A 71127-nucleotide genomic window follows, 5' to 3' on the forward strand; every position below is an offset into this window, starting at 1 on the left:
TTTTGGGACTTTGTCTTCCTGCGGGTTCTAACGCTGTGAACCTCTGTGTGGACTGATCAGTATGTTTCTACTAATCTGATGGTTTTCTGCGAGTGGTTATTTATTATTGGCAGGTTTGGGTTTTTTTGGTGGGGGAGCAAATTATCATTCAACAGTCACCAGGAGAAGATTATCCTGTAACAGATGTGACTCAAAAGCCTTTCAAGCCATCAGGTTGGCAGCTGTATAGTCAGAAAAGTAAGTCCACTGCAGACTACCAGCTCCCTCCCTCCGTAGCATCCCACAATGAGTGGTGTGTGCCAATATCATTTGGTTTTTATGTTAAATATTGTCGGCTTTGTGCCCCATCGTATTCCACCTGTGTAAATCTAGCCAGTTAGCCCATCCCATTCTGTGGAGTGAGGCTCTCCCAGGGGCAGATGATCTCCTCACTTCCCACTCCTCCCCGAGAGGCAGGCCTGGCGTCCTCCTCCTCGTCTTCAGACTCGATGGGGTAGATCCTGCACTCTGGAGGAATGTCTACTTTAATCTGGAAAAAACTGAGAAATGTTGCACAGAAGCTTTTGTAAGATACTCATTGGAGTTTATGTAACGATAAAGAGACATTGTTTGATGAGTAAGCTTTGTTTTAGATTGAGCTATGAGGTTGCTAGTTTCAATCCTTATTAGGTAATTTTTTCAGGCTACTCTATGACTTCCATGATGGCTCTGAAATGTGGGTCAAGCAAAAAATTGTGGCATGTGTAAAATCCTTTCAGAAAATGTAAAAAAAAAAAGAGCAAAAGTTACAACAATTCAGTCTATTTTTTTTTTTTTTTTTTTTTTTTTACTGTTTATACATTCACAGACTTCTTTATCAAGTTCATGTCTTCATTTGTTTCATGCAAACAGCTAATCAGCCAATCACATGGCAGGCTTGTTTATTAAGGTAAACATGTTCAATCTGAGCATCCGAATGGGAAAGCATGGACATTTAAGTGACATTGAACATGGTACGGTCGCTGGTATCAGACAGGCTGGTCTATTTCAGACACTGCTGATCTACTGGGATTTCCACACATAACCATCTCAAGGGTTTTCAGAGGATGGGCTGAAAAAGGGAAACTGTCAAGTGAACAGCAGTTCTCTGGGAGGAAAAAATATATTGTTGATGTCAAAAGTCAGAGGAGCTTGGGCATACTGGTTGGAGATGTAAATAAACAGGAACCACTGGTTCCAACCAGAGTGTGCAAAGTAGCACCTCTGAATGCACAAACGTCCAACCTTGAAGCAGATGGACGACAGCAACAGAAGACCAGGAAACAAGTTTAGCTAAATTTAATAATAGAAGAATGAATAATTTTCCCCTTGTCTGATTCAGCTGCCGAATTCAGACGTTCTGGTCGGCATAAATAACCTGAATGAACATGGATCCACCCTGCAATGTATCAGCAGTTCAGGCTGGTGGTGGTAAAATGGTGTGGGGGATATTTCCTTAGTTCCAGATGAGCTTGGTTTAAACACCACAGCCAAACTCAGTGCTGCTGCTGACAGGGTCAACAGTTGTATTGTGCAACTAGCAGTATTTTTCACTGCATATAGCATGAATGGAAGTTAGCAAGAAATAGAAAGAACTAAACAAATTTATTAATGTTCAAAACTTAATTAGTATTTGTTTTGTTTATTGTGACTATTCCTTGAGCCACACACATCAGTAGAGACGCTTTACTGATGATGAGCCATATAATCTGTCATAAAACCATTTTCATCCCTATTTAAGAATATTTAAACTCGAATCTGATCAAGTATAAATAATATAGTTTACTTGTTATTGTCTATATTACCAAGACACAAATGTTTCCATATTTTTTTCAAATTAGAGCTGAAATTTTATGAGAGGCATAGTTGTGCTCATATGTATTCATACCCTTTCATTAAAGAAAAGGCTGAATTTACAAGTCACTCAAACAACTGGAGACTTTAAAAAAGGAACAAGAACTAAAAATTTGCAAAAATATTATTTAGTAATATATGACACAGTTTTTTTCATTTAATTGAGTTGAAGAAAAAAAAACAACAACAAACAAATTGGTCCTGGACAAATTAGAGCACTTTTCTGTTGAACAGCGGGACAAAATACCTGTCAACAGGTGCAGAAGTCTGACTGAGAGGAACAGAAAACACCTGACTGTAGCAGAAACATTCAAGGATTGTTCAACAAAATATTAGTTTATGAGTGATGTAATATGTAATAAATTATCCTATTTGTTTGCTTTTTAACAAAAATATGTCTATTGAACCAGAATTAGAAAATAATGTAATGATTTTCGTTAAATTTTTATTTATTACTACTTTAGTCAATTTCAGCTTATTTTACAGGTAGCTGTTTTTTTTTTTGTTTTTTTTTTTCCTTCTTTAATGAAAGGTTATGAATAAATCGAAGACTGTGGAACTTTTCCAAATACTTACTTCCCAGTTCGTCTGGGTGGAGCCTGACTGGGTTCCTCAGGGGTGATTGGCTGTATTCGGCTGCTTGCCCCGGCGGCTGCGTGACATTTCGGCGACAGGCTGGCAAACATGGCCGAGGGGCTGCAGCCACGCTTCAGCAGGCGGCGTAGGGACAGAGCCATGCGAGACTTGGACAAAGTCCCTCCTCCAGGGGCTCGACCATCGGCGTTCACTTTGACTTCACCCTCACTGGCCTCTGCCCGCCGCTCAGAGGCCGAGGTGCTGTCTAAGGCCACACTGATGGGGGACGGGCAGGCTGGGGTGTGGGTGAGGAAAGGGAGAGAAGGCGAGGCATTGGCAAAGGGGGGGTCAGCGATGCCAGAGTAGACAGCAAGGTGAGGGACAGGAGTGGTGAAGCGGCATAACTGTGAGGTCAAAGGGCAAGAGATACAAGTCAGAGGATACACACTACTCACAAAAAATTAGGAACATTCAACTTTTCACTTGAACTCACAAAAAATGTAAAAAGTTGATGCTATATTGACAACATATGAATGCTGTTTTTTTATGTAGAATCCTACAATGATTCCTTCATCAAAAACAATTTATTAAAGCAGTATTGGTTGGCTTAATGTCAACAGTGTTATAAAGATGACTGCTGAAAGGCAAACTTTTGTCGAGCCAGAACATTTAGTGATTTATTCCTGGTTTAGACGCTTTTGTTTGTCTTACAATCGATCACCTTGTTAGAGAGCTGCTTGTTGTGCAATAAATACTTAAACACGGAAAAGTTGTACTTTCAAAGGTATAAGTCAACATAAGCTAGCCTGTAAAGGGTTAGAGTGTATTTTATTCAGAGGTATATATACAGTAGTAGAGGTAAAAGTAAGGTAGAAGTTCTGCCATGTTTTTGGAGCTACCTGTGCATTTAGAACAGGTGTTTTTACTGACAGGCTCATCTACCTGCAGTGGAGCTGAGCTACTTAAATTCAGCTGGTTTAGTGACTGGATGGAAAAGCTGCCGGACTGGACTTTTGGACACCTAGATTATATTAGTACATTCTAACGTACTTTGTTTCTTTACTCTCTTTACTCTCTTTTTCTCTTCTGTTTACCCTCTCCTTTCTTTTGTTCCCACCCTGCTTGTCAGGTTCAGCATAGACTAATTTAAACATAAATAACAAGACTCCAGTATCACCCCGCAATGGACTGGCGAGCTGTCCAGTGTATCCCGCCTTTTCCCAAAGACTGCTGGGATAGTGGATTGGCACGACCCTTCACTAGTTAGGATAATGAATGAATGAATGAATGAATGAATGAATACTTAAGGATCAAAAAGAGCCTCTTGAAAAGCAGATTTGTTCAGCACAACACAGTTGCCAGATCATCAGGCTGCTTGTTGTGATGCTGGACTGGAGAAGAAGTTTCTGCTTAAAAAATAAACCTTTTAGCTCGTGGACATGTCCAGATGTCTGCTTTTAATGTGTAACAAGACATTTTAAGCAAAATTATCTTAGAATAAATCTTTTGAGCACCATGTTCAGCCCTGGAAACCTAAATTCCAACAGCCTGTGTGTTGAAGTTGAACATAGACTTTTTGGAGCAGCAAATCCTGACTACCTACTGGATGGGGTTCTCGTATTTTACTGGATTAAACTAGCCTGCGCTAGATGGAGAAGAAAAGTTGAACTGTTTTCTTTTGTTTGCTAACATAGTTTACAACTAATTTAATAAAAATCAAACTATGTATCCTCACATAAATACGTTAAACTATGAAAAAAGTGGATCCAGCTTATTTTCAAACTTCAAAGTCCTGTTAAAAATGGAGGCGAGGGCATGAGGGTGAAGTTTTTCAGGCAGCCATTTAACAAACCTTACTTTCAAATAACTCAGTTTTGCCTTTGAACTGATTTTCCATCATTTTATTTGCGACACTATGAGGAAATACGTCTGATGTCTGATGACACCAGCTCTTTTCATGTGTTTCTCAGACATAAGGGTCCTTCAGGACACCATTGGCTCTGTATGGCTGAAACATGAGAGCAGTCCACCAAAACTGACTGTTACGTTCGTCAATGTATTGACCAAACAGTAATCAAACAATATTGGCTGCTTACTGAGACCCAGAACCATCGATTTTTCCACATTGCATCCAACTGTTTGTACTCATCGTTTCTAGCAGCGCACTGCCAGAGCTCCCACGTTTGACTGACTGGTTCCTTGGAGACAAACGGTGATTCCTCTCAAACCCAGTCTAAAATTTGACCCAACCTGGATCCACTAACCTTTTTACGAAGATTGCTGCTACTTCAGCCAATTATCTGGGAGATATTGTAAGTATTATACTGACACACATTTATATTTGAAGACTCCACTCAAGGGATGCTCCGGAAAAATCCAATAAAACGGAGCACAGACTGTCCTGGAGAAGACAAAAGCCCCAGTAGAACCTGTCTCTCTCTCTTTGCTTGACCTTTAAAACTTGGGAACATGTTAAGACAAAGGCCTTGTTAACACTATAAAACAGAAGAAAAGCTGTGGACTTGGAGGACACGGTGAGCAGGCATAAGACAACAAATAAAATAAAACACAAACAGATACACATGAGCTGATTTGTGGATGGTTTATTGACTGATGAGAAAAAAAATAAACAAATAAATAAAGCAGGACTACAGAACAATAATTGAGCAAATATGGGGAGTACAACATGTATTATGGGAAACAAATTACGACAGCTGCATTTTGCATGGACACAAATAAAGCGTGTGATAACAGACTGAATGTCCAAATATGACAAATGCTTCTCTGTTTGTCGTCCCTTATCAATATGATAATGACATAATTTAGTATGCATTCACACTAAACACAACCTTTGTCTCTCTTATATGTTTTAGTAGCCCTTAGATGTTTGCACAAAGAAATTTTCCATGTGCATCATTTTATTGTAGGAGGAACAGAAATCCACATCTGCCTAACTGCATGTGTAATTTAAGAGGTAGCATGTTAATATCTTTTTATAATTAACATTAAATTATATATATGCATATAAGGTGTTTTTTTTCTTTTTTTAAACAGTATCTGACCTTATGTGTATAGTTCAACTTGGCTTTGACATCATGCCACTAACATATACTTTCAGCTTCACTATTGCACAGCCCCTTTTCCGTGGATTTTTAAAGCATTCATTTTAATTTTAAGCATTTTAGGCTAAAATATTGATTGAAAGATTTATTTATAAAGACAGCACGCAGCTTTAAAGTTTACCTAAAATGGCATGGTTGTAAAATCAATAAGAAATAAACTATAAGAACATAAAAAAAACCATTAGGAATAAATAGCTAAATCTATTTCTGTCATTATTAAACAATGTGTGTTTGCATTCATTTATTAGGAGGACGAGGAGGAATGTCTTTGCCCTGCTTGCTGAGTTTGCTCATAACCTGCGTGATGTCGACCGGGGCGCTGGCAGCCATCTTGGCCTTTTGCTCCTGCTCCTGCTGTCGGATGATGATGGGGCTGAGACTGGGCCGTCTGTTCCTGGCGTTCTGCTCCAACTGGGCTTCACTGGAAAAGCAGAAGAAAAAGAGGAGAAGGATGAAGAAAATGTAAAAAGAAAAGAGAACACAGATGAAATATGAGGTGAAAACTTCTGTAGCATCTTTCTTTTTCATCTCCTTCTTGGATTGATGACTAGCTTTTCATTCATTTTCATTTACTCTGGTTTTTCTTTATGATCAGTCACAACTTTTTTCGTCAAGTTTTTTAAAACATTTGCCTGAAGAAGCGTAACATGCATGCAAAGTGAGCCACTTACTTGAACCTGTGCTCATCAGGACAGATGGCCTTTTTCTGCGTTTCCTTAAACACTGGAGACTTCAAATACCGTCCGTATGAGTCCTGCGGAAAAACACATAACCTCATCATGAAGCCGCTGTTTGTGCATTTTAGCTTTTTTAAAAAATAAAATTTGTTTCCCATTCTCATATTGAAACTGTTGCTATGTTCACTGACCTTCTTCATGAGCATGTAGATGTGAGTTTGGGCTGCATCCAGAACATATCTGTGTGGGTGCTTCAGCCCCTTCACCGTGATTTCCATTGTTTTTCCATCGATGTTGATCCATCGCGGCGCACCACGAGCCAGGAATGTCCTGAGGAAAAATAAAGAAAGAAGACTGAAGATTAGAGGCTTTAACACAAGCTTACAGTTCATTTATATAGCACAAATTAACTACAAGGTGATTCAAAGTGCTTCACAGAGAAAATAAAACTTTAGATAAGAAGAATAATTTAACATTAAAACAAAAAAGAATGCAAAAGAAAATAACATTAGATAAAAACCATTTTAAAAAATCAGGGTAAAATACTTCATACTGAAGGGTAATTAACAGTTTATATTTACTTAAACTGATTTTTTTATTTAAAAAAAATAATAATAATAAAAAAAAAGAGTCTTAAACTGCATGTCTGATCTAAACTGAAAACAATATTTATCAGAGGAAAAAAGTATTGTTCAAAACGAAACATTGGAAGATTACTTGTAGATCTGCTCTGCTTTCTCCTTCATTGTTGCAGCAGTGCCCCATTTCAGATCCTCGCAGCCTTCCCAGAATGCCAAGTTCTCACCTAAAAAGTCCAGAATAAAGACCAATTGAAACCAACCAAAAGTTTATCATCATCTATTTAAATTTCAACCAACGCACCGCTGAACTCTTTCTTCAGGAAGAGTCTGAAATCATCTCGTCCTCGAGGGTCTGACAGCAGCTCACTAAAGCTGAACGTCCACCTCTCTACGCGCATCTTAGTGGGTATTTCCACACTGCCGAACACACAATTAACAACACAGAAACAAAATTAGTAAACCAGTCAAAATTTGTTTCAATTTTAGCCTGAAAATTTAGTTAAAGTTGACAATTCCTAGTTGACTCACTTGGACTGGTTCAGGGACCAGTACGTGGGGTCATCAGTGAGCCAAGGGTTGCTTGGAAGACACTTGGAGAAAAAAGGGTCGTGGCCTGTATAGGTGGTGCAGTATTTCACCAATCTGCAAAGAATTCATGCTGCTTTCAATTCATTCCCTCTGTGCGCTTGTTAGCGTTTCACACTTATCCATGTTGTTAGCTATGAAGCTCACATTTCTCATAAAAAAGATTGTTTGAATTTCCTCCTTTTTTCTCTCTGCCTCGCTCCTGCCCTGCATCCTCTATATCTCCTCTTCAAGTTGTATGGGATTTGGGGTTAATTACAATCTAATTCACTTGGTTTTGGATCCATGTATCCTGCTGCCAAACAGCTTTTCTGTTACCATGCATATTCATTCATACATTCATCATGTATGAGGAGAAACCACTTAAACAGTACAGATGTGAAAACAAAACAAAACTGTATATAAAGAATGAATGTAGTCTGGTCAGACCTACTACAAATTGCTAATGCCACATTGTAAAATGAAAATGTTCTAAACATCAAAAACATTTTCCATGAATAATGCAAACACTTTGTTAATAATATAATACGTTTACTCTGTAGTCTGACTGAAGCAGATTAGACTGGATTACTATTAATGTTCCCCAGAGAAGATATAATTCTTTAGCAGTAGTCAGCACACTTACCCAATGTAAAACACAAAATAGTAAAAAAAAAAAAAGTTGGACTTATGCAAGTATAAAAACATATAAGACCTGGTAAATCTCAAAAATGCTCCAACAAGAACGTTCAAAATGGTAAAATCAGGTATAATTTCACACAGTAAACAGCACAGCTGGAAAAAAATTCTGTGTAACTCATCGAACTAGTCTGTGTGTGACAAAATGTGTGCAGCACCTGAGAAGCAGCAGATTTAGTCTAGATAGTGATCGTACGCCGTTTTGAGATATAATCTGACCAATGCATCTCATCAGACGTGACTGGTCGGTCGAAAGTATTGAAAAGAAGGTAAGATGAGTGGCTGTCTTACGCGCCAATGGACACAGATGACTTCACTCTGGGCCTCATGATGGACTGCTGGGTGAAGATCATCTTGAAGTGGCAGGAAAGAGACGTGACAGACAGAATGACGTACAACTGTTAGCTGTTAAACAACAGGATGATGGAAAAGATAAAGCTGGAGCAAAGACGTCACTTACAATTCTCTCATAGTCGTCTGGCGTTTTCGTCTGTGCACAAAAAGAAAAAAATACATGCATTAATTACAACTTTCAAATAACGTCACGGTTTTAAATAATTATGCACAAATTAGGGGAAATATTTTGCAGTGACATTTATTTGCATGAGCTTTAATTTCAGACTTGTGAGTTTTAGGGGGTTTGGAGGTATGCAGCCTCCTGGGAAATGCCTGGAGAAGAGAAGAGAAGAGAAGAGAAGAGAAGAGAAGAGAAGAGAAGAGAAGAGAAGAGAAGAGAAGAGAAGAGAAGGGAAATGAGAGGAGGTTAATAAAAGACATGGTAGACATGAAGCATCCTTTACTGCAGCTGCATTCATGCATTAAAGCTTCTTACTGGATATAAGCTGATTGACAGGAATTATGTTCAAACAGGTCATGCATTGACTCACCTGTTACCTCGACTGTGTTGGGATCTGCTCGTCGCTCCAGCCCGTAGTCCATGGCGCTCACTGTCCCCGGCTGCACACACATAAAACAAGCAATTAAACAATGTGTGTTTTCCAGAGGACTAATTAATTACAGCAGATGGCTGTTTTCTGATGCTAATCATCGGATAATTATGTATCAGGCTTTATAAGGTCATGTGAGGCAACAAAAGGCTAGAAACCAGTGTAAAAAAGGGGATTCATATCTTTGCTTGCAGCAGATCCCTTAAAAATGGGAAATGGACTATCTTCACATCACATTTACCTGCAAACAGCTGAGCTTTTCTGCAGTGTTAGATCTACATGTCCATATTTTACATACAATCTATGCTTACTAGTGTAAATACTACCTTGGAATAGGAGGAAAAAACAGCTTTTTCAGCTAAACTTGTAAAAACCTCAGCACCTGTTCAGGGTTGTCACTGTGTGACGTTGTCACCTTGTGTGTGACGTTCGGCACTGCCTGATGAGTGAAGCCTGCATGTGCATGAAACCTTCAATGTCAGAAACACAAATCTACTTTGTCAGGGCTACAGACACCTGCTGATCAGCTCATCGGTGATCAAAACTTGAAATGCAACACTACAGCCACAGAAATTCACACAGAGTTTAAATTATACTGACTATACATAGCCACATTCTGTGCTGCCACTTCTTGCATTATGAATAAAAAAGTAACATTTCATTTTTCTTTCTCTTGCCAAGGTTCAGGTCTGTTCATGTCTCCACTTCAAGGAAACTAAGGAGTTAATTGATACAAAGCTCCACAATATCAAATAAAAGCCGTGCAATTTTCATTGATGAATACTACAATACCGATTTGATTTTGATATATTAAGAAATATTTCAAGATACTGTGCTAATCAAAGGTGTAATAATACGAGCTGAGTTGCAGTTTTGCAGCTGGTCATGTTGTAGAAGATGCACTAAACAGAACTTCCTCCAACTGGATTGCAGATGTCATTAATACACCTGTATTTGTCCTAAAATGAAGCCAAAATGTCTCTATTTAGGAAGTGTGTTTGTGATATTAATAACATGTTGATGTGAAATACACTATTCACAAAAAGTTAGGGATATTCAGCTTTTGGGTGAAATTTCACAACAAGCCTAAAATGCATTCAAACCTGTACAGGTGAACTTAATGTGTTCTTCTCTAAGCTTTTAAATGCACATGTCCAACTGTTAAATATTTCAATAGATTTTGCACAAGTTGCTGTTCTCTAACAAGGAGCTTAACGGCAAAAATCACGGCAGGTGTGTGATCCTTGAATTGACATTCCAAACCGTTTCCATCAGCGTGGTCTGCGTGCTAGACGACCTGCACGGGTACCTGACCACACCACCAGGCACAGGCATCATCGTCTTGCATGGGCCAGGGAGCATTTACGCTGGACGAGGAACCAGTGGGCCTCAGTGCTGTTCTCTGATGAAAGTCGATTCACACTGAGCAGAAATGATGGCCGGCAACGATGTTGGAGACGTCAGGGAGAGCGCTATGCATCAGCCACTGTTGTCACCAGGCCAGCTTTTGGTGGTGGCGGTGTTACAGTGTGGGCAGGGGTGTCCACTTGGTACAGAACTGCCCTACACTTTGTGAATGGTACAGTGACAAGCCCATACTACCTGAATAACATCATTAATCCAGTGATTGTGCCCCTACATGAACAGCACAGGCCTAATTCCATCTTCATGGACGACAATGCTCCTGCTCATCGAGGCCGCATCATCAGGGAACGGCTGTTGGAGACTGGTGTACCTCAAATGGAATGGCCTGCACTCTCTCCAGACCTGAATCCCATTGAAAACCTGTGGGATCAGCTGAGCCGTCGTGTAGAGGCTCGAGACCCTGCACCCCAGAACCTCAATGACCTGAGGGCTGCCCTTCAAGAAGAGTGGGATGCCATGCCTCAGCAGGCAATAAGTTGCCTTGTGAACAGCATGAGACGTCGTTGTCAAGCTGTAATTGATGCTCAAGGTCACATGACGAGATATTGAGACGTTCAAATTTTTTGTTGTGGTGTAACTACCATTGTTGTTACCTTTTGTGTTGAATGAATTTTTTGAGATGAAGAAATCAGTAGTGCATCCTTCTACTTAAATGTCTTACTTTTATGATATTATATCACTGTAGCATGAACATATTGCATTTTCCATAAATTTCACCTGAAAGCCAAATATCCCTAACTTTTTGTGAGTAGTGTATCAATATTACACAATCCTGCACTGAAAAAAGCAGGAATGGATGGGTGGATGGATGGATGGATGGATGGATGGATGGATGGATGGATGGATGGATGGATGGATGGAGAATTATAAAACAACCTATTTTATACATTTTGTGCAGCCATAGTTTAATATTATGCAACTACTCTGGTACTTAAATCAGTGATCTTAAATCAGACAAACAGAGAAGTCCATACTTCTCCAGTGCTATCTAGTAGGCTACCAGCTTGCAGAGATTTGGTGCTGCAACGTCTCTCCTACAAATGCATAACTTACAGCAGGCAGGGACTCGCATCAGACAGTGACAGAGTTCATTAAATAACATGCATCTTGTTTTTGGTGAATAAAAGTAACCTTAAAATTCAATCAACACTCAACTGTGTTTCTGCATCAAATGTCGTTCATATGCTATGATGCCAAACCAATAGCTGTTACTCTGTGGCTACGTTCACATCACCAGCTTTGCTCATCTGAACAAAAACAGAATAGATTTGATGATTCTGAATGGTAGGTGCATCATACATATGACTTTGATTCTTTTTAACCTAACTTCATCGGAAAAGGCGAAATATTACGTTAAAAGCCAGATGGCTAGCTTTAGCTTGTTTAGCAGTCATTGCTTGTAATGCTGTAGGAATGCAGCAGGTTTATGCCGCATGCACTGAATATATCCAGCAGGACCTCACAAAGAAGTGTCACTAATCAGATCGTGACAAATGCAATCGTCCATCCACTCTCTGAATGAATGACTGTGTTTTTATGTCCACACAACCCGGAAAAAATCAGGTGAGTCATATTAACGGAAACACAAAAAGGGACTTTAGCTACTGGTAATGGGAAGTATCCTCAGTGCAAACAGACACAAGGACAGATTCATTCCACTGCCTCCAGCTGCATCTGGCTGAAGTCACATTTACAGTGTCAGTTACCCTGAGATACAGTAGATGACACACTTTGTTCTGTCTGCAGCTGATACTGTTAGGTCTTCCTTTGCCATTGCTGGCTGGCGTGTTATCCAGCCTCACAACACAAAACACTCCGCGAACACGAGGCGAAATCCACTGCAGCACATTTTCCCATTCATTGTGAAATATTAATCAGCTGTGCCCTTTTCCTCTGCCTGGACATATAATTATAACGAGGAATCACAGGGAGAGATAATGAGATACCCCGGGAAGTATAGAGGTGGCATGCAATTTATTTTCACACCTCTGTCTACTGGCATTCCACTTACAGTGCATGTACATGAAGCTGCATCCTGTGTTCACAGTGCAAGTCTGATAACTATCTGTGTGTGTGTGTGTGTTCTTGTGTTTCTCGTGTCGTGAGGACATAAATCTGTCCGAATCACAACTTTATGGGGATCCATCTCTCCTCTAATGAAAAAAGGAACTCCTCATAATGTAAATCATAACGTGTTTGCATGTCAGAGGAAGGCTCAAGGAGAAAAGTGTCTGAAAGTCACTGTAATGGTATGTAAAGTGTGTTTGTGTTTCTCACCGGAGGTCTGTGAACCACCCAGTAGGCTCTCTCCTGACAGTCAAACACCACGCGGTCTGGTTTCTTCCTCTCTTTTGCAGCTCTAAAAGAAAAAAACAACACAGTGAAGCACAATCGTAGCATCGTGTTTACCTGAAAGCTGAGTGATATCACCCTTAAACACCTACCTGTACTGCTCTTTAGCTTGCATCACTATGAAATCCCATTTATGATTCATCCACTTGTGAAGATGGTTGTATTGCTCCTGAAAACATAAAATAACACGTCAGGAAATGCCAATCGACAAAATGATGTCCTACCGTGTCTCGGTTGCATTCTCACCTGCTCGTGGAGCTCAAGGATTCCTTTTTTACGGATGTTTCTTTTCGCCAAGTAGATTGCTTTGGGGATGAAACAGAAAGGAGTGTTTACTGAAAGCGGATCGAAAGACATGAGAGAAAATGTAGGTGACAGCTGCGGTCACGCTCACCATAATCTGTGTCCTCAACAGACCACTGCTGGGTGGGCCAGAAATAAGGTGTCTGAAAGGGAATGCAGGACCTCATGTTAATGTTTGGTCAGATTATTTCTGTTTGTTTGTTTTAGCAGAAATATTTAAGAAAAAAAAAGGCAGAATTTCATTAAACTAAGTGTAGAGATGAAGCATTAGCAAAGGAATAACCGCTTTAATTTCAGGAGATTTTGTGTAACTTCTCAATGATTCATTAATTAAGAATAATTGAAGGTTTAAGGTGCATTGTTTGTAGAAATGGCTTTCAATGAATATATTTGATGTTGAGGTAAACTTTATTTTTGACATCTGGAAATCTGTGAAGAACGATTTTTCCTTTCACATAGTCAGTCTGTTTATCAAAAGCAATAATCCTCCAAAAAAAAGATCAATAATGATTGAAAACATTTCATTTAGGTTTGTTATTGTATGCTACCATGTGCTTAAAAACTGACAAATGCTCTGATTAGCTAATATTCTACACACCAATTCCTACAAGTACAATCATAAATCACCATTAACACAATATTAACTTATGTCAATTTTCTTTGACATAAGACAAAAAAAAAAAACAAAAAAACACAATGTATCAACATTTATATTCTTTTGCCTGGACAAAAAAACCCAATAAATTAAGATTTAAATATACTACATTCTAGTCGTAATTGTGTGTCAAATGACTACACCATAAAATATAAATGTAATCAATCTATTAGAAACATTTTGCTTTAAGACTTTACTCAAAGAACTGGCTTGGGTTCTGCTTGTACATGGAAATGGAAATATTTCCAATTAAATGGAGAACTAGATCATGTCATTCTGCTGTGATTAATTAAGACCAATTTCCATCCAACACCTCCCAGTGGAAGATTTATACTTCATATAGTTTAATATACAGTAGTAAGCATGATATACATAAAACACCCTCCCATCTCCTCTGGGCATGGCAGGCGGCTGTTCATCTCAAGCTCAGGTCCTCCACCAGTCCTGGGAGCTTGAGATCCTACGCAGCATCTTAGCCGTACCTAGGACTGCGCTCCACAGGATGGAGATGTCTGATGATCTCCAGGTATCTGTTGGAGCCACTTCTCCAGCATGGGGGACACAGAGCCCAGTGCTCCCATGACTACAGGTACTACTGTTGCTTTCACCTTCCAGGCCTTCTCCAGTTCTTCCTTGAGGCCTTGGTACTTCTCCGGTTTCTCATGCTCCTTTGTCCTGATATTTCCATCATTGGGGATGAATAAATAGACCACTAGAGCGTACATCTTCTACTTACCCACAATCATCGTGTTCGGTTGGTTGGCCACCACCATTTGCTCTCTCCTCTTATTCTCAACCACCTTGGGAGGTTTTTCCCATTGAGACTTTGGGGTCTCCAGTCTATATTCTGCACAGATGTTTCTGTAGGCTATGCTGGCTTCTTGGTTTACAGCATTTCTTGTATTCTTTGCCTGCCAGCATCTTGCACCCTGCTGGGAGGTGCTGCACCTTGAGTCCTGCTTGGTCTGGTAGATCTGAGCCTCCGTGGCCCTGGTACTCAACACTTGCTTCTGTGCTGCCATGATTAGTGTGCCGTCCTTCAGTCCAGCCCTCTCCAGCCACTCGTAGGACTTGTTCATATCGGATACTTCAGCAATCTGTCAGTAGTACATCCCAGGATTTTTCCTCCAATGAATGACGACTATATAAGTATATAAATGTGTGTGTGTGTACAATCAGAGCTGTATGAGTAACCAAACTCCACATACACTCTAAAGGTAGTGTTTCATTGTTCTGTGGCATTTTCTTCTATAAACAGACAAAAACTCTGTTTACAGCTGCTTAAGATCCAGTTTGCACTGTGCACATTCCAGCGTGCTTGTTAGATGCTTATGTTCTAACAAGCATGCTGGAATATTCTTCCTACTTTATGCGAACATGTGCATCCCGTTTATGCAAGAACAATACAAACAAAATGGGAATTCACTTATATAATTGTTGCTATGTAAAAGCAGAATAGCTCTACAAGGAATGTGGATGTCAGCCACATAAAATGAAGCTTCCTACACTTCCTGTTCAAAGTTCTCCAATGTTCAGATTATTAGCCTCCTTCATTTTTCAGGGTTTATGTTTGAAATGTGGTGCGTTTACCTGGAAGCGATACAGGGACCCGTCTGGTTTGATCACTAAACGTTTATGATCTTGTAAAGGGTAGATGTATCCTAACGCCACCAGCATAGTGCCCAAACTCCTGGCCTCTGAAGACAGAGCACACACAGATAGACGAGATTTCCATTTCCCTTCAGCGTACCTTACCCATTAGCATCTTAACTTGAATTATTTTTAGCAAAAACTGTTAACTCGTATCAGTTTGGTTGGCCTCACTCACCTTGTGCATCTATTTCAAACTTGTCTGCTAGCCACATAATTATGTCTTCACCTGAGGAAGAAGACGCAGGGAGAAATTTGACAGCAAAACTCAGCAAACGAAAAATCTGAAATAAAAAATATTAACGGCTGTTTGCATGAGAATTCGTGTGCCTGTAAATGTCAGACTAATGTCAGGAGAAAGGCTGAAGGAGAAGAAGAGGAGAAAGAAGGCAGGAGGTCGGTGGATAAAAAAAGAGACAAAAGGGAGAAAATTGGAGATAAAATGTGGGAAAATGTCATAGAAGATGGTGCATAAGATGGGAAAAGAACTGGGGGAAAAGGAGAGTCAAATAAAAGGGAAGAGCATGAGCTGCCGTATTTAGTTTCATTCATTCGGCTGCCTGGAATGAAGGCTTTCAGAATGACGTAGGAATCTAGGTTCCCACATCCCTTTTTCTCCTCCACCACCTACTCTCTTTATTCCTCTTTGTATTTGTATCGGTTTGTGCTCGTTTCCTCTCGCCTGCTCAATCATCCTCCTCCTCCTTCACCTCCTACTTTTTCCCTCTGCCTGAGTCTGAGACCATGGGGGTTGTCATGGAGATGAAATCTGTAGCTCTTGAGTTTGAGCCCATAGCTCTGGTACCCCTCCAGTGAGACTATGCAGGCACAATCACAGAACCAGACGTTGAATAACATCATGTGTGCACTGCATAGTGTGTGTGTGTGTGTGTGTGTGCACATGTGAGTCTGTCCTCCTTACCAGTGAGAGCATGCGGTATTGTTGTGATAACCAGTCTCTGAGGCTGTGACTTGACTCCTGTGCTGGGGTCCTGCATCTCCAGCAGCACCTTCTCTGCCTGTAACAGAACATTATAATAATTGAGAGAATAGATGGAAGGGGATAGAGGTCACCATGCCAACAGGTTGCTTTGACAACAGGTTATAAGGGCAGCCCGCGTGGAACAAAAAAGAAATTGGAATTTGCGTGGAAATATTTGATTTCTGTGCATGAAAATTTGCAAATATTCAAGCATCAATGAAGGGATGTTGATGATCGTTTTCATCTTCAGGGCGCATAGCATCACTTATCTACATTTAGTGGCAACTGAAGCTGGATATCGGACAGACTCTGCACTGATTCAGTTATTGTGATTCACCAAGTCAGCCCGCTATTCATAAACCTTAATGCTGCGTTAGAAAGTGATGAGATGTGAGACAATGTTCCCTGATCTCAAGGCTTTTCTTTGGCTTGTGTTGGGTGGTTTGCAATGAGTCACCTCCTTTCTAAACATCAGCAGCTATCAGCGGATCCTGATGCTCCCATAGGTCCCACAAAAAGGTGTGTATCAGAAAGAAGAAGTCCTGCACTGCATTAGTTGGGTTTGTGTGAAAGCACGAGTGTATATGTGTTTGTGAGGGAGCGTGCAGCTGACTCTTAGGGCTGTTTGAAGTAGCTTTGCACTTTGAAGTTGTCCTGGAGAGGCTATAAACCCCAGGCTGAGCCAGAGCAAAGTGGGCTTTCATGGACATGAACTCAAAGTTCTCCTGGGGATGAGTTCTCTGCGCATTCTTCTGGAGTGCAAGACATAGTGAATGATGCATCTGATATAAATAAACTTATATGACATTTGCTTTTATTTTTCTCAATTTTTTCCTGACATATTGTTTTCTGTGACGCTGTGATAAATATCCAGCTCTTGAATGAATTTGAAATCTGATATGATGAATCGAGCCACACTCCGGCCACAGGGCTGGGCTGTTGTTTTCAATACGCAGCGCCTGGATTAACTTCTTCCCATCAGCTGCTGCGTATAGATGGGAGCACTTAAACTGATCCAGACTTAATGCTTATTAAACTGAATGACCTTATCACTGTGAAAAGGTTGAAACAAAAACAGTCTAACCGTAAATGTGTTTAAATGAAGTGCACACAGAAATCAAAATGTCATCTGATTTACAGTTTTCTGACATTTTGTCAGTTTATTTACACGCCTGTCTGGTTGATTCTTCTTCAAATTAAATTATATTTTATTCTACTGCTAAAACTAAGATATAAAGAAATTATTTAGGCAGATAATGCGTTGAGAGTATGGATTTCCATTCAATGGACCAATTACTACCTGTAGGATTTGTTGCTTTACAAAATGACTCATTAGGAAATGCACATACACACAAAAAGCATCAAGACACTAGGAGTCCCCGGAAAATCTGGTTATTTATTACATAATTAATAAAAGAATGGTTTTGGTTTTGCAGGGGACCAGCACAGCCCGAATTTTGAGAATTCACATGTTTTTTGTTGTGCGTCTGCAGGAACACTCAAATAGCTTGTGATTTATGTCATCTCCAGTATAAAAGGGTAGCCTACCTTTTTTAGACAAGCCATTCGTGGCCGGTACCTCTGTCCATGATCCCGGATAGCGTTTCTAATGGTCATGCTGTTGTTCCTTTGTATTCTCTCACACACGTATATATTGCTACTGTGGCCACCGAGCCCGGTGTCGTGTGGGGATGCTGAAGGGAATCGAAATTATCGACGGGGATGCTGCGTTCAGGTGTGCCGCGAAAGCTCTAGCTCAGAATATGAAAAACACCAAAATGTCGTTTATAATGTTTAAATGAGCATTGTAATCCAATTAAATGCAAGGCACGCGTGATTTATGGACAAACCAAACAACAACAGATGAGCAGTTTAATCAGTGACGCTGAATAATCAAAATAGCGATGTGTATTCCAAAACTTTTTTAAATAATTTATTGAAACAAAGGTTTTATACTGTCAAGCTCTAAAATGTCTCAAAGATAAAGCAATATGTCTAGGTCTATGCTTTATAGCTGATACTTTTCGTTAATGTTTACCATCTTTTAATGGTACACAAAGCAGAGTTGAATAGATTGTTTGTATATCCTACAGCCTCTGAATGCAGCGTAAGTAAACCGACAATGGAACCAACCAATCAGAATGCTTCTTTTTCAACGGCGAAAACGTGAGTCGGTTTCTAGATGTAACCAGCAGATGGCGACAGTGTATCATCGGCGAATTGTAGTTAACGTTCGGATTTAATGCCTTTACCACTGTTAACTTTGTTAAAAATGTCCCTTTTTTTCTGTATTGTAGTATATTAATACATAATTATATATATACATACAATCAAACCAAATACATATATCAATATGAAATAACTTTCAAAAGGAAACTTGCGTGACTAAAATCACAAAAATCTCAAAGTAATTTCCTTTAAACACACACATTTCAGCTATAAGCTTAATTTTGTGTGTAAAAAGGATGTTTGTGTGAGTCAACTGGGCCTAAACAGTTCAGCTCAGGGTGCTTTAAGATTGATGATAAACAGTCGGCAGTGGCTGTGCTTCTCTACTTCCTGAGTTTAGGGAAGGGGCTTGGTCCCGTGCCCGCGCTCCGGGAACGCGCATCAAATTAGCATCGATGAAGTTTCTGCGAACATGGCGGATTTCCTGCCGACGAGATCCGTGTTAAAAGTTTGTCTACCCGTTTGCCTGCTTAACAGCGGCGAAGTGGAACAATTACGAAAGTCCAAAGAGATCGACAAATGTCTCTCCCGGGAGAAAACATACGTGAAACGGCTGGTGAAGATCCTGCTGCTGGGCGCTGGCGAGAGCGGCAAGTCGACTTTCCTCAAACAAATGCGGATCATCCACGGCCAGGACTTCGACCAGCAAGCCCGAGAGGATTTCAAAGCTACGATTTACAGCAACGTTATCAAAGGTAACCTCGCTGCTTACGACATATACTTTAAAACGAGAGAATTAACCACTCTGTTGGGGCGTAAAACAATAGAAAAGGCGTTTAAATGGGTGGGAAAGTTTCTACATTTAATGTGTAGCGCCTGGCTGGTGAGAGGACACGCATAAACAGTCTACATCTGCTGTCGGCACACCCAAATTAACCGCGTTTATGCCAAAAACCTTTCGTTTTCAGCCGTGTGTTTGTGTAAAACCACGGAAAGGGTTGTTATTTGATCAATAAAATCTACCCTTGAGCTGGCGGCTTCAAAAAGGACCTAGACACGTTTTGTTTCTCATTGGAGGGCAACCTAATAGTAAAGTGTTCCTGTTTGTCCCGTGGTTAAATAATAGTACTGCAAAAGTCGCCTGGTACATTTACCCAACTGAACTTAAGTATTTCCATTTATGTTTTTTTTTTCTCCTTTGTACTGGCGGACCTTTCTCCCCTGTCACATGTTTGACAGCATGTAGTTGCTATTAAAAATGAACATTTTCTCTTTCAATCAATCCATCAATCAATGTTCATGGATGCATAAAGTGCTTTACAAAATAAAAAGCATAAATAAAATAAGATTAAAAACAAACCTTCAAAGTCAAACACACACGCACTCACATAGGTGAAACATATATTTGGATAGCCCTTTTTAAGTACAGCAGTTTTAAAAGTGCTTTCCAACTCCTCTAACAGCATTTCGGGTGTCGTTATGAGCTCATGACGCCTCCACTACACATTTATTTCACAGCAAATCTCTCAAACGGTTTCCATTTCTTTACATCTTTGAATGAGTCAACACCAGTTAGACTGGAAAGGAAAGATTTGTGTGAGAACTTCTTTCCGACCTATATATCACGCACGCTCACGTTTGTCAGCTGTGTGTGTGTGTTTTAAGTTGCAACCATGTCAGATGTAATAATATATCAGAGCAACCAGTTTTGTATAGCCTCAAACTGTGTTCCTGTTCAGAAAAAGGTAGAAATGACCTGAACCTTTTGTTCTGTTGCTCTTTTACTCACATCTAGCTCGCTTTCTCATGATCTCCTCACTTCCTGTCCAGGTGTTCGTGTGCTGGTGGATGCTCGAGAGAAGCTGCACATCCCGTGGGGTGACTCGAACAACCAGGATCATGGAAAGACCTTGATGGCGTTTGACACGCGGTCAGCTAAGATGGCCAGCGGGCAGCTGGAGACGTCAGTGTTTTTGCGTTACCTGCCTGCCATTAAAGCCTTGTGGGCGGACATGGGCATACAGAACGCGTATGATCGTCGCCGGGAGTTTCAGCTGGTAGGTTGATGAGCGCACACACTCAGAAACAGTGAGGCTGAGGTAAATAGTGGCTCAGGTTTTCTCTCTGTTTGCGGCGATAAGAAGTATTTTATGTATGGCTGACATGCCAAGCTGTCTGTCAGAAGATGAAAGAGCCTAAAGGCGGTTCAAGTTAGACTCTTCCAGAACCCACAAAGAGCTTAAACGCATTCAGCAAATGGCAGTGAAAATAGAAAGTGAAACTAACGTTTTAAAAAAAAAAATATCCATCCTCCCTTTCCTAGCTCATATTTTTCTGTCTTTGCTGTTCTGTCTGCTTTGAGCGGTCAGACATGTGATTTAGTCAGCTTCCTGTTTACACCTCTCCCCGCTCCTTGTATCTTGGCTGTCAGCGTGCACGTTGAAACGCTGTGACGTTTCCCACAGAGCAGCAGCTGTGGTCAAGAAAGTGCTCGCATGTACTCCCTGGGACCTTCCAGTACTCTGAATTTGTCTGGTTGTACTTTTACAACCTGCTGCCATTTGTAAAATGAGTCATTTTCCGGCTTGCATTGATCTCTAATGTCTTTTTCTCCTTTTCTGTAAAGTCATATGACAAACTTAGTTGAGGGGCCCCGACTGAGGACAGAAGGACTCTTTAAGTTCTTCAATAATGAGACAAAAGCATAAAATTAAAATTTTTTCTATCAATGGCACAAAGCTGGACTGTTCTGTGGGATTTTGCCAGTCTCTCACACACACTCGGCTCATTGGTGTGAATTGGTTTTGCAGACAGGGGGAGTAAGTGTGATCAGAGCAGGAATGTTGATCTGCAGTTAAACAGCTTTATGCTTACAAACAGAGCCCAGGCTCTCGCACTCAGCATTATTTGCACACAAACACTCATGGTGTCACACACCTCACGTAATACAAGCATAAGGACACATGCATATATTCAGAAACGTGTGACTGCACCTCCTATAGCTGGATGTTATAATAGTGTACAATAGAAACACTTACATTTTTTTCAAATTCAGCAAACAGACAACTAAAAAAAACGCCCAAAATGTCGATTAGATCATGAACCCACATTGTAGAAACTGGAACCATTTGTAGATTTTTGTCATTAGAGACGCAGCTGACAATATAAACAAATAAACAAGCTTGACACATTTTTTTTTCGCCCAAAAGACAAGTTGCAAGAGAAAAAAAAAAAACAGTTCTCAAATTATTAGCAGCCCCCAGCGGAAACTAAATTCATTAGATATGTTTTTAGGGAAAAACTTGCTGTTGGCATTTTTATTGTACATTTAGCTTTTTCTGTGAGATGAGATTATAGATTATTTGATCCTTGGTATGTTTGATAAATATTCTGAAGCAAAATAAAGATGCATCTGAGGACCAGGTGGGATATTTAGATGTTTAATTAATTCACTCTTTGTCAAAAACTGTTTGCCATCTTTATTAATTTATTTATAGTTCTGAATGTTCTTTCTTTCTTTTTTTTTTTTTTTAATAATAACCCAGTTTGACCAGCAAACGGTTACTGAACAGAAACCGGTTTGTATTTTAAGGCATTTTGAGGATTTTTCCTCAATAAATGAAAACATACTATTTGCGGCTTCTGAAACTATAAAATTTTCCCATTAAAAACAAGATTTTTTTTCCTAACCACATTAATCAGTTCAGTAATTAGTTTTAGCAACCAAAAATAAAAAGCTAAAATTAAATTTGTAACCCCACACCCCAATTCGGGACTGAATTGTGGGGGAAAAAAAAAAAAAAAAAAAAGCGCGCAGTGGCAGCCCAACATAGTGTGCAAAACCAACTGAGTTTAGATCAAACTAATCTAAAACCTGAAACTACTAGCTAGATTAGTGGCTTCCAACTGTTTCGAGATAACATACAATGTTGTTCACGATGTCCGAGTTGTTAAGTGTGTGAGATGGCAAACGGGTCATCGCACAGCCATCCCCCTAAATGTAGGGCTTGAAAAATTGTCACTCTTCTTAAATAAGGAGGATAGGGTTGTTGTTTTTTTTTGTTTTTTTTTGGTGGATTATGTAAACAGCTGTGATGAACAAGCCAAATGCCAAAAACTCAGCTTCACTCGCTGAGAACATAGGGGCTGTAATAACTTTTGCTGGGTACCTGATGGTAGCATGATAGGAATGCTGAGTGTCAGGTTTGGGATAACCATAAACGTAATAAATATGGAGGATAACATGTTTTTATGTTGCATTCTGTTCACTGCTGTAGCGATGCATCTACATGTCCCAAACCAGATTCTCTCTCTCTTAATTTGGAAGGAGTAATGGCTTTGTTTGTGCAGCAAATGCATTCAAACACGATGTAAGAATTTCCCAGATTATTCTGTTTGCAATAACATGATCATTTTGTCACAAAAAAATGATTTGATAAATTTATGCTATAATTTTTTACAATGATCTGGCGACCCCTAAAATGATCTTGTGGCTCCCAGTTTGGAAAGGACTGAACTACAGTGTATCTACGTTTCCATAGAGTTGTAAATCAGATTCACACAAAAGTAAACAAACATTGTTTGGAGTAAATTATTGACATGAAACAAAACATTAAACATCAAGGCACAAAGAAAAGCAGTGGTCTTGGCAATATACTAGAGAAAATTGGGAAAACTTTTCAACTGAGTATGTTTTATTGGTCATTTCATGTGTCTGAGTATTTCACATGTTTATCCTCTGTAGAAACAGTTGGTGTCATGTTTATAAGGTTTTGTTTTTTGTAATATCAAGTATCCATCTGCATCCATTTTACATCATGCAGAGTGAAGACCTTTGGGTTTTTAGTCTCCAAAAGAGCATCACCCCCTAGATGATGCTAAAGTCAAGTTGTATGCTGATTGGTAGCGAGCTAACTTGAGTCGAGGAAGTGCAGCAACAGCTTATTTCATCACAGAGCAAAAATGATGAACGAGAAAATGTTAGTAAAAAAAAAAAAAAATCAATTCATAGCTGCACTTTGCTATTTTTACTGGTTCTATTTAGTTTTACTGCACCACAAAGCTGATTTCTACACACTGATTTTCATCTTATTCATTGAAGCAAAGCTAAAGGACCAACAAGAGCACTTACACAACCAGGAACAGCCGACAGATGAGATTGTTCCACATATTCCCGAGACTGCCTACTAGTGGCAACAAAATGCTGTAAACATGCTTGGCGTATCTGAAGTGAATCAGATTGTGTTTACACCCCAAACAGCTTGCCAGAAAAGGCAAAAACTGCATTATTGCTTACATTTTTCAGCTTTCTTTTTTTTACCTCACTTGAATAAAAATGTGGATGAAACCTGATTTCAAGCTGTCATTGATGAGATCCCGTTTCTTACTGTGCCTGAAGATAAAACCTATTGTCTGTTGTGTGTACACTTTACAGTATGTGCATCTCAAATCAAATGTTCTCGTTAGCTTTCTTTTTTCTTTTTTTCTTTTTTTTTTAATCATCATCATTCAAAGTACACCCTGACTGGCTTCTGTCACTTCCTGGAACACAAAGTCCGACTGTTTTAAACCCAGCTATGAATATTTTGTCCTTTTCACCTGAGATCAGAGTGGCGATGAGCCACAGCTTCCTATATTCACTGTTCACAACAATTAGTTCACATATCATGTTTCAGTTTTAATGTTGCTGTGCTCATGCGAACTTCAGGGGCCTTCACAGCTCATAAACGGAGAGGGGAATCCAGAATGATCGCTTTTCTGGTTTCTCTTCTCTATTCTTGATGTGTCTGATTTTTGACTATTTCAAAACCACCGTTTCCATCAGATTTGGTCATATTTACTCAGGGGAAGTCAGAGCTTTGTGCAGAATTGAAATTGGCTTCACAGAAAGATGGCTCCTTCTTTCTGTGGCTTAAGCAGCGACAGGGCACTATCCTGCTCCGCCCTCGTGTAATCTTAGCTGTGAGCGTTCACTCCCGCTCACAGGTTTTTCAGGCCAGATTAGTTTTGTTTTTTTGTAGATCAACAGGTAAGTATAGATTTAAATAATATGGAGGAAGTGGCGAGCAAAGAGTGAGCACAGAAGCACAAGCCCGGCCTTTTATACCAGCACAGTTTGAATTTATAGCAGGGACGTTGGCTATCTGAGTGATTAATGCAAAATACATGCAAAGACTTCAGTTGTAAGACTAAGGTGAGATAATGCAGAAGCGATGGCATAGCAAATGTGTTATGTTTGGAGTTGGTTTTTGATTTACGTTGAGCAGTACCAACATCTATATTCCCAGTTAAAGGAATGCTGCACAGTCTTGGCGGCTCCATGTCTGGACTTGCACAACTCGTACTAAAGCAGCGTCAAAAGAGTTTGGGGGGGGATCTCCTGCACACGAAAAACCCAGGCACACTTCTGCATACATCAAAGACACACATACAAACACGTGTCTGCTTCAGTGCCAAATAGTTTTGCATCCTGCTTGAACTCTGCTCAACAGTTTGAAAAAAAAAAACCAAAAAAAACCCCCACAGATTACCTGTTTGTATGTGAAACAACTAAAGAGAGATTTCATTGTGTGGCATTTCTTCTGACAAGTGGTTTTTGTTAAAAGCAATAGTAGTAAATGTGTCGCATGCAAGCTGTTCCTGTAAATAATGAAATGACAGAAAGTAATAAATGATGTCGCATTAACAGAAATTCCTCCTCTGTCCTGTCGCAGGGTGAGTCAGTGAAGTATTTCTTGGATAATCTGGATAAGCTCGGCGAGGAGGTAAGTTGTTTCTGCCTATGCTTGTTGTTGTAATCAGATGAGTACATGTTAAAGTTAATATTGCAACGTGTCCGGACAAATGTGAGCTTGGCTGACGAGGTACTCGGATGTCTGCTCACAGCAGATGATGCTGCTGTTTTACCTGAGAAGCTTCAATTAACTTTGATCTAAAGAAACAAGGTCTGGAAATATCATTCCATCATATTTAATGGTCATGAACCTTGGGATTTTGAAAACCAAAAACGGCATTTAAAGACACACTACAGAACTTTTACCATTTTCCCCATCACACGCCTTCCTATCGAAGACTAATTCGGCTGCCATCTTACATCCTAGCTCTCTCCAGCCAGCAAAAGACCATCTGAAAATGACTTTTTTTTTTTTTTTTTGTCCCCTTTCTCTCTTTTAATCTTCCTGCGTTTCTTTGCTGAATTAGCAACGTTACGCGTTCAGAACAGCCAGTTCCTTATTATACCTTGAAGCAAAACTCTGCTGCAAGGTCATGCCGCGTCCCCGATGTAAAAGTTGTATAGTCCTTCTTTCTCAGCCTCAGGATGCTGCTAGGCAGCAGCGGCTCTAGAAACACATATGATCACTGTCAATGTGTCATCAAACAAGTTTTAAAGTCAGAAAGTTACATAATGCATCTTTAAGGAGTCCAAACAGTATGTCTGCATTAACGGCATGTAAATGTTTGTATTATGTTTTAAGTTTCACTATTTAGGTGCAGTTCCATATCTTGTATACTTCTTTAATGTTACTTTAAATGACAAAAATCTACAGATAATAAGCTTAATTTTTCACCACTTTAACTTTTGAGCATCTCTTAAGTCTGAATGAATGGTTTCTGTGATCCTGTAAAACTCAAGTGGTAGAATTTCTCTTCAGCTAAAATTTGGTCATGTTTTCCTAAATGATCTTACAAGCAAATCAATAAGTGGTGGTAGTATCTACGAACTGAAACAGGTTTATAAATGTACACTTCGGTTGTCAGAAATTTGTTTTAGAAAATATTTACAAAGATTTTAAGGTGACTTAAGTTCCTAGTGTTTTATAAAATGACAGATCTGAGTGGGTTGCAGTGATTCAGTGGCATGAGTCAGTTCGTCTTTATAGCATGTATGATGATCACATTTCTGTTGTATATAGGTGTATTTTCCTTACGTAGTTAACATAAAGGTTGTTTTGCAGCTACATACATTACATCATAGCTCCAGTTCTGAAAACCGAAAAGTTCAATACAAACCAACACTCTGAAACACTTCCCAACGGTCGTTCTGTAATACTGAAATTTGGAGAAATTGGGGAAAATAATGCATTATCTAACTGTTGACCATATTTTGATAACCAGTTTGGACCAATCTGATCAGTACGGAGTTCTGATATAAATGAGATTAACAGATCGGATATCGGACAAAATTCCCCAATCCAGGGATCCTCAATCCAGGTCCTGGAGGACTGGTGTCCTACTGGTTTTTCAGCTGCAAAACACCTGATTCACATTAATGTGTATTTAGCAGACGGGTGCAGAGCTTGTGTGAGTCTGGTGTGTTCCTGCAGGACACTGGATCTTAAGGACCAGGACTGAGGATCCCAGCCCCTATCCACCTCTCTGATCCATACAATGAAGCTTTCCTGGTCCTGTGTTTATAAATTTTTAGTATCATGCAGGTTTCAGACAAATAAAATATGATTTATATTTCCATTAGAACTTGTTTGTATAGAAAATTGTGCATGGTTTTAGTTTTATACTCAGTTTCTCGTTCAGCTGCCGTGTCACCAAACACCCGCACCTGCAAGTCTAAAGGGGAATGATCTGCTTTTGCTACTCTAGCTTGTTACTTTATATATTTTTGTCTGGAAACAAAAAAAAAAAAAAAGCATGACAGCAACTAAATTAGCACACAGAAAAGTTGCCCAAATTCATTATTTGGGCCAGTTGGTCTCATCTGTGTTGAAAAAGCTGGCTGTAAAATGCTGTAATCCTGTGCAACATTGTGACTCACTAAAAGGAAGACATGTGAATCTTCCGTTTTGGTTGATTTTCTCAGACGCTGCAGTTTGTTTTGCCCGACAGGCATATTTCACAGCGCAGCGTTAGCAACACTTTCCCTAAGTCATGTAAATCTGTGGACCATTTTACACATTTACTACACACATTCTCGTTTGGAGGATCTTTAAACTGAATTAAAGTTGTTGCATATCTGCCATGTTGAATAGTAGCTTTTATGATCAGAAGTCCTCTTCAGCAGAAACCAGAAGCCTAATGAAGCCTTACACAAGAATAACAACGGCAGGAGTGACCATAATAACAATAATATTCACATAAATATATTATGGTATGAGAAAATTTGGTAGTCAGTCTATCTAAAGTTCGGATATCAGACGTATTTTGAGTATTATGAGAAATTTAGAGGATAAAAGATGAAAATAAAGTTATAAGTGGCCACATTTAGGTGTCATTTGTTTAACAAAAATTAAGGGCTCAACATATATAACATGTGAAAATCTATAATCTAATGGATTCCATGGAATTATTGTTGGGAAAGTGATTAAACATGATTTAATTAACAAATTATACTGTTTATTAACAGTTTAGTGTTGTACTCCTTATAAATACTATCTAACTTCAGATTAAATTCCCAGATCACTAGTATTACTGTTTCCTCAAAGAGAAGTAAACCAGTCTGTTTAGTTAATCTTTTCAAATGATCAATTATTTAGTAGTTATTTTTAGAAATATGAAAATGAAAAAAAAATGGTTTATTTTATAGAAAAGAAGGAACACTTTCTGCTACGTTTGATTTCCTCAAAACTAATCTTTTCTGACTTTTACTTTAGTATGATTTAAAGCCTGAATCGCTCTGGTCTGTGATGTTGGAAGAGTTTTGCACCAGTTTGATCTTAAATGAGATTATGCATCACTACAAGTAATCTTCTAAAATGAAAGTTTATGCCAGAGATTAAGCAAAGACTTCATATCTCTTGATTCTAGGACTGATAAACAGTTTTACCTTTGTTACTGCATTTTTTTTCCTTTTTTTTGTTTTTACTTTCCTTTCTCTACAATTTTAGTCCCTCCTTCGCATGACTTTCCATCTTACATGGATAAAATTTGGGCCTTTTGACGTGGATTTTGTGTCTCCTGCAGAATTACCTTCCCAGTCAACAGGACATCCTTCTTGCTCGGAAACCCACCAAGGGTATCCACGAGTACGACTTCGAGATCAAGAACGTTCCCTTCAAGATGGTGGATGTGGGAGGGCAGCGGTCGGAGAGGAGGCGCTGGTTCGAGTGCTTCGACTGCGTCACCTCCATCCTCTTCCTCGTCTCGTCCTCAGAATATGACCAGGTAAAAACAGATGGATTGCACCTACTTGATTTTATTTTTCTTTTTGGTTGCATGTGAGACTTCCTCAAACTTTCCCTCCAGATTCTTTTATCTGTCACCTTGATAGCATTTAGGCACCGATTTTAATTGTTTTCTTTGATTTTCCTCTTTTCTTCTGGTGCTCATGAATTCCACTTTAAGGGATTATGAAGCTAATATAAAAATAAACCACAACTCATTGGAATATACTGTGAGTTGGCCTGTTATTCTTCATCATTGCTTGTCTTAAACATGAGTCATCAACAATTTTTATTTTTCCACGCAAGACATGAGTGATTACACATCGATTTATCTGTGGTAGTTGCATTTATTCTAATCGTCAGTCTACTGCTTATACATCTTAAAAATACCAGACTTTTTAGTTGGCATTATGTTGTTGTTTTTGTTTTCTTTCATTTTCTTTTGGATCTGCCATGGAGTGAGTGTTGTGAAAGTCTTAAATCATGGCTCCTGATAAACAAGTAAAGTCTGTATTTGATGTTAGATAATGTCTTATGGACTGTTCTCTTTCTGATAATGGACAAACTTGTTTTCCAGAGACTTTCCCATCTCAGCTGAGCCTCACTGGTACATTAACTTTGTCCAGTCTTCAGTTTTTTCCTCCTGCCACTGCCAGAGGTTGCATTGTTTTTACACTAAATTTAATTAAGGCAGATGAACAAACGTTGCCACCTGAAACCCGGACGTTTTTCTAACCTGTGCGGTGACTCATGTTATGGCTTGATGTTATTTTCGTAAAAAGGTGGTGTTGTATACTTCCTGTGAACCAAATTCAGTTGTAGTCTACGTCTAAACATGTGTGGTACATGGGGGGAAAAAAAAAAAAAAAAGTGGTTGAGCTGAAGTCTACCGGTAAAACTTTGATGGTTTTGTTACCCTGTTGACCTGGAAACACGTTGAACCCGTTCGTCCTCTTTTTCCAGGTGCTGATGGAGGACAGACAGACCAACCGGCTCCGTGAATCGCTCAACATCTTCGAGACCATTGTTAACAACCGCGTCTTTGCCAACGTTTCCATCATCCTCTTCCTCAACAAGACAGACCTCCTGGAAGAGAAGGTGAAAACTGTTCCACTCAAGGACTACTTTCCCGACTACACCGGGCCGGAGCACAGCCTGCTGGACATCCAGGCCTTCATGGTAGAATGCTTCCGGGCCAAGAGACGCGACGCTACGCAGAAGCCCCTATACCACCACTTCACCACGGCCATCAACACGGAGAACATCAGGCTGGTATTCCGAGATGTCAAGGACACCATCCTCCATGACAACCTCAAACAGCTCATGCTCCAATGACCCCTGACAACCTGTGAAAATAGAGGACCTGAATAGGGACAAACCACCCTCCTCGTGCCTGAAGAGGATTTGCGAGAGACCAGCCTCTGAAGAATCACATAGATGTCACCGTTCTTCTTCAGATATTTTTATAATAGTTTTTACTCTCCTCTTTGAAAAGTTGGCCCCTCTTGTTAGTGCAGGATCTGATCGTTATTCTGGCAGACTGGTAATGTAGAAAGACATGAAGCTGATTTGGATCTTGGAAAACATCTGGACGCTGCTGTGTTTGTCCTCTGTCCTGAGCGCTGCCTTACAGTACGTGACTTTCTTGGGCTGTTCAACTGTCAGGGTGCCGGTGCTGGTGCCAGTGGAAGTCTGAAAAGGTTTAGACAAGCCAGGTGAATGGTTTATCATCCAGATATGCTTCTTGCAAAGCAAAAGAATGAAATAAAACACACAGGAAATAACCACAGTGGAACACATACTGCATAAATAACCTGTAAAGCTGATTTAACTGTAAACGGATTGGGCCAGAGTTGTTTGGCCAGTTTGTGTCGGAGCATTGGATTCAATTCATCCAAATTCACACCGATATTCTCATTTTACTCACCAGTGCTGCTTTAACATGGTTTCTGAGCCTAGTTAGACTAAAGGAGGATTTGTTCACTTGTTAATGATCCAGAGACTGGACAGCTGTCTTTTTTTTGTTTTGTCTTTTTTGCCTCGCACTTCGCTGCCATTCTTCGTTTCATTGCATCACTTTGTCTTTGAGTGAGATCAGCAGATTTTTGCTGCCGACACAGAGCCAAATTTTGCCCAGGCGAGGACCTGCAGAGGGGTCGTGGATCACGAAAGCGCTCAGAACTATTAGACAAGCTCCAGCACTGGCATCTTGTTGGTAGAAAACTTTGAAAAGAGGGCACAACCATGAGACTGAACCTTTTTTGTGTAATTTCTTAATACCTAATTACGGTTTAAATCTTTCTCTAGAATTTAAGTCAGTCTTAGCTTCTTTAAAAAGATGATTAAGATGCAAGTTTTCATACATGCCCCTGTTTTTGGTTATTGAGAGGGTAAAGAGATTACTTTTATTGACATATTATGCATATGTGCCAGTGAGTGAACATGCGGTCCACTGCTTTCTCAGGGTTGAATCAAAACCGGTGTTAATACTTGTGTAATTGTTAGTGAACTAATTAAATGATCTTTGATCCGGGTTGCAGTGGAGCAACTCAGTCAGACCTTCACATCATTCACTGAGTTGTTTAGAACTGCATCTTGCTAACGTATTCCCAGAACACTTTTGTTTGTCTTTGCCTCCATCTCTGATTAGATGCCTTGTAAAGGGACAGACCTCCCCTCTTTGCCTGAATTATGAATGTTGATAATTGTACAAAGATTTACTTTTGATTGTTTGAATTTACTGTAACTGACATTGTTGTTGTCATTTGTAACCCATCATGTGAGAATATCTGTACTGGCACTGAATTGTCACTCCAAACATGTTTGAGAAAATATTGAATGTTTCCTTTGTTGCCGTTTTGGATTTTCCTCTAAATTGCAAAATGAATTGTAGAAATAATGTGACCCAAAACAAAAAAAAGCTTCTGGAGTTGCATACTTTTGTCAGTGACTGTACTCCATAGAGGGCCAATCTTTGTTAGAGGACAATTTCCAGGCTCTTAAAATCTCTGCTTCTCTGCCAAATCACTCGTTCTTTCGGAGGACCATTAACATCAACAATTTGTTAGTTTTTTTTGTTTGTTTGGTTTTTTTTTGTCTCCAAAAGTGAGCCTCTCAAGAGCTTCAGTTTGCTTCCAGTCCTGGCTCTGTAAATACTGTAATCTGTTGCCATGTAAATAATTTTCAGGTTTATCTCCTTACATGTAAATGGATGTAGAAATGCCCCTTTCTTCCATTCTGGTATGTTTTCCAATCACTGCTTTTTCTGATGACTTATTAATGTAGATGTTTTGTTCAGTTGTTTTTCATCACCTTTTCAAATTCATTTTCATGCCACTCTAACCATCAATAAAGTAGCCTACACTTTTCTAATGATATGATGCTGCTTTTTGTTTGTTTTTAGCATTATGATGTACATATATTTGCATTTTTTAACAATGATTTTTCATATTTAATTTTAGGACATGCTAAGTGAAATATGAGTTAGAGTGGAATATAGTTAAATATGTTAAAGTGGATGTTAAAAAATTGCCCGATAATCAAATGCTGAGTAGTCATTCTGATTTTACGTGTAAAACTCATGTAAACATACAAGATGATAGCTCATTTATGAATATGCAAACTGACTAGAAAAAAAATCAAAGCAAAATGTGATTTAATCAACCAAATAATGGCTGATAAAATCTCAAAATGATTCATGACTGCATGAAGATGTATGGTACAATATGGAAGTTTGACAATCTTCTCGACATAATTATTAAAATTAAATAAATCACGAAATCCCACACAAAAAATATTAGACATTAGAGTTGCATAAAGATACAAAACATCAGCTTGATGTCTGCTGGAAATGTTTATTCTTTATGTCTCTGAGCTCTCAGATCACTGCTTGTTGCATCAGTTTCTATGACTTTCTATTAACCAGATCTTATACTGCATAGTCATCTATATTATTTTCCAAACCGTTTTCTTTCTTTTTTTTTTTTCACTTTGTCTCTCTAACATTGTGAGTAGTTAAAATTCCTGGCCTACAAGCTTAACTGATTAAATGAACACAACACAGAAACATGCAGCAGAGTAAAACTACGACGGGAAATGAAGATTTGAATTGTTGTACTGTCAAAAGTCTCATTATGTCAGAAAGATAAACAATATTCCACTAGCACCAGTGCTATTTTGGCTGCCTTTTTATTCCTGGTGTTTTCTGAGGCAGTAAAACTAAGTGTGTCGGTAAATCTGGGGGTTTACGCAAAAGCGGAAGTAGGGTGGCGTGTATCATCTCAACTCTCCACCGCAGTGAACTAACTGGACCACACCTACTGAACATCAACCTACATGTTCACACAAGACTTCAAACTGTCAGGTTGCACCGTTAGAAATCACTTTATTTCTCTACCATTGATTAAAGCAGTAATATTTCACGCACAAATCTATACTTGCGCTTTTTTTTTTCTTTCTTCTTTTTTTTTTTACATTCAGGCTTCACAGCTGCTACCTAAAAGCATAGGGGTCTTTCTCTGCCCAGTTTTGACCCTGATGGTGAAAACTTACCGCACGAAAAGTATTTAAATCTGATGCCGCAGTTTATTCATTTGGTATTTAGTGTTATTTTTATTTTACTTTTTTACATTGTTAGTGTTTTTGTTGATATTGTTTCTGCTTTAAAGTTCTGAAAAATGGTTTCAAGTGAGCAGCCGTTTAAACGCGCAACATGAGCTCCGGTAAGTGTTGAAAACGAGCGAAAATCTCGCGTGATCTTATGTCAGACGTTACTTAGATCTGCGCAATTTTTTATTAAGTAACCCGATCACGTCGTGAATTAATAAAAGTTTTGTTATGTTTATGGTGATTATTACATTTACTAATATTTATTTTATTTTAAGCGAATTAACAAAAATGCTAGGCCAGTTTCATCTTTTTAGAGCACCGTTTCTCAAATGGGGGTACTTAAAGGCATTCCAGGGAGTACGTGAAATTTTTTTGAAAAAAAAATATTTTTTTTTTATGTTTTCTTTAAAACATCCTTAAATAAAATGATATATGTAATATCATATAAGTATTTAATATGTTCCAATAAATGTAAGTGTACATTCATAAACTGAATTTACGTTTAGATTTACACCATTTCATTCCTCCCAAAATCCGACATTCCGACGGAATTAAACCCCATTGTCCCCTTGACAACTAAAACACTGGAATTCTGGTTGAAGTGTATAGTAGAGATGTGCAATACACAATTAAAGTACTTTTGGTTTCTGAACCAAAAGTTCTTCGCATTGGTTAGGGGATACTTGGCTGAAAAATATTTTAAAAGGGGTACTGTGTTGCGAACCGCTATATATATATATATATATATATATATATATATATATATATATATATATATATATATATATATATATATATATATATATATATAATTTTTTTTGGGTGCCAATCCAATTTAAATTGCAATTCTCACAATTCTTTGATATTGCTGATTTTTGTCTATTAAAAACAGAAATAATGTACTTTTTTTTTTTTGATCATTGTTTTTCATGATTTCAACTAGGAAAAACAAACACATTTATTATTTTTATTTATTCAAAACAAAATCTATTTTAAAATTGTTAAGCAAAAAATCCCGTTATTTGATTTGATTTTTCCACCCCCAAAATATATATAATATACGAACTAAACATTTTTATGCAAATCTTTGACGTGAATTAGTTTTGATGCTTATTGGTTTTAATTTTTTTTTTTTGGATAGCTGCATATTGTAGCCCTGCACTTCTTAACCACTCCTAAACATGTGAACGTCAGTGCTCTGCAGAACTTGTTTAACTAAAAAAAAAAGACTAATGATTACCATTGCTGTTTCCACAGAGGTCTGCCCATTCTGTGGGAAAACATATAAAAGGTTAAAGAGTCACCTACCACACTGCAAGGCAGCAGCAAGCTCCAAAACATTACCAAACAAAGAAGATGCCATTGCCAATCTGACACCATCTTCTCTGCTGGCTGCAGCCCTTCCCAAAACAACAGCAAAAGGAAAAAAGTCCACACAAACATCAGCGGCGGCGATAGATGTTCAAGCAAAAAAAGATAGAAAGGTAACTGTGTCTTTATCAGAACCACTACTGTCATCAGAACAACCAGATGCAGCATTATCATCAGTTTCATCATCAACCAAGAAGAAGAAGAAGGTGGCGGATCAAATAAAAGATGCTGCACTTTTCTCATCTCCATCTCCACCATTGTCTCCGACTGTCACTAAGCCAAAAAAGAAAAGTCTGCATGCTGTGCTAGAAGCTGCAAAAGCTGACAAGGTAACAAAGGGATTACAAGGGTTAGAAACCATAGCTAACCCGGATAAAGCATCAGCAAAAGATGCCAGTCTCCTTCTGTCTGCAGATGCAAAACCTAAAGAAGTTTCCAAAAAGAAGGCATCAAAGACAAAGATGGCTCTTTCAACAACCAAAACTACCTCCAATTTTCTGGACTCTAAAGTGAATGAAAGTATCACAAGACCCCTGGCAAAAGACAAGTTTTGGGAGGATGATGAGGGAGAAGTAGGAGATCCATCTGTAAATAAACCATTCTTCAAATCAGGAAGTGGTCAACAGGTGAAGGTTACTCTTCAAGATGTCAAAGCTACATTAGGCCGAGCTAACACCCGCCGCAAGTCCAGCAAGCCGAGCATTCTGAGCTGCATTGAAGCTGACAACAACCTACTCAGCAAGATCAGTCTTGAATCTGATCTCAGTCCGCAACTACGTCCAGTGAAGAACCAAAAAGATGCTGCTAGCTGCTTGGTCACACCAACAGACAACCTGCTCAGCGCGACCTCACAAGAGACAGACATAAAGTCAGTTCGGAAAAAATCTAAACAAACATCTTTAATCCCTCTGCAAGATGATGCAGCTCTGAAACTTGAACCAACCTCTCCTGCAGCTTACCTTTCATCTGCAGATGTGTCATCTCAGGTGTGGCAAGCCGCACCCACGCCAGGTAAAGTCAGCTTTCATAAAGGGCCGAAGGTGGATCACCACATCGCAGGGCTCCTGCCCATATCACCACCCCTCCACCAGTTATCCAGCCCTCTTCAAGTCCCTCTGGCACCAAGTCTGCCTGAGAGGGCAAAAGAGTTGCAGCTGAAAGCCAGCGAGCAAGCAGCTGCTGAAAAGCTAACAGCAGGTCAGTGTTTCTGAATATAAACTAGGTTACTGAACATCAGTACGAGTGGGATATTGTGGATGGGCTGTATCCCATTATAATATAACATTTTTAAAAAAGCATCTGTTTTGAGTGTGTATTTTCTCTGGCAGTACACTAATTTGTTGGTGTTCATGAACTGCAGGAGCAGTGACACAGCCGAGTGTTGGACAGGTCAGACTGAGGGAGTTACCTGATTGGATTGCCTGCAAAACCCCCAGTCATCCAAGAGATGTTGTAGGAATGGTGCAGAGAGGTCAGTAGCACACAGCCTACATTAATATTTATGGAACTATTCTGTTTTTGTATTTAAAAGATCCCCTGTTCTGCACTTGTCTCAGGCTGGCAGTGGTATTACAGGAAGTACATAGATGTGAAAAAAGGTGGTGTAGGTGGACTGGGCATGTTGCTGGTGGGATACTGTGTGATGAGCTACATCTGGAGTTACCCTCATATAAGTAAGTGTGAACATCAACGTTTGTATCTCCCTTTGTGGATAGCTTCATAGATAAATTAAAAGTATCTGTGGCTTTTCTGTTTTATTTTCCTCCCAGAACTCAGTCGCTGGAGGAAGTATCACTAAAATCACCGAAGGCGTTTGGAAAAGTGTGATTCTGAAGAACAGCAGCTGTGGCTAAGGAAAGAACTGACACATTTTATTTACATTAACCTCAGATCATGAATTTGCACCAGAGTAATTTCTGAGGAATTATTTTCAGTACAAGAGCTTGACAATCTGTATGGAAAATGCCTCTTTATTTTAGATTGAGCTTGGAAGATTGCTGCCAGCACGTCTCAACAAGTAGCTTCTTCCAGCAGCTAGTAAGTTTATAAGAGAGGCTGGGACATGCTGATTTATTACCTCTGCTGAAGGAGGCAGTCTTCTTTTTAAATCAACTTATCTATGGGCAGATTTAGTTATTTTTGGACAAAAACAGACCTTTTTCCAGTCTTATTGCTAAGCTAACTTACTGCTGCTTACAGATTTATTAGTTGTATCGGTTTTCTCATCCAGTTTCAGGTGATTCCTAAACTAATCCCACAAGTTTACAATAGTTCAACTGTTTTTTTTCTCAGCTACACCATACTCAGATAGTTACTTTATTAATTGTGAAATTATTTATTACCTTGTCAATGTTATTTTTCTTGAAGTTAAATGGAAAATGCTCCCCAAAGAACCAATAAAAAATGGATTTTAATGTGCATGAAACTCAACTACAGTCATGTGGGGGTCTAACTGTGTCCCACTGGCTCCACTAGGTGTCATTGTTGTGTCGTGTTACTGAAAACCAAAGAGGTTTAGGAGGCTGCTATGCAGTTTTCTTAGCTCTTTTGTGCAAAAGCTCTCTGGTTCTGGGGCCCATCAGAGGGTTAAAGGGAACATAGATTGTTTTTACTTGATAAAACGTGACTTCAGCCACAGGATTGAAAAGAAACATGAACTCTAAATGTCTTGCTTTCAGTGTTCATGACAGCATTGTATTTGTAGATTGTTACGGATCGGTTTTACAAATGCTTCCTGTGTCACATGATGTGATTATGCATGCTTAGTCCATCAGTGCCGGTGTGGGAACGCTCACAGAATAGTAATGGAGGGACACTGAAGGAGTTTTTCAGCCGGATCGGACCTATTCTGGTTTTGTATTTAAAATGAATTTATTGTCGACTCTCCTCGCTGCTGTAGTGAACACACATTAGCTACTAATGAAGAAATCACAGCATTTTGTAACTACTTTTCTTGACATCACCTCTCAGCCAACACAATAAAAAATAATTTTCTGTTTAAACAATCTTTTTTTGTTCTCAATACAAAAATTATAAATATTTGATTTTTTTTTTTTTTTTACAAAACAGCAAACTATACAAATCAAGTGAGACATCAGCAGTGAAAATGGATGCAGAAACATAATATGTGCAGTACAGACAGAGGAGAGAAAGCACAGTATGTTCTCACCGGAGACCGTGATATGCATCCAGATAACGTTTTTACCAGTAATCCTGCTCTTATGCAAGCATAAAACTAACTTCCTTGTGGATGTAAGTGCTACAGAGGCACAACATTTTTAGCAGTCACTTGAAGGTGCAAATAAAAAATCTTGCCCTATCCTTATTTGTTGTGAGAGATCTTGTGTTTTTTAGAGCAGAGAGCCCAGTATTCTGTTTACGATGGCTGACTGGGGGGGGAAGCCAACAAGGACTGAGGAGGAGATACAGGCAAGCTGTGATGGCTGCTGGCTTTCCAAAGTAAAAAAAAAAAAAAAAATCTCTTACTCTGCATAAAAGGCCCCCAGTGTCCTCCTGTAGCTCATTAGTAAGCATATTTCACAGCAGAGAAAGGTGGTGTTATCCAGAATTATTCCCAGGTGCATTTTATACATTAAACCTGACCTTTGGTCCTGTCCTGCATTCACAAGAACACCATTTCTTGCTTTCATCACAGTCCAGACTTTTGCAAATTTGTCATTAACAAACTCGTTATATAAACAGAATTATACAGTCAGCATGAAAGATTACTACTTTATCACAACAAATTACCGGTTTTGGCTTTAAAGCCCACACCAAACCTCAAAAGTACTCCATCAAAACCAGAACCTGAGTTATTCTGGCTTGAAAGGAGGAAAAAAGTGTATATAATTTAACAGCTACAGAGCTGCTGTGAATAGAACAAAAATAAAAACTAATTGGGGGGATTCTGGATAAGACCCCTCTCTCTTTATATTTTTGGTTGCGCTGCTGAGAGGGACAACAGAAATGCTGAAGAACAACTAAAAACATGAGAAAAACATTGGTGCTGGAAAACACTCGAGAACAACGTGAAAGTGATGGCAAACTATGTGAAAGCAGTTATACTAGTGTGTATGGAAGCAGATAAACACACACACTGACAGAAATGTCAAGGTAATCAAGCACTGATAGATATAATCAATATAGAATTGTATGTAGAAGGCAGACAAACATACATACAATCAACAACCCTCCAGGGTCATTAAAACTGATGAAGGTACTGTCATGTTCACAATGCTGGGAAACACACCACAAGCAACAAAAACAGTCCTTTTATAAATGTCATTTCTAAAAATGAGGAAATTAAAATCTAAATAAAAAAGATTGATACAATATTTCTTCCTCAATCTGAGGACTTTAGTGCCACGGACACAAACTCACTGTGAAATGGCCGAGTCAAAAGATCTGTCCTGTGTCGTGACTTGAATACCTTTAAGGTACAAAAGAAAAATGCCAACAAAAATGTGACTTAAGCACAAAATAAAAGCACTGATTACAGTAACACTACATGTCTAATTTGACAAGTTTTTTTTCTAGTGTGACTAAGAGGTTATCCTTGTTACAGGCAGCTGAAAAGCAGGCAAATCGATTTTGGTTTTGTTCCACGTGGTCACTTTCTGTTTAGCCCAACATTTGAATGCATCAACAAGGGCTTCGTACTTCTTGTGTTCCTGAAACAACAGTATGTTTAGTGCAATTTGTCTCTGAACGTGTCTACTAAGCTTAGCTCTTCTGCTATGAATCTATAAAACATGTTTGTAATGCAGGAGGGAAATGAGGGAGTAGATATTTCTCAAAAGAATTTCTTCATGTAAACAACTTCCATAGAAAACTTAGTTAGGCACAGAGTCGCCACTTTGTTCCTTCTCATCATCCCTGTGGCAAATTAACTGGCACAAACTGTCAACTGGTGTGTGAAGAGAGGAGACTCTTGCATTTAGTTCTGCTATTTTTCTTTTTCTTTTTTTTTTTAACAAGTTGCAAACCTTACTGCTTCATAACAATGTTACAATAACACAAAAACCTTTTTTTTTTTTTTGCATCTATTAATTTACTGCATTGCACAGAATCCCGGATCTTTATAGGTTAAGTGCCTTGACATTATCACTGACTCCAGCATAATCCCTCAGTCAGACTCGTATACAGTCTATGATCAGACTACATACATGCTACATGGCTGCGAGTCACAACAGCAGACCTGAAAGAAGAGTAAACCTCTTTTCACACAGGCATTTGACAAAAACAAAAAATATTCCCACAAAAGAAGCTGAAGTGAAACAGTAGGGATGATATGGAGGATGGGTCTTAACATTCCAGGATGCTATTGACTGCTGCCTCTAAAGCAGAATCTGTGTCGGGGTGATGGGGTGAGGTGAGCTGGGGCGAGTACGAAGGTTGCACTGGGTGAGAGGACAGGTTGTGTGACACCTGGTAGACAGTCTGTCCTGACGGTGCTGCAAAATGTGACGCTTTTCCTTGGGGGTTACCGTTACTGCTGCCAGTGCTGCTGGACTCAAAGTACTGCTGAGATCTCTTTATGTCCAACACCCTCTTGTTTTCTAAGTGTGGCAGGAGGAGTCCACCTGTGGAGCCTGGTCCTATAGCCCCACCCCCTCCTGGATCTCCATACCCAGACTGGGTTTCTGTCCTGTATGTCGGCTCAGCAGAATCTTGTTCTGACTGATCCCAGTTACAGCTATCTGTTGGCTGAGTGGGAACAGGATCCTGGAAAAGTTTGGATTTCATCCCACAACAGAAGTCTTCCAAAAAGTTGTCTATGAACCAGAAAGAAAAGAAAAGTGTTAAATAAGTCCTTCATGTGACTTCCTTTGTCTTGTCTTTTGTTTATTTATACCTGGATCCACCAGCACCATGCGTTTGTCTTGTGTAAGGTTGCTGCGTTCCTCCTGATTGAAGGTCCTATCAATCATCACCATCTCTGAAGATGGACTGGAGCGCTGCAGGAAAAGGAGAGGAAACTTGTTTTCCCAGTGCTTATGGTCTATAAGGTACACAGCATCACGAATATTAGTTAAGTGGGATTCAGATTCAGAGCTTGAATTTTGCGCACATTTTATTCCAAACTAAAGTAAACATGAGTGCTTAATGGATCCAATTTTCTTAGGAGAAACATGTTGCATTTGGCTGGTAACCTTTTTTTAACCTTGTGTTTATATTGTCTTGTTTGTTTTTAACCTTGTTTATGTTGTACAAACAAGTAAAACAGCCTTTTATGTGAAACTTTTGTACCATCTGCAAACATTGTATCTGCATGTATTTTTGTAGTTGTGAGAAAAGAAGCTGGCATCATTCTGAATTTTGTGTCCATGCACTACAGAGGTGAGGACACATTACAGTCATTTGTATTCTGCAAACACTGACAGAAAAACTTGCAGCTGATGCAGCTCTATAAATGTTAGACAGATCAGTCTGGAGATAAGTCAGCATGTTAGCTCCTGCTGTAGCTCACTTGTGCAGTGTGACCCATCTCAGATTTAAACACTGGCAGGTGTGACTGAAAGGTTTTTGTGTAGTGAATTTGAGTCAGTGATGAGGTACTTTGTCCTTTAAATGCTGAAAATTAGCTGGAAATCAATTTGCAAACTTGCTGTCAGTGTTATATATTTTGTCATCTTAACCAGTATGTAAGAATTTACCAGGTCATAACATATAAACCTAATTATTTGTATCTGTGGAGGATGTGCACACCAGCGACCAGTCCCTGGATTCACTCTATTCAGTAAAAATTATATTAGATTGAGAAGATTAGCAGCAAAAGGACAACATGACTGATTTCTTTTTATGCCAAATAATTAGTATGAGACAGACCTAAAATGTTTTATGGACACATTAAACTTCTTGGGGAGTGGTAGCCTAGTGGTTACAGAGGCAGGCATGGGGTCTAGAGAACCCATGTTTAAGTCCCCGGACTACCAATCCAGGTGGAATTCCTTGAGCAACGCCCTTAACCCTCCCTGGTTCCACTGCTTGATATTATATCAAGAGATGGGTCAAACAGGGGACAGCTGATTTGATACTGGGATACTTTGTTCTTAGCAACCAGAAAAAACCTCAAAGATGACTCACAATTTTACTCAACTTAAATTCTATTGAGAATTCCTCAAAAATATTTCTAGTAGACAATACAATTCTCTGAAAAGCTGTCGTTGGTGCTTCCATGTCAACTGATGAGAAGCTCCTTTAACTTGTGTTAAACATTCAGGCTTTAAGTTCAACAAAGTAATAAAACCCAATGTTAAGACTTAATGTAACAAGAGCATTTGAAATAATTATTTGCTCGAGTGTGTACTGACCTCTGCTTCCACCATCAGCAGTCGTCTGTATTTGTTTACCATGGCCTGGGTCCTCTGCAGCACCTGAGAGGCAACTGCCTCAAAATCCTCATCCACTGAGAACCATTAAACATAAAACAGTATCAAGGCAAATGTAATTTCATGCTGTGAATATAATTTCACCTCCCCTCAACGCACTTTAGCACACATTTTCTGCCCCCCTTTAAGATCTGGAGCTAAGTTGATCATTTAAAAGGTCGTACCTTCTGAGAACTCATCATGGCTTGGTGGACCCCCCTGGACCACGTGGTACGGGAGAAGTCTTAACAGCGCATCATCAATAGAGGTGAACTTCCGTCGATCTGGAGTCTGAACTCCAATGTGATCTCTCCTCAGTTGTTGTAAAAACCTTTTTAATTTACAGAAAAAGTTGATAAATAAGAATCAAATTCATGAAAAAAATAAAAATAAAAATAAAAATAAAAGACCCCTCACATTTCTCCTTTTGTAAGCAGTGGGACGATGGGCCTCTTCTGAGCACAGACCTATAAAAGAAATAGCGTACATGACCAAAACTGTCATATCACAGACATCTTTTCTTTTTTATGTTCTACTTTTACATTTTTCACAGGCATATGAAATAAATGCCTAACATACCTCAGAGTTTGGGGAGTTTAGTGTCGAATCTTGTGTCATTGCTAAGAGAGATACACAAAAATCAACAAAAAAGATGCAGAAGACATAGAAACAATATCTATTTTTTTTAAAAAATCTTTGGTTACCATGGATACTGCTGAGTTTTGTCGATTTAAAAGCAGGTGAAGAAGAATTCTGAAAAATAAAGTACTGTTGATCAGACAGGTGTTTGCAGCAAAGAAACAGAATAATAATGAAGGATGCAATTATACCTGTCTGAAGTCTTGGTGCTCCTGCATCCCGTTACCAGGTAACGGCGACAGAGAAGTGCAGTTTTGAGTTTGAGTCACTAGAAGGCGCTGCACGGCACAACCTGATGCTTGACCTTGACCAACGATTCCCGTTGAAGATGGACCGATCAGAGTCAGTCGTCCAGGAGCGCATGACGTCTGCACAGGGGTGGAGCCTGCAGCAGATACTCCTGTCCACGTCTGAGTAACAGTCCCACCAACTTGACTCCCACTCACTACTCCCTGATTCAAAATTAGCTGGCCTCCCGGAGTTGCAGTGAAGTTCTGCCCTGCAACAATCTGCACTGTGTTCTGACTGGTAATTAGGGTATTTGAGGTGGGGTCGGAGGGGCTGGACGGAGTGAGTGCCAAAGAGTTGGGTAGTAAGAACTGTCCGGGTTGTACGTTTGTCTGGGCCTGTGCTTGTTGCTGATCCAGAGGCTGCTGCACGACAATAGAGCCATTGGCTGCATACTGTCCAGCAGGAGCAGCAGTATTGGCGTTTGTGATATTAGACACGGTGGTGGCAGTGGGCTGAAGACCAAGGCTGTAAACAGTCTGAGCCCCAGCGTGGGTGGGTTTGGGCTGGATTGGTCTGACAAGAGTCTGGGTTCCTCCAGGACCTCTCTGGATGATGATGTTTTGAAGGGGGATATTTTTGAAAGGTAACCCAACTTGGCCTACTTGCCCTTGGGTAGGGGCAAACACCTGCCCCCCTGTTGCAGTACCTGCCTGGGCTACAGGCACACCTGGCCTTAACACAATCTGCTGAGTTCTTTCTAAGCTGCTCAAAGTCATCACGCCGCCACTCGCCCCAAACGAGCCCAACACTTGGATATGTTGGGCAGAGCCGTTAGGTAGGGGGTTCATTCCTTGCAGCAATTGGCCACCTGGAAAAGGAGCTGTCGCCGTGGTTACCACACCCACCCCTCCTCCATAACTCCCTGACACCATAGGGGAGGAGAAGGGAGTCGAAGCCTGCACAAGAGTAGGAGCAGGTTGAGAGTCCAGCAAGGCCTCCTGGGCCAGCGTCTGCTCCGTGATGTCGGCCTCCAGAAGAGACTTCTGGAGGATGTCGAAAGGCTGGTCCTCTCCCACGAGATCCACCCCTTCTGGGGAACTTCCAGTCCCCAAATCATCCTCAATAAACGAGAGGCTGCTGGATAGCTGGAGGCCTGCCCCGGCTGCATCCTCACCAAAGTCACCCAATGAGGAACCATCCTTGGGGCCAGTGTTGGAGCCAGTCTTCAGGAGACATTGAAACCAAGGTCAATGTTTGCATATTGTATAGAGCACATTTCACCACAAGCTTACAGTAACACAAATTTACTATTCATTGATTTCTGAAAACGTATATGGTAGTTCACTTTCCTGTAACTAAATTTCACAATTATACCATCTACAATTCTATTACAAAGGTAAGTCATTTTGTCCACTTCGTTCACAAACCCATCAATCTGCATCAAACTTCCAAATCATGTCCAGTGTTTTGGCTGTATCAAAGACCACATGTACACTCACTGTGTCATTTGCAAAGAAAGATCCATCTGACCCATAAGCTGCATTTGTCACATCATCCTCTTCAATCTGTTGGTGGAAAAAGAGGACAGTAAAACCAAGTTATATTATGCATTTAAGCTGCATATCTGAGGAACGAACTAAACCGTTAAAATGTATTCTGCAACTGCCACTCACAGACTTGTTGTTTCTGCCGTGAAGATAGTCATTCAGCGCATCCACATCTCTGAAAATTATACAGAACACTTGATGAGACAATTGTTATCGACTTGTTTAAATTTTTGTGTGCCTCTAAGATTTTTCAAAATGTCCAGAGAAGTGGAAGAAGGATTATGAATAATCTTTTTTTTTCTAATGGATTAGTAGATTAGATCTACACACTTACCAAAAGAAAAAAGATACTACAAGATACCTAACTTTTCAAGAAAAGATGTAAAGTTGTGTGGCCAGGTTGATATGCTTGATTCACAAAATTGTGTCATGCACATATAGAAATCCCAGGGATTTTTTGTTTTGTTTTTACCCTAATATATCCAGAAGACGGCGATCATCGTCATCATCCATGACACCTGAAAGAGTGTGGAGGGATAGTAAATGAGGCTATGGGAAAGTTTGATTTTTAATATTTCTTACAATGCAATATGCAAGTGCTTTAGCAGAGCAGTGTATGTGTACTGCTAACTTGTTTTTACTGTGAGGCGTGGGTATTATCGCTGGAAAGCTTAGTGTGTGTATTTTTACGACTTATTAACCTATAGGAACATTTAAACTCACAGATTTCCAACAGGAAGCATGGATTCAGTTATTTATCACTCTTTCTCTCCCGTACCAGGTTGGGCTGTAGAGTGACAAGCCACATTTAATAAAATCTCAGAATGATTGAGGTATTTCAGACAAAAAGGAAAGCATATGAAACAGTGATACAGAAAGAAGCATTTATTCAGCACACAAGTAAAGGACAAGATGGCCTTCACCTCCTTCTACAAAATGCCTCTCTAGTCTGACAAACTCCCTCCCATTACCCTCCTCTGCTGTCCCACATTGGTTGTTGTTCATATGTGCAGAGTGAAAATGGGCATTTGAGTGTAAATAACTCCACCCTGCTCCAGTCATATACTGAATAGTTATTTATCTCTATGTTAAAAAAGCTGTATGTTGTGTTAGCCAGCACTATCCAGCAATACTTGAGGGGAACTAAAGAAAAAAACAAGCACATGGGCACTTATTTGATCCAGGAGTAATAATCTGTAAGTGTTCCAATAAATAGCTTAATATTTATACAATGTGGAAACATGCTAGTAGAATAATATTTAAGTCTCTACAGACACTAACCCAACAAATGAACTTGGATTTCATGTTTATTTCATTCTGTGTTGGTATTCATTTGGAGTTGTCCAGTGTGAGTGTGAAAACTGCAGTGCAACAAAATGGCTGTTGCTATGCCACGAGCCGTCTTTGTGACTGAACGACGCTCGGCCTCCATCTTTGAATCAGGGGGAACAAAGACGATTGGGTTGCCAACACGAAAATACCTGCTGTAATTTACTAAAATATACAAATTAGTTTAAAAAATATATTTTTCACAGTATCTAAATTGCTTTATTACTAATAACATGTTAAGTTAGCTGTTAACTGTGATGCCCATAGGCTGCGAGCTCTCTTGTCCTTCAATGGTTGTTGCAATATGTTTTATTAAACACAATGTCGACGATAAGTTTGGTCTTTTTTTTTTTTGTAATAGCTCCAAGTGTGGACAGAAAGCAGAGCGACCACCACAATCTGAGTCCCATTTCCCTTCACATTTACAGAATAATCAGCCATCACTGTTTTCAGCTCAAATTGTGTTAGCTGAAAAGAACAAGCCCGGTTGTTCGTCCACTTTGTCCCCCGCAAAAGACATCCCTGCTCAACAGAACTGGGGTTTGAAAGACATATTTTGCAACTGTATTTTATTTATTTATTTTTATGTTTGGTCTCTTCTTTGCAATTATGTGTTCAAATTCACAGTCCGAAAACGGCACTAGCACGTACAGTGAAAGCAAACGCCACGCTTGTTGTCTTTTTTTGTGGCTGCAAAGTGCCACCACCGATTTAAAAGACGACTACTGTACAGCATGCAAGTTAAATTTCCAAAAATAGACCGAATCGACACAATGATAATCGCATTCAAGCAGCACAAAACGCCCGTCGTCGCTGACGTGCTCAGTCTTTCTCTGTTGGGGAGGCTTTCATTTGTCCTCGATGTGGCTCATCTGCCAACACGAAAAACGTCACATTTGAATCGACATGCCGGACAGAAAGGTTTCGGTTTGGACGTATGAACCAGTCCGTGTCCCGGTCGGGTCGCTCTGCGAGCTGGACGCCGCATTTCAGCGTTTAACATCGGCCTGGTCTGCTGCTTGGTTAGCTAGCCACTATGTCGGCGACGCCTGTTTGGAAAATGTCGAAAAGGCTAAAGGACTAAACCGCGTGGAGGCATAAACATTTATCCAGATTAGCATAACATAAAGACGACTCAAAGAGGCAAACCCTTTTACTCCTGTCTCACTCCTCTTGAAACCCAATATCTCCATTTGGCAACTTTTAATTTGCTCCCCCCCTCCTTCTCCTCCTCCTCCTTCTCCCTCTCCCACTCATATTTTTCTCACTGTCCCTGTTCTGTCTCGGATAGATTTTTCTCTCCGCTCAAACTCTCTTCCCTCCCTGAAGGAAGGGAGGAAGGAGCTTGTGTGTGTTTTTTCCTTGAAATTTTTATCACAAAATTATAATACACTCAAAGGGGAACTCACCGTCATGAAAAAGCAGTGTCTTGTCAACGGGGTTTCCTCGCCATCACCGCACGGGTCGTTGGGGTAGTGCACGCACCAAAATCACTAGTGCTGAACGGCAACTTGCGGCTCAATACATTTCAGTTAGCAATTTACTAAGAATGACAACTCATTGATAAATTCACATTTTTCTTATTTTTAAGAATCATATTTGCATGTTTTACTGCCCCCCAGAATAGAAAATCCATGTAATTAGACTTAATCATGACCAACGGTAGGGGGCGGACCTGTATTTGCCACACCTAACTGACGTTGTTCAGGTATGATCAAATGACAAAAGGTCTTACCAATTAATTCAGATCATATCAAATGTAGCATAATGGGGAAAAAAACTCGATCTTATTGTGTTTATTGTGTCTTCCATTCTGGAAAAAACAACATGATAAATAACATTATTAAAAATCTAACAATGATTTGGAGAAAGTTTTTTTTTCTTTTACATATATGGGTTAAAACTAATTCTGAAAGGTAAATCCGTTTTGTGACATCATTAAAATACATACATCACAGAATAGAAAGGAGGAAGGAGAAAATCTAAAAGGGGGAATCAATACAAAAAATGTATCAAAAAGCTTAACTATCAACATAAAAAAATAGGGCTACTCTTCTTATCTGTTCCATAATAAGTAATACACAAATATTGCTTTTTAAATTCCCTACCAGAGTCAGGAAAAAAAAGTGTTGTTGGAATCATGGAATAATAATATTTTCTTGTGAAATATTCAATATAATTATACTTAAATTGCCAGGGACTCCTTGCATATTTAAAACAAGTATTTGCTTGTTTTATTTTTATTGTTATTTTTGTGTGATGATGAGTAATGTGGGGTTTGTTTTACACCTATTTAAAATTTCCGTTAAAAAACATTTTCTGTAAATGCTCTTCTATCACAAGATCTTCAAGTTGCCTTTAAATAAAATTGAATGAATAAATATATCTTATGATTTTTTAAAAAGAAAAAACAACCCAAATATTACAAAATGTATACAAAACACCCCATATTTTTGTAAATTAAATGTATGAAATTCAAGTATTTATATAATAAATTCAGAGATTGGCCTAATTATAAAACGATGCCACTCAAACCTGGTTAAAATTCGGTACAGAAAAGGAAATTGCCACCTACATGCTAAAAACCCTTTGATATGGCAGAAAATAATAAGTTATTATTAATCAGAGGCGCCATATGGGGGGGCCGTGACTTGATAGGAGCCCAAAGAGATATACAAACTATAAAAAAAAATAATTAAACCTTCATTAAAAATAGTAAATACTTTTTTCAAAGGTTGTAATAAAATACAGCTGTAATATAAACTGATAAACCATTTATATTAAAATAACCAGCACTGTGATTTAACCCTTTATAGCAGGGGTGTCAAACTCCAGTCCTCGAGGGCCAGAATCCGACAGGTTTTGTTGTTTCTCTCATCACACTAGATTCAAATCAAATGTTTCCAGCAGCTTCTTGTCAGCCTCTTTATGAATTTCAATCAGGTGTTGGAGCATGGAGACAACAAAAACCTGCCGGATACCGGCCCTCCAAGACTGGAGTTTGACACCTGTGCTATATAGGGTACTCAATGAAATACCTTCAAATTAGAAATTTAAATCTAAAATTTGTCCTTCTGGTATGAAACCAAGACCTCCATTCTATTGTTACATTAACAACAAAACAAAAACAAAAAAAGTTTCATGCTGAATATGAAAGAAAACAAAGTGATCACAAAATAGTCTCTTGCCCCCATAAAGGGTTAAACACAGCCCTAGATCTTTATTATTCCCATGAAAAGCTATTTTTTATCAGCTTGAAGCAAAATCTAAAATTTGCAATCCAGTGGTGGGGTCTATCCCATTGATTTTCATAGGAAGTGATTTGGTGATCACTGGCAGCGTCGCAAAGCAAATATTACCTCCGACTCAGCCAGCGGCAGTGTCGACTGAAATCTCTTGTATTAAAGAAACGAAGAAGAAAACTGACGTCACCACTTCCGCATTGAAAGTCGGCGTAAACATGGACGTCGTCTTAGAAATAAACCAAGAAAATGGGTTTAATAGCGAAAATGGTGCAACCAAAGTGCAAGAGCGACTCCAGAAACGTAATCAGGCCAGGTTAGAAGATGTCGAGCGGAGAAAGGAAGCCAAACAGAGCCAGTCTGTGGCGGAGGAGAAGGGTGAATATTTTTCCAGCACTTTCAACGAGGAGCGGACATGTGTTGAAGAGTTGCTGTCCAGTTGCGCTGGAAATGACCGGGCTGTGGCTACCAAAAAACTGGAGGAGGCAACAGCCAAAACCCTGATGCTGCAGAAGTTTTTAAACGACAGCATGCAGTTTTTAACTCCGTATGAACTACGGCAAGCCCAAGCTGCCCTTCAGAAGCTCCACACATCCCTCAATGAAACCAGAGAGGAGGCTCTTCCCAAAAAGAAATTTGCCTTTCGAGCTCGCACCAAAGGAGCAGATAAAGCCCCTTTACAAGTGGCAGACACTGTCACGCCTTCAAATCCAGGTATCACTAAGGTGGATGGAGGTCCTGCCTCAGAGCAGTGCAGCTTCTCCCATATGAGTGATCAGTTTCTAACTAAGACAGCTGAGGAAATCCAAAACAGAGATGTACTTTTGACTCATCTAACCAATTGCAAAGTGCGTCTGTTTGGGTCCCCCAGCACCTTGCACTTAAAACATATTGACAGCTGTGAGATCCTGTGTGGACCAGTTTCCACATCTGTATTCATAGATTACTGCAGGAACAGCACCCTGGCCTTCCCATGTCAACAGCTGCGGACCCATAACACCACCGATACTCAGGTGTATCTGCACGTCACCAGCCGGGCCATCATCGAAGACTGCCGTAGAGTGAGCTTTGCCCCATTCTCCTGGTCTTATCCCACTCTGGAGGAGGACTTCTCTGTGTCTGGCCTGGACAAAGACAGAAATAACTGGAGCCAAGTTGATGATTTCAACTGGCTTGCTGCGGGAACGCCATCTCCCAACTGGGCTCTCATTCCAGAGGAGGAGAGAATAACCACCTGGGACACAGAATTAAAGATTTAAAGCCTTTAGATGTTAAAATGGCATGGCTGTCAAATAATTACACAAACTGCTTCAGGCTAAATGGACATTTAACATCTGTTATTGTGTTAAGATCACTAGATTTAATTTTTTTTAAATCAGTTTTAAAGCCTGAAGTTGCACTGTTTAAGTAAATTTCCCTAGTGTCTGAAATCAAATTTGTGCTTGTATTTATGAAGTTCATCTACTTGTTCGCCAGAATGGAGTTTTAATTGACAATAGTTGAAGTCTAATGGCTGTTTTAAATTAATTAATAAAGCTGACATTTTTATTTTCAGTTGTAAAGTGACCTTTGTGGCTATAGATACTTTACAACTAAATAAATAAAGAGTATTTGCTATGCTATTTTTATTTTTCCCCTCCATTTTTTTCCCACAAATTTTCTCTGCTTGATAATCCAGTTTGTTTCCCTTTGAAGACATTTTAGTAGGATCCAGAAAACACAAACTATTTTTAGTTTTATCCTGGATTTTTCTCATTATTATTGAATCCATCCTGCAACCTGCAAAAAGTAAATGGTGCCTAATCTTCCAATAACATGAGCAATACCAACAGTATCATCTGACCTGTGTGATCATATGATTAATCTGCAGGATCATTTATTTTTTACAGAAAAGTTAAGTGTGAACATGTAGTGTTGCTCACTGTTCAGGTATACTAACTCAATTACCAGTGCACCTAAGGTTCTGTTAATCTCATCAACCACGATGATCTCTTACGAGAAGGAACTCTTGAGTTTTTGTCAGTCTTTGAAAGCACATCTAAATTTAGAAAATACTTTCCACAAGGTGAAATCTACAATTTATCGTTCTAGAATGCTGATATTTGTGATTAAAGGGAAAAACCTTCAAATTTGTTTTTCTACAAATTAAAATTGTTCTGTTATTCCTCAATAACTAAATGAATATAATTATCCTTTATCATAAAGAGCCTGATAATGATGCCTTTCTTTCAGTCCAATGACAAAACTGCACAAATTAACAAGAAAACGCATGTCGCCACAGTAACAAAATGGGTCCACAAGATAAAAAGGATGTTATTAAAAAGTAAACTTTTCTTTCTTGATATAGACTCATTTAATTTGTATTCCATAGTTGCCATTTAAATTTGTTAAATTGCATAAAATGTTTTTCGTTTAAAGCAAAAGCCATCAATGTATAGATGTAAACAAGTATTTTAGTAGTAAAAGAAATATATGATTTATTAAAATTTAGTTAGTTTGCTCGACAAGGTTACTACAACTATGTTGCATGTTTATTGGCATGTGACCTTTTTGTTAGAATTTCAGTTTAACCATTATATTAATCCCCAAAAGAAAATTATAATGTAGATAAAAAAAAAAACAACATGACATAAGTTAAGTTGTTTTATTTAATAGGAAAAGATGTATTTTTATAAAGCTGACTTTAAGGTTTATCACTGTATCTCTGTGTTTGTCATCCCGACCACCCGCTGGGACACTGCTGATTGCACTTCTCAGTCGATCTGGATATATTCTCATTTATTTAGATTTCCTATCTGTATAACAGTTAAACAAACATTTTGTCATAGGCATCAAACTTTCTATTGCATTACATTTTGCAGGTCTGCCTGATGAAGTGGAAGGTGAAAAACAGATAATGGAAGATGCTAAAAGATAATAGAGAAAAGGAGGAAAGAAGATACTAAAGTTAATATAATACTAATGAAAAATATTACTGTCATTGTAAATTGACTGCCAGTAAAAAATATAAGCAGTTATCATGAATATATAGATTCAGATTCAATGTCTAAAAGTCAGGAATTATCAATGAAGCATAAAAGTTTCCATGTAGTTTCCATAATTTAAAAGGAAAGTCCTGAATCTCAAAGCATGTAGATGTTTATATTTGATATTTTTAATCTATATCACTATGTCTAGCAGAATTTTAGAAAGCCAATATTTAAATAATAAGACTGTTTCAATAAATTCCTTAAATATTTAACTACAAATCCATGGCTGAAAATAATCATTACAGTTAAATATGTATAGTTTAAATTTCAGCCCAGTCATAAGAAATTGTTCATCTTTGCTCTTAGAGGCCAAATACAAACTCAGAGACTTGTGAATAAAATGTTTTTGGAGTAGAGTTTTGCTATTTTGCAAGTTTTAATAATGAAAATAACAGATGAAAGGTGACAGTAACCGGGAGTAAAGTTAAGTGCCGTATAATGACAGTTATAGATGTGCTCAGGCTGTTTATGTGTGAGTCTCAGAGTGTTTCTGTTAATGGGTTACTGAGGTTTCATTAACTCAGCCTATTTGCTTGGAAGTGAAGACATCCGCCTTGCGTTCGACATGTGGACCCCATGTCTGTGAATGGGTTTGTGTCATTTTTAGCTCAACTGTCATGTCCATGATCTTTGTCAGTTGTCATCTGGTGTGTTGCAAGGAGGTGGCCACGACCATGTGAACACTCAAACCAATTACGTCCCCTGGCAGCGGCTTACAATCAGGCTCATCTTGTGTGGGGGGGATTTCCCTAAATTGGATCAGGCCGCTTACAGGGGCTTAGCATGACGTACTGCAACTTTGAGTTTAACCATGAGGCTCCTTGGCAATCTTTTACCTCTCCAAGAGGACTGTACGTTGCGGTTAGCCTCACCTGTGTGTTCAAGAAAAGCAGTCAAAATTTCCAGCTTAATGACCTTTGAAATTTGTGGCGCAATGGGAGAGGAGAAGGTTTTGAAGAAATAAGATTCCTTTGCTACTAAAGAGTGTACCTGAGTTTTTCTTTTCTGCTGCTTTGTTCTGGGATGGATTCCATGCTGAGCTGACTCTCCTGTCCTATTGGACCAGCCAGAGGATAAGCTGTTAAAGAAACAAGGAGAGAAGAATCGCAGAAGAACTTAATATAAGTAAAGGAATCTGGAAACCTTGGTGCTCCTGGAGTTCTAGACCAATTCTCTCTCTTCTTCGTAGGCAAGGACACGACACAGCCTGAACGATGGCTTTGATGGTGGTGAAGTTTGATCTGAAAAAGCGAGTGAAGCTCGCTCAGACAGTCTGGTTCATGTACTGGTTTGCTGTCCTGGCCGGCATTCTAGTGCTGAGCTTGGGCCTATTCTTTAAGATCGAGCTACGAAAGCGATCAGAACTTATGGACAACAATGAGAGCCACTTCTTGCCCAATCTGCTGATATTAATGGGTCTTATAGCTTGTGGCATAAATGCCTTTGGAGGTAAGGTCTGCTACGACTCTCTGGACCCTATCAAGTTTGCAAAGTGGAAGCCCATGTTGAAGGCCTTCTTGGTGTTCTGTGTGGTGTTCAATGGTCTGTTGTTCGCCACTGCCCTGCTGTGTTTCGTGATGAGGATCCCTCTACAATTCACCCTGGCCGAGGGGCTGAGAAACGGCATGAAGTTCTACAAGGACACGGACACGCCGGGACGCTGCTACATGAAGAGGACCCTAGACTTGATGCAGATGGAGTTTCGTTGCTGCGGAAATGACAACTTCAGAGATTGGTTTGAGATTCAGTGGGTCAGCAACCGCTACCTAGACTTCAGCGCTAAGGAAGTCAAAGAGTAAGTGGCAAAGATTAAAGGCTAAATCCCTCATATTAGTCCTTTAAAAGCTGATCATTAACATGTGATTTTACCATGAATGAGCCCCTTTTTCAGCCTTAAAATTCAAGTTGCAGGCAGGAAGGTTGGGTTGGTTCAGGTGTGTTCTGTTCAGAGTTGAATATGAGTGGATTTGTGATGAAGGTAGGTTGGAGCAGGTGCATTATTCACTTTCCTCCACTCAGGATTACCTTCACCAAAATAGTGACAGCTACAACTAAAGATAGAGGTTGGAAGAGGTAGACGACAGTCAAAGTGACACCTGTGGAACTGAAAGTGATTTTATTACGGCTTGGCAATCTGTGTTCAGCTTTGTGCAAACAATGGTGAAGAGGAAAGTTTTGAAGGCTGGGACATAATTAGTGTTTAATCTCCGGGATTACACGTCCTTCAAGAATAAATGTCCTGTCCAATCTGCAGAGAGCCTGGCAGCTGTCCAGGAGTGGCGCTGCTAAACAACATCTTCTTGAGATTGCCACATCACAAGAAAGAAGGAAAATAAGACATAACTACCAAATAAGTGTCTATACATACATCACAATAAATGTTATAGAAGTGAGCAGTGATTAAATTATTACTTTATTAAAATGAAAATCATACCAAGTCTATTTAATCCATGTTTAAATATGTAATTTAATATGATTTTATATTTAAATATCAGTTTTTAAAATGACAAGTAGTGTTAGTGTCCAGAACTTCTCATTACGTCATAGTATTTATTTATTCACTTCAGTTATTTTTTTTTTTTTTTTTTATTTTGTTCTTTGCTTTCTGGGGCATTATTATTTTTGGGCTTGAGTAGGTGGTGGTGTTACTGGAAATCATGGATGCTTTGTGATCCAATCACAGTTGTCTTTCCATTGACCTACAACCATCAATCACGGCTGAGATCAGCTCCTCAAATTGAGCGCTGACCCAGATATACACATTAAGGTAGCTACTTTGCTACTTATTGCAATGTGACTGCCTCAGTGCCAAATAAAGACATTATCAGGTGCTGGGATGTTCTACAACACCAGTTCCTCAAACTCCACAGGTGGTAAACACAAGACAACATGTTGATAAAAGGGATAAAAGCTAGCATAATTAATTTTATGAATATTTCTGTAATAATTTTCCAACTTATTTTGAACACTATAAAGCTTTTTGATGTTTTGTCTGTTGAGTGTGAGGTTGGATTGGACAACGTGACCCTATAAAGTTTAACACCATCACTTTTGATGGCTATAAACAATACAAGCCCTGTAGCTTTATCCAAGATAGATAACAAAGTCGCAGACTCTCACTTCAATGACACTAACACCACTTTGCCTCATCCTCTCAGTCGCATTGGGAGCAACGTGGATGGCCAGTACCTGATGGATGGCGTGCCATTCAGTTGCTGTAACCCCAGCTCCCCAAGACCTTGCATCCAGATCCAGATGACCAACAACTCAGCTCACTACAGCTACGACCACTACACAGAGGAGCTCAATGTGTGGAAACGCGGCTGCCGTGATGCCCTGCTGTCCTACTACGGAGGCATCATGAACACCATCGGTGCCCTGGTGGTGCTGGTCACGATGCTGGAGGTCAGGACCACAGAGGCACCGACACAAACACTAAAGAGATTGAGATTTCATCATGTCCCACCTTGATCTAAACTCACTTAGGCTTGTTTTACACAGTTGTATGGGTTGAGAAACATATGGAAACGGCTCACAACTGTGTTACATGTCAGGTTTGCAGCATTTACAACAATGGGACAATGATGACTCCATGTAATTTTACATGAATGTCGAAGTATTGTTGTTTATCATTAGGTCAACAAACACATATCTGGTAAAGAACCATACCTATTACTGAATTTCCCTGTGGAACACCTTGGTCCACACTCCCCTAACAACAAACAATATCAAGTTCCCATGAAATGATGGTTACAGTGTTACTATTTAGATTTTCTACAACAGCATTTAGGGCGAAAAGGCAGTTCGTAGGTTTGCTGTAACAGCTCTACAAAATTCAGAGTTCAAGAAGCGTTAATTTAGATGCAAAGTCAATATTGGCCTGAAGTGCAGGATGAAAAATTAACATTTCAAAATGTTTTCTTGGACACGAATAAGTCTACCACTGAGTGTACCTTCAATGCTATTTTGTTCTGGGACATATAATGATGTGCATCATTTAAAAGCATTTAACCAACTAGTTTATCTTCATGATGTTGTTGGGAGTGTGTTCCTATCTGAAGGTCAAGAATCTAAAAGACTGTTTGAGTTTGCAGATGTTTTTGGTGAAGTGCTTTGTTTTTTTCCCCTCATTCTTTCATTATTAAATCCAAACCACAGGAAGTTTTTTCTATACCCTAAAGATGCTGTACATGAACTGTCTAAAATGATTCCATGGCAACCAACGCTCTTCCCTTCCTGCTGAGGGGTTTGTTTGTCCTCAAACTTAGTTTGTGTTTATAAACACTGCCTTTTTGTCAAGTACGATTGTGGTTAAGGTGCCTGAAGTGTTTAAGAGTTGTTTGAAAGTGAGCTTGTGGCTTCAGATGTTTGTAACCTGCTGTGGAAAGTGCAGCTGATGCATTTGAAAATTGCACAATCTGGACTTACAAGTGTGAGAACTTGTCATCCATATAGTCAATGTAAGTCCAATCCCAAATGGGAGAATGTTGCAATGCACGATTTAGGAGAGGAATGCTGCAATTCATGCACACACTAAAGTTCAAGCGGATAAAAGATTGTAATAACCTCATGGTTTGTGAGAACTGGTCATCGCCTTAAAGACAATTTCAGCTTCCCCCTCAACTGGTTGAACCAGAGTGGACTGGCCTGTTCAGGAGGCGGGCCTTAAAGAGGCCATAAAACATAAAACAAACATCAACTCTTTCCAGAAAGATTCTGACAAGAGATGCTGCAGCAATATTCAGTGTGAGAAAAGTCATGTTTTGTTCATGATAATGCAAGTAAAACTCAAAAATAAACAATTAGCCTGTTCATGATTATTACATGGACTCTTTAAAGTGGTAAGAAGTCAGGTGTATAAACATGCAAAGCCTTGACCCATTTGGCATGCCTTCCTTTTCACTTTTTCCACACTCCATCCCCGCTGTCAGTATTATCTACTTAATGCATGTCCTTCCAAAACCCCTGCATCCTCATCACCAATTTATCGCTCCTCCTGTCCCTTGGCATGCATGCTCATGCAACAAACAAAGTGTTGTACCAACTTCTTACCCAAAGAGTAATCCTGTTGAGGCCGCATGGCATCTTTCCTCTCTCTAACTCTCTCCTCCGGTTCTGCCAGAAAATTTTAGTTATTTTGCTTGCTGGAACAAACAACTGTGAAGTCAGTGATAGTGATCATGATATGACTTGTTTGTGTTCCAATGTGACCTCAAAGAGACAGCAAATTGAGCAATTAAGACAAACATCTCTGTCCTAGAAATCCAGCAAAAAGCCTCTGTCCTAAAAAAAAAACATGGATTTAAAGCTACATGAAAGCTGATCAGACATAAAGTTGGAGGACTTCCAGATTCAAGAGGAGTTATGCAAGCTTCTCTATGCTGACACAGATAGGAGCATCAGAGATGGAGTAATGGGTTAATCTATGAGAGGTGACAGGGACAGACCCAGTTCCTGGAGTTTTATCTCTTCAGGTGATGTTTCCATTTACAGCACCTGTTTTTTTAACTTTTTAGATGAAAGGCTGAAACTTAAGGATCTGGTCGACTGGGAATTTAGGAAATATTGCAAATGAAATTATACCGCATTCCTGCTCAAACATTCAGACATGCACAGAGATGTGTTCAGATTTGCAGTTTCATATCAAGTTTCTTCGTGTCACTTTGCAGAACACAAGATAAACTTTATTTACCCAGAAGAAACTTCAGTAACAGCAGCTGCTCAGACACGCCACAAAACATTCACTCAGTAGATAAATAGAATAACATAAGAAACGAATTAAGTAAATTTATTCATTTTTTTTTAAAAAAGAGAGAATTATATCAATCAAAAGCTTGAAAGCAGTGAATGAATATTCAGCATCTATTTCTAGTTTTCAGCAAATTCTATCATTTTGTTTTCACTGCACTACACGTTTATGTGATTTGACATTAATCGTGTCATTTCTATCAGTTTAATGCAGATTGTGCATTTTTTATGTGAAATTCCAGATGTTTATCTTCTCTGTTAAATATAGAAGTTCTTTATAATTTTTCATTTTTATGCTCAAGCAACATTTAACTTATTTTAATACACTGCAGCAAGTTTCTTTATACGCTGAACAGATCTGTTATAGTGTGAATAGTTTTTTTTTTCTATCAGGCAAACAAAATATAATTTCATTTTAAAAATTGGCATGTTGTTGTTTATATAAAAATGTGTGTGTTCTTGTCTCCTGCAGGTTGCTGTGACTGTCGGCTTGCAGTATGTCAACAGCTCTCTGTCCACCCTGGCAAACCCGGAGGACATAGAGAGCGAGAGTGAGGGCTATCTCCTGGAGAAGACAGTGAAGGAGACGTTCACCGACATCATGGCTAAAATGAAAGCCATGGGCAAAGGCGGCAAGGTGGAGGAGGGGGGTGAGGAAGGCGTTGCAACTGTGAGCTGAGCTAACCCCTTAATCGCAGAAACTGAAAACACTCCCACCTAATGAGGAGGGAAAAACAAGGGACTAAGGATTACTGCTGCTTTCTGCCAGCATATACTTTGTAGATGCCACTTACACACACATATGGCAATGACCTCCCTTTAAATGGACTTCTTGCAAATGGATTTCTCAAATAAACAAGTCTGTATGTTCCCAATTAAAAAAAAAAAAAAAAAAGAAAGTGAGTAAAAGAAATACAGATTTTTGATTTTGGTTCACTTCAAGATCTAAATTTGCTCAAACAGTTTGGTTTTTTTAATTGTCTCTTTGCAACTGTGCAAATTAATTACATGATTGATAAATGTCAAGTGTTTTCCATTCACCAAGTAAGAGTGTAATTTTTTCCTTTGTATTATTGACGCATAGCTTTATGGGGATGGTGGTTGCTATGCAACTCCCCCTCTCATGAAAGCCAACGGTGCAGATATTTACATCCCAGGAAACACAGTGTTGTGATATTATTTATCCCATTATTTTTCTTTTTTGACCTGTATATAATGAAATAACATGTAGCTTATACTGTAAATAGGAAAAGTAAACAGATAAACACCCACCTTTCCCCTCATTCAACTTGTTTCGTACTCCAGTCCACCTTTGAAGCCTGATCAAGCTCCTGAGAAGGAGTAAAAATTCTGAATTAAGTCAGCATGAAATATGTTTGAATGTTGCAGCACATGGTTGAAGAGTGAGGTATGAGAATCAGGAGGTGTGCCCTGGAGAGATGCGTGAGGCAGTTTGAAACCTGTGGAGGAAATTGGCAGCTAACTATGGGCTCCTGACTCCTGTCCTATGATTTTTGCCATTTCCCCTGTGCATTTAGTATCTCTCTAATGACACATACACCATGCGTGTATTTGTATGTATGTATTCTGGGTCTTTGTACATAGTGTAGAAAAAAATTACTTTTTTAAGATAATGGAATAAGCTAAATCTTTTATTTGAATCCAAGTTAATTTTATCCTTTTTTCCAAATGACGCTTTTGGCTTTGTGTGTTTGTGTAGCAAAAAAAAAAAAAAATTGTATAAATGAATAAAGGATTTTAGAGATGAGATCTGTCAGTGAAATATTGATGTTATGTTGTCCAAACCTTGAGTCACTTAGATCAGAGATCAAGAAGGGAGCTGTGCTGCCAGTGCTGTGGTGCACCTGATTAAGTCAACAGGATAAGGGCAATTACGGCATTACTGCTTTCACATGGACATGGGATGACTCTTCACATGTTCAATGTACGAGTGTGAGTGTGTGTTTGTGTGTGTGTGTGTGTGTGTGGGGGGGGGGGGGGGGGGGGGGGGTGTCATACATCACAAGAATTCACAAACATACTAAATTTTATAACAGTTGTGGGTAAACTGAATTTTGTAGTTGATGCCTTTTATTGATTTTTGTTCCTCAAATCTGCTCTAGAACAAGCTTTGACTTCAGAGCATGCAGGTAACAAATCTTTTGATCTCTTTATTCCACATATTGATAAATAATAACCAGAAAGGCACTTTTTTTTATCCATCCTCCTGAGACACAATCCACTAATAACATGTGCATCTGAGCTGAAATCCTCACACTCCCATAAACTCCCACCATGAGGAATGAGGAGCCATGATATCAAAGCCTACGTGGCTTACTTTGAGCACATGAGAGAGGTGGGAAGGGGGAGGCTGCAGAGAGTCAGCAGGAACAGTAAAGAGGCTAACTCTGCGTGGTATTTTTGTTGGACCAAAGCACATAACCAGTGCTGAGTAGATAAGAAGCCTAATCGGCTTGAGATTAGCATGAGCCCCTCAACCAGGTGAGCAGGTGAGGTCCTGCTGCAGGCCTCACGTCAGGCAGGAGATACTGAAGACAAACAAGTGAAAGTGGAAATCAGAGAAAGATTAAACTAAAATTTGAGGCACTGCTTTAGGGATTTTTTTTTTACTAAACATGCAGACATGAAGCAAAACCACAAGCTCTGAGTAAAAGGGGAAAGTTCAGCAGTTTAACATGAAGTCTTGTGTTAAAAGCAAAGTAAAAGAAAGAGTGCGAGTTTCATTTTAAGAGGAATATCCATTATGCAGAATAGGGTCTACCAAAACTGCATAATGACATGCTAATATGATGATGATGACTGTAATAACATGCTAATATGCAATGTAACTTTATGTTGCCATTCTTTAAGATGGAGACAACATTTATGAAAACTAATTTGTAAAAAATGCAACATGAAATTTAGTTTTAGTGGCAAAATATATGTATAGAATGCAGAAATACAGTGCAGTATGAAGTAAAAGTATTAAATCAAAGCCAAAAATACATAAAGGTTTTATTTAAACACTATTTGTTGGTAATATAAATTAAATCTCCCACGTGTCCTTATGTCTGTTTAGCTATTTGTTTCTACTAACATGATCTGTAAACAGCCACTTTCCTTCAGCAGGGATGTATCTTCAGACACTAATATCACTGATAATGCTTTGAACATTAATTAATTAACAATAATTAAACATTAATTTATGTTTCTGGACAAATTTCACCTTCAGAAAACAATCCTGTAAGCCTTCTGCGTTAACTAGACTGCTCTCTGTTGGTGACTTCAGGTAATCCCTGCTACAAGTTGATCTAATTCATTAAAAACATCCAACAGTAATCTCATCTGTATTTAGTTTTCCAGCTGATTTACTCTATTATGTGACCGTAAAAATTGTGTTTGGATTACTATTTATATTTACAGGCAACTTTTATGGTTGTGTCTCCTCAAAAATGATTTATTTAGATTTAAAATATCTTCCAGCCCTACTATGTGACAAATTTAGTGGCTTGTTTCAATTAGAATAGATTTGGACCTCTGAGGGAGTCGGAACAGCTGCAGCTAGACAACATGTCCACAAGGGGGCGTGTTTACATTGTTATACAGCAGCTGTTCCTGCCAGTAAAGACCAATTTAATTTTACTTTTATCCTCTTCATCCATTTCATTCAAAACTTCTGTTAATGATATTTTCAACCCCAATCACATAATCATCATGTTATCAGAGGGCAAAATAATGACGGCTGGGAATAATAAGGGCTTTCCCGATCTGATTGATCTGATCACCACATCTTTGATGAACTGTTTGGCAAAGAAAATGTCACAGAATGTCAGTGTGATTATTCTGTGTAGCCAAAATGTAGCTAGAAATGTATCATAATGTGGCACATGGTAAATATTTCCATTGAACAATCTCTCATTCAAACAAGTTGTGATGCATCCAGTATATGAAACTTAAACTTCATTTAGTTTCATTATTTATCAATACGTTGTCACTTTTATTAAGCATTTAACTGAGAAGACGCCTGAAGCACTGGGAAACTATTCAAGAGACTTAATATATTCCATTAGCTGATAAGGATGAAGTATGTCATCTGTAAAAGACTGAAAAACATCAATGTATTTTTTTTTCCTTTATTTAGTTTTGTGCAGGTTTCTGAGAATCCAAGATAACTTCATTAAAAACCAGGGGTTCAAAACTTTACGAAATCACAGTTTTAAACAACATAAAATGAAGAAAAGCAGCAAAACTATTTCTAAGACCCTTTTCACATCATATGTTTTTAAGTTTTCAAAACCCACCAACAAAACAAGAAGCAACTATATAAAACTTTAGTATCCAGATGATGGTCGAGCTGGATCTACTAAATACTGTTATTTTGCTACATGAATTACTTAAATCGGCCATAAATAAACCTGGCTATATAAACACATTAGATCATATTTGGGATTGACTCATGTATTTCTGAGAACATGCAATGTGTGATGTGATGAGATGAGAGACAGATCCCCAAGCTGGGTGACTTTGAAGTTTTTGGGCAGATGTGGTGGACGCTGCAAACACACACCTCACTTGACACTCCAGTGTGGGCTGAATGAACATGTCAGACAGAAAGAAAAGCAGAGACAGAGGCAGAGAGGGAAAGAGAGGCCCGTGACTGGTAGATGTGTGGCCTGCTCAGAGGGGCATTGTTGGAGCTATGAGAGGACAATGCACTGCCCCCACACTGAATACTCGCCATACCAGCTGACCAGCCATTACCAGCACTGCTGCCTCGTTACAATTCCTTCTGCTCTGACACACACATATGCACGCGCACACACACTTTAGTTTTGCCAGGCAAAAATGCTTTGTACGTTACAGTGGACGAGAAAGAGAAACTGGGTGGAAGGCTTGGAGTGCATGAGAAAAGGCTTAAGCCAAAGCAGACACATGTTGTCGTTCCTCTGTGTGTGTTCATATGTGTGAGATTTACAGCAAGTTAAGTTTAGACCCTCACACCTATCTGTTCCTTCAGCAGTAACATTTCTCCTGGCTGAGTGGCTGCAACCTCCCAGAGAGCAAGAATACAGCCCTCACACCATCTTATTGTTTCAGGATCCTCAACAAATGTCTGCAGAGTGGAGGGTGGGTGGTGGTGGTTGGTAGGGGAGGCTCAGACATTTAAATGTCCAGAAGTACAGCACTGTTATCATGAAGCAGATAACCTGCTTACAGCTGAAATATCAACAAGGAACAGGAACTTTAATGTCTTTCTTACAACCTGTTAAGATAAAACAAAATCCTTTAATATTATTGCATGTTTTGGCCCAATGAGGTTTTTTTTTCATCATTAAAACTAAAATGTCTTTATTCTTATATGATCATGTGAAATTGTCAGACATTTATATTATTTATGGATCAAAAATAAGAGAAAAGTTGAGGGAAACAAAGTCAAATATTCTCAAAAATAGTTGTTTTTCTTTTATATTAACAAGGCAGTATTACTAATCATTTCCTCACTGTGGAAGCAAGAACAATATTGATCAGGAATAAATGACTGGTAGTAGTTTATTTTCATGATACTGTTTCGATATAGTTAGTGTACTTTAATATTTATAGACACTTCTACTCTTATCTGATAGTTACTTTTCAGATCACATAAAAATAAATGACATAAACAAACAATTAATTATAAACTTAAAGCTCCAAACAGTGGCAATCTTTATTTATTTAAAAGAAGAAAATGTCTTCTTTTAGTTGTTAACCAACTTTTAACAACCTCCTTAAAAACTTCTCTTCTAAATAACAAAAAAAATAATATTGAACATGAAAAATAAAGACAAGATCAATGCCATTAAATGTTTGTGATTTATTCTCTGGGACAAAGATATATTTTCAGCATTTGGTATCACGTAGCTAAAACTAGTTTTATTCTAATGCTTCTTCATCTCTAAATCAGTATTAATGATGTTATTAGGGGTGGGAAAAAATCGAATATTTGGATTTTTTTGCTTCAGAGTTTTAAAATCGATATATTAAATTAAATAAAAATAACCCATTAAATTTTTTTGTAATTTTTTCAAAAGTTTTTATTGATCTTTAACTTGTGTTCTTGGGAATTATTGCAGTAGGATGATGGTCTGGCTACTGTGTTGTTTTTTCCCTCATTGAAATGAAGAAAAATGACAAGCAAAAAAAGTTTTTTACATTTTTGTTTGTTTCAGTCTACAAAAATCAGCAATGTTGAAGAAACGTGAAAATTGCAATTTAAATCGAAGCGGCACCCAAAAAAATCCGAATCGAATCGTATCGTCACAGCCCTAGATGTTATAATATGATATTTGTAAGAAGAAGCTTTCAGACCAACTTTTGATGCTCTGGAATTAAATTCCTAACTTTTGTTAATTGCATTAAAAATGATGATTTTACCTGTAAGAAGAAAGGCTATTTTAAGCTCTTTTATTTTGTTACTTTTCTCTGTTGCACTGCTGGTGCTGGGTGACCTTGTTGATTACATAATTGTATATAATTATGGCTGAGTATAAACTACAGTATCACCCTGTCTAGTGGGGGCAAAATTTGATTAATTATTATTATTTATTTATTTTAATTTGATTTAAAATATGGCCCTATTGTTATTGAAATGTTTATTATTATTATTATTATTAATATTATTTTGTAAGAGTGAGGGAGAAGATTTTAAGGCACCTGGACAAACCAAACTTCACAGGACGAGTGACAGACAGCCACTGCTGTAGGACAGGTGTACATACCTTTGTAAGGCTGTTATATTGTTATACGGTGGGTGTGGGGTGGCCACGTGCGCGCGCGCGCGTGTGTGTGTGTGAGAGAGAGAGCGAGAGAGAGAGAGAGAGCGAGAGTCAGACAGGCTGGCTGGGCGGGGGCAACGAAGGGCTTTGGAGGTGACGGGCACGAGCCCACCTCCTGCCTCCTCCTTCCTTCCCTCTGATAGCGGCGGCGCGCTGCGCGGTCACAACAGTGCTCTCGTGCTGCTGCTGTACTGTAATCATATGATAGAGTCGATCCCCGCTGCAGAATACCGACACACAGGCGGAGGGGACCTGTTGATGGTACATTTGAAGCCGCTGAACAAGTGCACGGAGTCGGTTAAAGTCCCAAACAAGAGCCAAACTTCCCCCCTTAACGGAACTTTTTCTAACTCTGGAGAGTCGGGGTAAGGGGGTGGGGGGGGGAGACCGCTTTGGGAGAAGACAGGACTCACTAACCCGAAGGACAGTCAACTGAACCGGACCAGAGAGTTGAGTTCATCCGGGAGGTAGAGAGGTGGTCTCCGGGTGGTGGAAGCCCCAGGGATCCTCGCATCGCCTGTTGGGGCATCTTTCATTTTAAAATAACAGTAATAAGAAGTTTTTCTACTGGAGAGCTCCCTTGAATCAAAAGCCATGGTTGGGGAGACTGAGGTGAAGGAGAGACCTAAGTCTAACCCGGACTATCTAATGCAGCTGATGAACGACAGGAAGGTGATGAGCTCCTTACCCAACTTCAGCGGCATCTTCACGCATCTGGAGCGGCTGCTGGATGAAGGTAACTCGGCCTGAGCTTGGCCTTGCATCTCTCTAATAAAACCTAAAATACTTGTGTCACTACAAAGAGAATAAGGGATTCTTTTCAAAGTTTTAACACGGTGAATATGGTGGGATGTGTGCTTAAAAGTAGCCCTTACTGCCTCACTTTATTGAATAGTCATTAAGTGCAGGAATTCCTCAGTGGCTCCTGGGAAACGTGACAGCAATGTTGTCCCCCAACACTGATTTGATGCCAGTGATAAATTATCAGACTGACACGGTCTTTTGGACTGTTTTCACCCCAAGCATTCACACGGTGTGGCTTCTAATCCCAAAATCTTATAAAACTATGCATGAATGGAGATATGTTTGTTGTCTTAAGTCACATTTTTTGATCTGTTGAGAGCAGCCGTAGAGGACATACACACACACACACACACACACACACACAAACAGGGGTAGTGATGGGAACAAACAGACAGTTGTTAGTCTTTCCCAGTGACCTAATGCGCAGGCTTATGTGAATGCTGCTGCCCATCCCTGTGCAGGAACGAGAGCATGTCACAGTGTAAAACATTAGATTTGAAGCTGCTTACAGGCCTCGAGTCATGTTGTTCGCACAAGTCTAAGTCACTTGTTGATATCCAGAGTTTTTCTGATAAGCGGTTGTCCCAAACAGAAACGAGAAACAGGAATTGCAGTGTTACAAAGATGCACAAATACCCTATGTTTCGAATATCTCGTGTCTCCTTCATGAATGTCATACATGAGCAGTTGCTACAAGCCACGAAGGCCTCTGGTTGCTACATGTTGTTGCACATCAGGATCACTGTGGTCCTGACTTTGTGCTCTGTGACACGTCTCATGACAAAGCAAAGTTGCTCTCATATCAGACGACCTCTACAGCTAAACAAATAGGTCATCTGAACATCTCCAGTTATGTTCATGTTGCAGACTGACATCTGAGCATATTCATCCCCTACACGTGATAATGTGACACCCGTGGTTAATACGAAAGGCTTTGGCTCATTTTCAGCTTGGCCGTTATCGTCTACCTGAGTTACCTCCACACAACCTACTGATAAATAAACAGAGAAAATGAATAAAGTTTTGCAAAGGTATTGTCAGGGTACATGCTGGCTCCAAGCCTGCAGTCTTGTCTGTTCTATATTTAATCCCATGACAGGTTGAAGTGTTAAGATAAAGCTTGATGAAGGCCCCCCCCCCCCCCCTTTCCCACCACCACCCTGTCTTTATCTTTCTCTACTTTGACCAACTCTCTTGTTCTTCTTTCACTTCTCATTTTCCTCCTGCTACTTTTAACTCAAGTGTGACAAAAGCCACGCTTGCCTGTGCAGATGTGTTTGTGCGAGTGATTTAATAGCTAGTTTTTGGTCAGGAATAGGTCAAAATAGGTTATTAGAGGATCATCCTCATCACTGTGTCAGTCGCTGTAATTATAGTGTGCTACTGTAGTTATTATGGTCAGACTTATCACTCTAAGAAGAGGGAGACATGCCTCTCAGCCTGCTTAGGTCAGATGATATTTGTGCCCCAAGGCAGTTATTCAGCCGTGTGTGTGTGTGTGTTGGTATGTGTGTTGGGGCCTGTGTGTATGTGTTGCATTTTGTGTTTGTTTGGTGAAGTAGTCAGTTATTATTGTGCAGGCGTGTCATTACGTAGGTATCAGAGCCAAGCATAGGTCATAGAAGCGACCATAAACAAACGCAAAAGCAGATAAACATGCGCTCATTTTTAATGGTGCGACTTTACCAAACCTGAGCTGCAGATTTGACTATATAGGACACTTCTTTATTTATTTTTATGATGTGGTAAATATATATTATCTTTGAGGGGTTGTAACGAGTCAGAACATTACTGTTTTAACAATAAATGAATTACTTTTGTATTTTATAAAAACAGAAATGACAACATTTCTGATGTTCCCTGTGAAGGTTGGTTGTTTTTCTTGGTTTCGTATGATCTTAAACAGATTAGATTTAGACCGTACAGCTGTGCAAAACAAGACACCTGCACGCTGTTTTCTGCAGATACACAGCACTAAAAATAAGCCTTAGTTGCAGCCGCTGTAAACAGAGGATGTTTTATATCCGGTTTTTCAATAACTGTCTATGCAAAGAATTTCATAAAAACTCATAGTTCACCATGGGCAGTGTTAACATGTGTGTTTTCTCCTGACATTATATGTAGAGTGAAAGGGGAGTTGGGGATAAAGAGAAACAACTAAGAGGAGAAAATGGTCAGAAATGTGGAAGGGCTGATTGTAAAGCATTCAGTAGTTAGATGGTGCTGAACACTTGTGACTGTCTCCCTGCCTGTCTGTCCACTTTTCTATCTGTCAGTTGTCACATTTAGAACTTCCTTTAATTCTGGTGACAGTGAGTCATCGTCCTGAGGAACGGACTGTCTGAGCAAAGAAATTTGAAACTTCTCGTCCCCGAGACCTTCCTCTGCTCATTTCATTTAGCGTAACTCTCTCTGTCCCTCTCTCTCTCTCTGTCATTCTCTGTCTTCCAGAAATTGGCAGGGTGCGCAAAGACATGTACAACGACACACTGAACGGCGGCATGTTCAACGGGCGGGACATGGAGGAGCTTCCCGAAGCCATCGGCCCTGTGGCTCAGCTGCAGGAGAAGCTCTACGTGCCTGTCAAAGAGTACCCCGATGTGAGTGGACGGATCGTAGACCTTTGCCCCTTTTTAAAGAGACTGTGTTTACCTTTCACTGTTGTTGCTTATCTCTTCTTAGTTCCAGAAAGTCTGCCAGAAAGTCAGCGCGGCTTTTAATCACGGGGAGATTTTGCTTTGCATTTTTATCTAAAAAGCTGATTTCATTCTGAGATCATCTTTATTCACACCCAGTGATGTCATCTGGAGTTAAAATAGATCGATAAAGAACATGGGTCAGTGTCTCCAATGCAATAAAAAAAAAAAAAAAAAGCCACTACATATGAAGATTCAGCCAGGTTATGTATGATGATACGAATCTTCCCAACTCCTCCCCATTGTGGCTCCATTTTCAGCCCAATGTTTACACCATAAATATTTATACAAGTTTAAAAGACTGGATTAAGTTTTTGCCCAAAATATAAAGACAAGTGCAGCGTGGTGGAAAGACTTCACCACCCAGCACATCCATGTTCATGCCGAGTTGCAGCTAAGCACTTCAATATGAGTTGCGTTGATCCAGATTGCATGGCTCACATGATTTTCTCCATGCATCAGCTCGCCAATCACCCACTACAATGACGGGCTGTCCTCACTCACATGACAGCAGGCTAACAGGACACACACAGGAGTGCATTGGAAAACGGTTGAGAGCAAGGTTAAATTTAGAGAGCAGTTCCTCTGTCTGGATTTGTGTGTGTTTGTTGGTGCAAGTCGAGGGTCGTCCTAGAGGTCGGAATGTGTTGCAACTCTCACCGAAGTAAACATTAGTGCAGGCCCAGAAACTTGAGTGGATGAGTACAATTATTACGAGAAAGGCAGAAAACAACAAAGGGATAATGGCAAAGAAACAACACACACACACACACACACACATAGAAAAGCAGCTGTCTAGTTAATCACTCAGTCGTAGTGACAGATAAGGTTAAGAGAACGACGCTGTCCCGTCATGCCACCAACGCCAGCCAGCACCCATATAATGAGCTATTTTTGTCTCCCTTACTCACACAAACACTTCACCGATGCACAAATCTCAAACACACACTCATACAGATACGCACACATTGTAAAAAGACTTTTTTTTAGCCTATGATGTACGACAAGTATCACCTTTCCTCGGGCTTGTTTTTCAGTGTTTTCACCGTGTATTTTGCTCTTTTTTGCGTAGTTCAACTTCGTTGGGAGGATCCTGGGCCCACGTGGACTGACAGCAAAACAACTGGAGGCAGAAACCGGCTGCAAAATTATGGTGCGAGGAAAGGGCTCCATGAGAGACAAAAAGAAGGTAAACACACACATTAACACAGAGGATGGATGCTTTTAATATCTGCTTTTTGATGCGATCCTCTGCTTTTCATCAACGTGATTTGAAGGAATATGTTGGCAAACATGCTCCTTCTCTCTCTGCTGAGCTTTACATGCAGTAGATTGGCTCAAGTTAACCTTATTTAATAAATCTGAACAACTTAGGTGGGTTTACCGATGAGCATCACTGTCCAAATTGCGACACCTCTAGCTCATAGTCTCCTATACATTTTGTTTTAGCTGTAACAAGGGAACTTTAGAGGTAATAATAAGCAGGTTGTTCTTCTTTAAATTCCCTTTAGAAGATGTATCGTGTCAGAACGGTTGAGCATTTCTGCCCTGAAACTACAACACACCAATGACATTCTCTTAAACACCTGTTGAAACAGCCGGAGTTTTATGTGCAACTCTCCTGAGGAGCCATCTTGTCTTGCGAGTGCTGGCGAGAGCAAGCATTAGCAACACATGAACTCTTCAGTAACATAGTCAAGCTGTTTAAGCAGAGTTAAGGGGCGAACATCGGCAGCCAAATGAATAGCAAAGAAAAGGGGTGGGGGCTCATTTGCATGTGCACAGATCTCTCCATATTAAATCAGGCGAAAGTGAACAGTTATGTCTTCTAAATGATTTCAAGGCAGGAAGGGGTCATTTTCATGAAAATTTGATGAACAAAGATTGTCTTAAGCGCTTTCATAAATCTGCGAAGAGGGAGTTTGAAGTAAATTAGCTTGAATAATGTGTACAATTATGCAAATAAACGAAGGAAAAGAACAAATAAACTAGAAAAGCACTCAGATAGCGCAGATCAACGCCGATCAGCTCATGTCCACCCTTATTGTCAAGAATCATTCCTGTGTTGAAAATTCATTCCAGATCCCTCCCAAAATGTGATGGAATCTAACGTAGATCAAGACCCACTGTGAGAAAAAAGATCACTTAATTCCACCCAGACGTTTTTGTGTTATTTGCCAACAAACAAACAAAAAAAAAAAAAAAACGGGCAAAAACATAACCTCCTTGGTGGAAGTAATGAAGGAAGAACACATAAAAAAAAATTTTTTTTAAGGAGGAAATTAAAATATTGCAGATGAAAGCTTGAATGATGGGGGGAGAGACATGCAGTAAAAGATTAGCTTATTTTGCACATGCACGACTGTAATTGGGCTTTGTGACGTTGGACGGATAGACAGAACAGCAGCAACCTGGTCACAAAGGACTGCTCCCACTCTGTCACCATTTGTCTGAACTGTTTTTCTCTGGTAGACGATACAGACCAGCAAAAACACGCACCTGGAGATTCAGGCAGCTTCTTTCCTAAAGCCATCTGTGCTCTGAACTCACACATACACTGACAGTGAATGCATTGACAAACTGACTCATGCTGCTTTGCTGCTATTCTTCTTCCACTTTATTTATTTATTTTATGGTGTACAGAAGACTTTACTATTGTTTTTTCTTTGTTATTTTTAGATTTTTTTTACAGTTATTTTTCCTGGATAATCTGTGACTTTTTTTCATTTTATCTAGTCTTGTCTTTAAAGGGCGCATAAGGTTGCTCCTGTAATGTTGTTCTTTGCTCTGCATACAATGACAATAAAGCTTTTCAGCTTACGGTTTTCCCTGTGATGATAGAGCTGAATAGTTACTTTGATGGTTCTGATCCAAATGAACTTTAAACAAGTGTTTCAACTCCCCTTTTCACTTTGCTGAAACATTTTCTACCAGCGTTCTTGTCAGACCAACATGAAGATTTCATGGCAAAACGAGAAAAACGTCATTCTAGAAAGACTTGCTGAGCTTTGA

The 71127-nt window shown here is 39.3% G+C and overlaps 7 protein-coding genes across 11 annotated transcripts in view; 5 read left to right on the top strand and 2 right to left on the bottom strand.

Moving 5' to 3' along the window:
* Positions 1–376: 376 nt before the first annotated feature.
* On the bottom strand, positions 377–18022 carry LOC306771779 (regulator of G-protein signaling 9-like; the record flags this gene model as incomplete). The annotated part of the gene is made up of 19 exons (XM_079261096.1): positions 377–539; positions 2449–2852; positions 5868–5991; positions 6242–6324; positions 6439–6577; positions 6965–7052; positions 7130–7245; positions 7357–7470; positions 8383–8444; positions 8552–8581; positions 8986–9048; positions 12741–12822; positions 12908–12984; positions 13062–13120; positions 13210–13261; positions 15364–15470; positions 15602–15652; positions 16346–16442; positions 17954–18022. The coding sequence occupies 19 exons, from the start codon at positions 18020–18022 to the stop codon at positions 377–379; spliced, it is 1980 nt and encodes a 659-aa protein (XP_079117222.1).
* A 1008-nt stretch (positions 18023–19030) lies between these two features.
* LOC306772088 (guanine nucleotide-binding protein subunit alpha-13-like) lies at positions 19031–32064 on the top strand. The gene is made up of 5 exons (XM_079261491.1): positions 19031–19329; positions 20405–20631; positions 25288–25338; positions 28490–28690; positions 29653–32064. Exons 1-5 carry the CDS (start codon positions 19047–19049, stop codon positions 30022–30024), a joined length of 1134 nt encoding a protein of 377 aa, XP_079117617.1. The 5' UTR covers positions 19031–19046; the 3' UTR covers positions 30025–32064.
* A 1251-nt stretch (positions 32065–33315) lies between these two features.
* On the top strand, positions 33316–37300 carry LOC306771861 (uncharacterized protein). Its single transcript, XM_079261183.1, has 6 exons — positions 33316–33410; positions 34555–34684; positions 34778–35865; positions 36029–36139; positions 36225–36341; positions 36438–37300. The coding sequence occupies exons 1-6, from the start codon at positions 33401–33403 to the stop codon at positions 36464–36466; spliced, it is 1485 nt and encodes a 494-aa protein (XP_079117309.1). The 5' UTR covers positions 33316–33400; the 3' UTR covers positions 36467–37300.
* Positions 37301–39882: 2582 nt separating this feature from the next.
* On the bottom strand, positions 39883–45233 carry bicral (BICRA like chromatin remodeling complex associated protein). Its single transcript, XM_079260757.1, has 12 exons — positions 45179–45233; positions 44928–44973; positions 44582–44630; positions 44408–44473; positions 42869–44131; positions 42743–42791; positions 42618–42658; positions 42456–42505; positions 42224–42369; positions 41982–42076; positions 40523–40625; positions 39883–40442 (listed from the first exon to the last, which is right to left on the bottom strand). Exons 2-12 carry the CDS (start codon positions 44966–44968, stop codon positions 39973–39975), a joined length of 2373 nt encoding a protein of 790 aa, XP_079116883.1. The 5' UTR covers positions 44969–44973; positions 45179–45233; the 3' UTR covers positions 39883–39972.
* Positions 45234–49233: 4000 nt separating this feature from the next.
* On the top strand, positions 49234–50587 carry tbcc (tubulin folding cofactor C). Its single transcript, XM_079261058.1, has one exon. It carries the CDS (start codon positions 49245–49247, stop codon positions 50283–50285), a length of 1041 nt encoding a protein of 346 aa, XP_079117184.1. The 5' UTR covers positions 49234–49244; the 3' UTR covers positions 50286–50587.
* Positions 50588–53269: 2682 nt separating this feature from the next.
* prph2a (peripherin 2a (retinal degeneration, slow)) lies at positions 53270–58482 on the top strand (the record flags this gene model as incomplete). Its single annotated transcript, XM_079261107.1, has 3 exons — positions 53270–53850; positions 55214–55460; positions 58276–58482. 3 exons carry the CDS (start codon positions 53270–53272, stop codon positions 58480–58482), a joined length of 1035 nt encoding a protein of 344 aa, XP_079117233.1.
* Positions 58483–64991: 6509 nt separating this feature from the next.
* Positions 64992–71127, top strand: part of qki2 (QKI, KH domain containing, RNA binding 2) — a 15977-nt gene continuing 9841 nt past the window's right edge. For all 5 annotated transcript variants that reach the window (XM_079260835.1, XM_079260836.1, XM_079260837.1 and 2 more), the window contains exons 1-3: positions 64992–65351; positions 67871–68019; positions 69188–69304. In XM_079260835.1, the coding sequence (XP_079116961.1) occupies positions 65210–65351; positions 67871–68019; positions 69188–69304 (408 nt within the window). In that variant the 5' untranslated portion in view covers positions 64992–65209. The remainder of the gene's footprint in view (positions 65352–67870; positions 68020–69187; positions 69305–71127) is intronic.

The sequence above is a fragment of the Telmatherina bonti genome (genome assembly GCF_933228915.1).
Source record: "Telmatherina bonti genome assembly, chromosome: 21".
NCBI lineage: Eukaryota > Metazoa > Chordata > Actinopteri > Atheriniformes > Telmatherinidae > Telmatherina > Telmatherina bonti.

Coding starts and splice junctions, on each gene's coding strand:
- LOC306772088 (XM_079261491.1), top strand. CDS start 19,047: ATGGCGGATTTCCTGCCGACGAGATCCGTGTTAAAAGTTTGTCTACCC. Junction 19,330..20,404: donor TTACAGCAACGTTATCAAAG/GTAACCTCGCTG, acceptor CTTCCTGTCCAG/GTGTTCGTGTGCTGGTGGAT. Junction 28,691..29,652: donor CGTCCTCAGAATATGACCAG/GTAAAAACAGAT, acceptor CTCTTTTTCCAG/GTGCTGATGGAGGACAGACA.
- LOC306771861 (XM_079261183.1), top strand. Junction 34,685..34,777: donor AATCTGACACCATCTTCTCT/GCTGGCTGCAGC, acceptor AAAAAAAGATAG/AAAGGTAACTGTGTCTTTAT. Junction 36,342..36,437: donor CTGGAGTTACCCTCATATAA/GTAAGTGTGAAC, acceptor TTTTCCTCCCAG/AACTCAGTCGCTGGAGGAAG.
- bicral (XM_079260757.1), bottom strand. CDS start 44,968: ATGGATGATGACGATGATCGCCGTCTTCTGGATATATTAGG. Junction 42,370..42,455: donor CTGCTTACAAAAGGAGAAAT/GTGAGGGGTCTT, acceptor TAAATTAAAAAG/GTTTTTACAACAACTGAGGA. Junction 40,443..40,522: donor CATGGTGCTGGTGGATCCAG/GTATAAATAAAC, acceptor TCTGGTTCATAG/ACAACTTTTTGGAAGACTTC.
- tbcc (XM_079261058.1), top strand. CDS start 49,245: ATGGACGTCGTCTTAGAAATAAACCAAGAAAATGGGTTTAATAGCGAA.